Source organism: Labeo rohita, chromosome 18 (genome assembly GCF_022985175.1).
Source record: "Labeo rohita strain BAU-BD-2019 chromosome 18, IGBB_LRoh.1.0, whole genome shotgun sequence".
NCBI classification, from domain to species: domain Eukaryota; kingdom Metazoa; phylum Chordata; class Actinopteri; order Cypriniformes; family Cyprinidae; genus Labeo; species Labeo rohita.
In genome coordinates this window covers 21,071,545-21,128,525 of record NC_066886.1, presented here as the reverse complement: position 1 = coordinate 21,128,525, position 56,981 = coordinate 21,071,545, and the positions used below count along the sequence as shown (strand labels likewise).

General features: G+C 38.8%; 5 protein-coding genes and 1 pseudogene across 5 annotated transcripts; all 6 read left to right on the top strand.

The window, feature by feature from the left end:
- Positions 1-6,051: 6,051 nt before the first annotated feature.
- Positions 6,052-9,892, top strand: LOC127180809 (extracellular calcium-sensing receptor). The gene is made up of 6 exons (XM_051135115.1): positions 6,052-6,260; positions 6,420-6,708; positions 6,822-7,577; positions 8,035-8,262; positions 8,684-8,807; positions 8,982-9,892. The coding sequence occupies exons 1-6, from the start codon at positions 6,052-6,054 to the stop codon at positions 9,890-9,892; spliced, it is 2,517 nt and encodes an 838-aa protein (XP_050991072.1).
- Positions 9,893-13,961: 4,069 nt separating this feature from the next.
- On the top strand, positions 13,962-17,253 carry LOC127181143 (extracellular calcium-sensing receptor). The gene is made up of 6 exons (XM_051135691.1): positions 13,962-14,176; positions 14,397-14,685; positions 14,813-15,634; positions 15,732-15,959; positions 16,059-16,182; positions 16,337-17,253. The coding sequence occupies exons 1-6, from the start codon at positions 13,971-13,973 to the stop codon at positions 17,251-17,253; spliced, it is 2,586 nt and encodes an 861-aa protein (XP_050991648.1). The 5' UTR covers positions 13,962-13,970.
- Positions 17,254-21,461: 4,208 nt separating this feature from the next.
- Positions 21,462-24,906, top strand: LOC127180799 (extracellular calcium-sensing receptor-like). Its single transcript, XM_051135106.1, is given in 7 exon segments — positions 21,462-21,667; positions 21,843-22,128; positions 22,495-22,647; positions 22,649-23,308; positions 23,402-23,632; positions 23,729-23,852; positions 23,993-24,906. Coding segments are annotated over 7 exon segments (2,574 nt in total).
- A 3,010-nt stretch (positions 24,907-27,916) lies between these two features.
- Positions 27,917-31,185, top strand: LOC127181141 (extracellular calcium-sensing receptor-like; annotated as a pseudogene).
- An 11,298-nt stretch (positions 31,186-42,483) lies between these two features.
- LOC127180819 (extracellular calcium-sensing receptor-like) lies at positions 42,484-45,831 on the top strand. The gene is made up of 7 exons (XM_051135125.1): positions 42,484-42,704; positions 42,804-43,095; positions 43,351-44,139; positions 44,216-44,443; positions 44,542-44,665; positions 44,799-45,271; positions 45,757-45,831. The coding sequence occupies exons 1-7, from the start codon at positions 42,484-42,486 to the stop codon at positions 45,778-45,780; spliced, it is 2,151 nt and encodes a 716-aa protein (XP_050991082.1). The 3' UTR covers positions 45,781-45,831.
- Positions 45,832-52,365: 6,534 nt separating this feature from the next.
- LOC127180820 (extracellular calcium-sensing receptor-like) lies at positions 52,366-55,786 on the top strand. The gene is made up of 7 exons (XM_051135126.1): positions 52,366-52,586; positions 52,679-52,970; positions 53,235-54,023; positions 54,117-54,344; positions 54,443-54,566; positions 54,688-55,160; positions 55,671-55,786. The coding sequence occupies exons 1-7, from the start codon at positions 52,366-52,368 to the stop codon at positions 55,692-55,694; spliced, it is 2,151 nt and encodes a 716-aa protein (XP_050991083.1). The 3' UTR covers positions 55,695-55,786.
- The last annotated feature ends 1,195 nt before the right edge of the window (positions 55,787-56,981 follow it).

The window sequence follows — 56,981 nt, the reverse complement described above, 5'->3', positions numbered from 1 at the left end:
GTTTACATGTGTAACACCTTGTCACTATTTGGACTGTTCACACTGTTTAATTTGTTGTCATGGTCACTGATTTGAATTTGTCATTATGTTCAGCTGTGTCTTGCTAATTATCTTTGTTTGGACTTGTATTTAAGCTCCTGTTAATTTATTTTGTTTTTGTCTGGTATTGCTAATGTGAATGTCAGTGTTGATGTGTGTCACCAGCCTTTACCCTTGTGTGGATTTCCCTTGTGTGTGGATTAATTAAAGTTTTTCATCAACTCCACCTTCTCCATCATGTGTGTTCATCGACAGTTGTACTTGACAGAATACCTGACAACTACAAAAAAAGGAGGAATACAACAGTCCCATTCCCGACCTAGAGCCTAGCCAAGCATCACGCTGCTGCACTTGCTGCTCAGTGCCTGTTGTGACTGACAAGCCATCGCCAAGAGGAGTGACACAGCTGAGGATGTATGCGACGGTGGATGAGACAGTGGAGCACGAGGGCATGGAGAAAAGCCCCGCCCACTGTGCCACCGCTGAGGGTGAGCTGAGGCAGGATCTCGGGTGAAATAATAGACTTTTATTGTGAGGTTCATTGTCCATCATCATCTGAACTCTCTGCCTGTCCTGTTATGGCCAAGGAGGCTATTTATGAAGACCACCAGAGCGGAGTGTGCAGAGTTGAGAACTACCAGGGCAGAACAGATGGAACTGAAGACCGCCAATGTGGAGCTGAAGACCACCAGGGAGGTTCACATAACCAACCAGCAGAGCAGATGGGTCCGAAGCCAAAGACCACCATGGCAGAACAGGTCTAACTATAACAAAAATCACAAGGAGGTTAATAGTGGCCACTGTGGCCGTAACGGGATAGGCAGAGAGTACATAACCGGTCTCCTTGAACGCGACACAGATGCCCTCTGCTGCCAGGTTGAGACAGGACACAAGTTCATGGATGACCTCCGTGGTTGGTTCAGGACCTGATGAGAGTTCAGGGGCCTTTTGGCTGTGACAGGAAAGGCTGGAAGTTCAATGACAGTCTCCTTGACTGTGACAGGACAAACTAAGGCTTCAGAAATGGCCTTCCTAGCTATAACGGGACAGGCGAAGAGCTCAGAAACGGCCTCCTTGGCCAGGACAGGAAAGTCACAGAAGTCAGAATTGACCTCCTTGTTTGGAACAGGACAAACTAAGGGTTCAGAAATGGCCTCCTTAGTCATAACAGGACAAACTTCAGAAGTTCAGAATCAGAGTTTAGAATCAACCTCTTTAGTTGAAACAAGACAGGCTAAGGGTTCAGAAACTTCATTTATCAAACAGATACAGTCAAACCAAAATGTATTTAGAACACATTATCATAAACTGTGTCCTGCACCCACTAGTAAAAAAAATAATAATTAAAAACAAAAAAACAAAAAACAAAAAACAAATATCAGAAGATGGTGTATATCTGCTGTCTGAATAATTTTTGGGTTGACTATATATCCCTTAGTTATTTTTATACTTAATTATGCCTATTAAAATGTTTTTTTTTTTTCCTTGCTCTATGGTACATCATCTTCAATGTAATATCATTAAACTGCTCCATTGCAGTGGCTCAGTACTGCAATCACGCGAACCACTCATTATGAATCTCCTAACTCTGATATTTTCGGGAACATAAGTCACGTTTTTTCATCTGAAATATGCTGCTATTTGGGCTATAATCCAAAGCGACTCAAATAATGGAGAAACACTCGTGAAGCAAGCAAAACATGCGCAAGTACATACTGCCTATCGCATTTCACACAGGCTGCTATAGTTTCACTTTCGCCGTACATCCGTGTATGCTTAAGGTTGAAAAAAAATGATGTTTAGCGAATGCCCCTAAATTTTTTTTTTGATATTTACGAATTTGTTTTAATCTAAAAGATGCGTGTACTAAATATGCGAACGTCAATGAAGATCACGCAACAGCGCGCGCTCTCTCTCTTTCTCTGTCTCACGCTCTCTCTCACTCCCTCTCTCTCTATACCGTTAAATAACTTGTGCATTGATTTACTTCAATTGTTTTTGACATATCTCACCAAACTACAAACTTTCCAGTGATGTCAAGGCAGGATATTAACTCGACGAGCCCGCACCTCTTGGCCGCCGCGCGCTCAATCCAATCTGCGTGCTTTGCCTATCAGCTGACGCGCACCAGTTATACAAGCTTAATACTGAATGTTTAACATTATATTACTTGCATACACATACTTCGTAGACATCCTTAATCTCTAATGACTCCAGTCTGCTGTCTGTTGTTTTGTTGTCGGTGTTTCTTTGCCTGCATACGCACTTGTCACATAATGTGGTCTTGGCGTTTGGTATCGGGGCATTTTAACGAGTACGAGTATGAGTGCAGGAGCTCAGTATCGGGCCCCATACCGATACCAGTATCGGTATCGGTGCATCCCTATACATAAGATATGGAAGCATTTGCTGTGCCCAGTTTGTGCACTATATGCTTATGTGAATAGAAAGAGTCATTTCACCTGTCAGAGTAACTGTTTGTCTGCTCCGGGGGAAACTAAGAAGAGCTATCCAGTGTCTGTCTGGTTAATGCTTCCCAGGGAGTGGTTTGCTCTACAACTGTTCATGCTCACTAGGGGTTCAACCTAGTGTTGAATGAAGTTATGTCTGTTAAATGACATTTGTTTGGCAGTAGTCGGTCTTCACAGAACACTTTTGTTTCATTTTACAGCTTTGCAATGCTTTTCTTTGCACCGCATGCTCTGTCTGTGCAACGATACAGATGAGCTGTCATTGGATGGCTGAGAGGCCTTGTTACCATGTCCCTCCTCAGTGAGTGGTTTCGACTAGGTGTTATGGTATGTTCTAAAGCATGCCCTGGCATATCTTCTGTTGAATAGGAATGAGGAGTTACTCGAGGTGATGACTCGTGCACCAGATTAAAGCTGGATTGGCCACAGGAACAGGAGACCCCCAGATGCTCCAAAATAGATGACAGGTTTCTGTCAGGTGGTCAGGGGGAGGGACATCAGCCATGGTCTCTCCCCTTCTTTGGTTACCTCCATGATGAGAGAATTAATTTATGGAGTAAGCCATATTTGTCCTGTGCTTTTCTGTGTCCTTAATTTTGAATTATTCAATTATTGTGGATTCAAGGCACAGAGCTACATGATGATACCCCAGGTGGAGGAGATGCTAGTGGGCTATCTCTCCTCTGGGGGCGTATCATCAGTCGAAAGTCAACGCTCCCTACCAAGCTATGTAGAGCAACATCTGACTCTGGTTGGCCAACAACCAGAGTGTGGTTCTCAGATTTAATATCCCTCCTTGACGGCTCGCTGTGGGCGATTCCGGTCAGGCACAGGGGACAGTATATCATCCCCGGCCTGAGCTCTGGAACCTTTATCTCTGGCCCCTGAGGGGGATCACAAGGGATGCTGGGTTTCCAGCAGATACAATAGACTATACAATAGATTGCTAGGACTCCTTACACTATAAGAAGTTATGCCCTCAGCTGGTGCTTTTTCGAACACTGGTGTTTGACACACCATGCAGACCCAGTTCACTGAGTGTTTCAGTGCTGGAGTTCCTGCAAGAAAAACTGTCCTCATGTACATGTCCTGGTACTTTCAGAGTCTATGTGGCCGCCGGTTCAGTCTGCCAAGCTCTGATTGACAGGGTTTCTGTGGGAAAAAAACCTTTTAGTTGCCTGCTTCATTCGTGGAGCTCAGCGGTTGAGGCTGCTCACCAGTCGTGGGACTTAGCCTTAGTGCTTGAAGGGTCAGGTTGAGACCCAATTTTGAACCACTAGAGTCAGCGCCTGTCAGGTCTCTGACTCTGAAGATGATTTTTCTCATTGCTGTTAATTCTCTGAGGAGAAATGGAGATTTGCAGGCTCTGTCAGTCTTGTCATCCTGCTTAGACTTTGCCCCTGAGCTGGTCGCTACTTTCATGGAGCTAAGTGGTTGAGGCTGCCCACCAGAGTGACAGTCCCTTCGTGGGACTTGGCCTTAGTGCTCTAAGGGTCTGGTTGAGACCCAATTTTGAACCAATAAAGTCAGCGCCTGTCAGGTCTCTGACTCTGAAGATGGTTTTTCTCATGGCTATTACTTCTCTGAGGAGAATTGGGGATTTGCAGGCTCTGTCAGTCTTGTCATCCTGCTTAGGCTTTGCCCCAGGGCTGGTCAAAGCTATTTTGCATCCTCACCCTATTTTCCAGCCGTTCTTAAAACCTTCTGCCCTGTTGTTCTTGTTTACTCACACAGGGCTCATATGCACACTTGAGTTTTGTGTACTCTAATCCGCTTAAGGGGCGAATTTATGTTGTGTACATTCTGTATGTTGCATTTTTGATGCTGTGGCTCTAACTCTGTCTTGGACAGTGCTGAGGGTGTCAGCACAATCTTGGCCAGTTGTCAACTAATTGATGGCGGAGCAGAAGGAAGCTCAGCTCTGTACATTGCCTGCTTATACTCATATGCTGCAGTATCTATTTATGCTTATTTCCTATAACTCCTGTTATCGGGCTGGGAGATGGTGGTGTTTCTACACATTCCCATAGTGAATATGCAAAGTAAAGAGACTGACTTGAGAGGAAATGACCTGGGTTACTTGACGCAACCTTGGTTCCCTGAAAGGAGGGAACGAGACATTGCATGAGTTGCCATGTAAAAATCTCCTCAGGGTCCATACGTAGCTCTCACTCAGTTGAAAAAATCGGAGGTAATATGGCACTCGCGCTGCCTTTATAGTGGCTTAGCCCACCAGATTGTGACACAGTAGCGTGACCTAAAACCACCTGACAGGATATCAGTCTCACATGATCAGTTTTTAGGATATGTGATGTTATCTGTAATGTTTGTGGTCTTTTCTGGCAGGATAATCAATATATTGAAATCGTTTAATTGGGTGTATCTGCTGCACACTGCTGGCACACAGGTAATTAACACAAAATATATTTCTTTATGTATACGATTACGCAGGAAATATTAAATATGAACATATCTGGTATTAGTAACAGAAATGGTTTCAAATCTAAAATTAATATTACAATACAAGACTTTAAGTTATTATATTGCACTATATTTTGTTAAAATTCAAGGTCTACTATGCATCACCTAAGAAATAAAGCTTCATGTCTTTAAGTCCATCTGTAGTCATGCATGTATTTCCTGATTGAACAGTATCTTTTTCAGACTGTTCAAGACAGTGCAAATTCTATGCCGATTTAGTAAAAATACAGTTTTCACAGGAGTTAAGTGTTTTATGTATTAGTTGTTGAATTATTAATTTAACCAACATTTTAATCATAAAATGCTTCAAATCAATGCTGTTAACAAAATCATTGTTAAAGCATCTGCAGTAAGCACACTGTACTAAAATATTACAACACAGAACAGGTACTTAAACCGTGAACTGCAAAAGGCAAATTAAGGTACATGCGCATACTTTTTAAAGCAAAAGTTTTTATTCAGATTTCAGAATAAATATTTGTAATGCATATGCTGAGGTGTCGTGTCTCATCTGTCCACTAATATGATGTTTCCTGCTGTAATTAATAGAAATGTAACTTTGTAATAAGCAGTGGAAATTTAAGAATGTAAACAAATAACCATTTTCTTGGGATATTTGTGTTGTAAGAATGTGCACTGAGAGTTAATGTATAAAAACAGTGACTTGTTAGATAATGTTTTCTGATTTAAATCATATAATTTCCTATTAATTCAACAGAATGTATTAGAATAGATGGGATAGCAATATAGCAGCACCGTGGCTTCAGTTTTAATGACACCATGAGCAATCCAGTTGTCTATACTCTGATTCACATTCTGAGGAGAGGAATTTTGCAATTAATGAAATTATTAATTAAATTATAAATTATAAATTATTAATTAATGAAAACAATCAAAACAATGAAAGCAAGTTTGATTCTATTCTACACTTGACTCCTGCCCTGCCCTATGATGTCACTGGTTACAATCTCATTCATCCATAATAATTATGTCAATAAAAGCTCATATACTGTATTAGGTCATTTGCAATTGGCAGTCACAGTGGAGCTCAATCTCTGGGATGTTTCTCTTTCTTTACACACTCCTGTTTTTCCATAAAACTTATACAAAGTCAGAAGGCACTCCTTGCCAAAAAATGGGAGACCCTAAGTATGCACTGCTTTCCAAGGATGGAGACGTAACTATTGGAGGACTTTTTTCAATCCGCAGTATAGAAATTTTACCTTCATTTGAGTTTATACAAAAACCTCAACTTCTGTCATGCTCCAGGTTTGTTACATTGTACTATATTTGAGAAACATTATATCAGATAATGTATTCAATACATATAAAAGATTTTTTCATGAAAATATATTGCATATTATAAAATTATATGTACTGACTTTAAACCACAAACTACAATATCATCTGGAACATCTATTATGACAGTGTGAATCTGAGAGATTTCCGGATGGCTCAGATTATGATATTTGCTATTGAGGAGATAAATAGAAGTGAACAGTTGCTTCCAAATGTTTCTATTGGTTACAAAATCTATGATAGCTGTGGTTCAAGACTGTCTTCTATGAGTGCAAGTATGGCATTGATGAATGGCCAGGAGTTTGCAGCAGGGGACAGATGCAATGGACAGTCTCCTATACATGCTATCATAGGAGAAACAGAGTCTTCTGCTACAGTCATTTTGTCCAGAACTACAGGACCTTTTAAGATTCCAGTGGTAAAGTGCAACCATACTCATTCTTGACATAATTAATATACTGATGACTGTTTCACTGCTTTACTGTTTCTTGTCTGTGTTTTTTTTTTGTTTTGTTTTTTTTTTTTTTTTAGATAAGTCACTCAGCTACATGTGAGTGTCTTAGCAATAGGAAAGATTACCCATCATTCTTTAGAACGATTGCTAGTGATTACCACCAGAGCAGAGCACTTGCATACATAGTGAAATATTTTGGCTGGTCTTGGGTGGGAGCTGTGAACAGTGACAATGACTATGGAAATAATGGAATGGCCACATTTCTGAAAACAGCCCAGGAAGAGGGGATTTGTGTGGAGTACTCAGTGAAATTCTATCGAACAGAACCTGAAAAACTCCAGAAAGTTGTAGACACTATGAAAAGTAGCACCACAAAAGTGGTTGTTGCATTTCTTTCTCGTGTTGAGATGGTCAATCTTCTAGAGCAACTAACCATTCAGAACATTACAGGACTGCAAGTAATTGGTGTGGAAGCATGGACAACTGCAAAGAGTTTGATCACTCCAAACAGTTTTCGTGTGCTGGGAGGGTCACTGGGGTTTGCAGTCAGAAAAATCAATACTGAAGGATTTTCCAATTATGTTATAAAAGCATTTTGGGATTCAGCTTTTCCCTGCTCACAGACTGAGGGGCATTCTTCTCAAGTGGAATTAAATTGCGGCAAATATAAGGATCTACTTGTGCTGAAAAATTACAATGAAGATGTGCCGGAGCAAAGATATGCAAGCAATGTCTATAAAGCAGTTTATGCTGTGGCTCATTCATTAGACAGTCTGTTCAAGTGCAAAGAACCAGAAGGTTGTAAGAAAGACCTGACAATACAACCACAGCAGGTAAAAAAAAAAAAAAAAGTAGAAGAGTAGGAGGGCAATACCATTCGTATTTGTCAATGCATTAAAGGCATTATAGGCAAAAACTGTTTTTTTGTTGTTGTTTTCTTTTCACATCAGTCAATTTAGAATTTTTTTTTTTCATATTAGTGCAAAAAAAAAAAAAAAAAAAAAAAAAAAACATCCAAGTGCCAAAATACACTTTTAAGTGTTGCTTTTATTCCACATTGTCACATCTGTAGATTTCAAGTAATAAAAAATAATTTGACTTTAATATATCAACAAAATAAATGCAAATTTTGAACCTGGCTTCGACCAGTGTTCCCATTTTTGTACTAGAAATTTATGCAAATTAGTGCATTTTTCAGTCTTAATTTAATCAATCAACTGGGGAGGTATGGTGGTATTCACCTGTGGTGTTTTGCCTTAAAATACCTAAATGATCATGTCTTTTTGTTAGGTGGTTGAGGCACTTAAAAAAGTGAATTTCACTGTAAAGTTCGGAGATCGTGTGTGGTTTGACAGTACTGGTGCCACAGTAGCCCAATATGAAGTTGTGAACTGGCAGCAGGACTCAGATGGATCAATCCAATTTAAACCAGTGGGATACTATGATGCCTCACTGCCTCCTGACCAGCGCTTTGTGGTTAAGACTAAAGACATAATTTGGGCTGGAGGACAGCTGGAGGTAAATAGTAAAATGTTGGTTTAAAGAAGCAAATGTGGCATGAACCACTTGAAAATCAAGGACTGCATTATTTACTGGTGGAAAGGGACAATCCTACTTTCTAAGGCTATGTTCACACTTGGCGTCTTTTTTTCAAACTGCCAGCGTCTGTTTTACATTATAATCCTATGGAGTAAACCGTGTTTTCAAAAAAAAGCGAGCTTCCTCTTGAGATTCATACGATTGCAGCTGTTGTTATAGCAACAAAAGACGCCCTCGGCTGCAACGCTGCCAGATTTTGTTTTTACTAAAAAAAGCGCCGTTGTCAACTTTTTCTTGTCAAAAAAGACCCAAGTGTGAACATAGCCTAATATGCTAATGTAGTCAATAACTTCATGATATTAACACTGAAACTATATGTATAATGAATTTCTCAATGCAGAAACCAAGGTCTGTGTGCAGTGAGAGCTGTCCTCCAGGCACTAGAAAGGCTGCACAGAAAGGAAGACCTGTCTGCTGTTATGACTGTATTCCATGTGCAGAAGGAGAAATCAGTAATCAGACAGGTAACCTAGAGCCCATCTCACAGTTTCAAAGAAAATTGGTTAGTTGCTCTTTTTGTGTTCTTCTTCTACTCTTCAGGATGCAGTTTTTTATCAAAGGAGTTAATAAATACAATGACTACAAAATAAATAAATAAAATATCTATGTAACTATAGTAAACACAACTTTCTTTCCAGATTCAAATAACTGCAAGCAGTGTCCAGGGGAATACTGGTCTAATGCTGAGAAAAATAAATGTGTACTAAAGACTGTAGAGTTTCTGTCATTTACAGAAGTTATGGGTATAGTGCTAGTCTTTTTCTCACTGTTTGGAGTTGGATTAACTGTGCTGGTGGCCATGCTATTTTACAGCAACAAGGACACCCCCATAGTAAAGGCCAACAACTCAGAGCTGAGCTTCCTGCTGCTCTTCTCATTGACTCTGTGTTTCCTCTGTTCACTTACTTTTATTGGTCGGCCCACTGAGTGGTCCTGTATGTTGCGTCACACAGCATTTGGGATCACCTTTGTCCTCTGCATCTCCTGTGTTCTGGGGAAAACAATAGTGGTGTTAATGGCCTTCAAGGCTACACTTCCAGGAAGTAATGTCATGAAATGGTTTGGGCCTGCACAACAACGACTCAGTGTGATTGCCTTTACACTTATACAGATTCTTATCTGTGTGCTTTGGCTAATGATATCTCCTCCATTTCCTCATAAAAATCTGAAATACTATAAGGAAAAGATCATTCTTGAGTGCAGTTTGGGTTCTACTATAGGTTTTTCTGCTATTCTAGGTTATATTGGACTACTGGCAGTTTTGTGTTTCATTTTGGCTTTTCTAGCTCGCAAGCTGCCTGATAACTTCAATGAAGCCAAATTTATCACATTCAGTATGCTCATATTCTGTGCTGTATGGGTCACATTTATCCCGTCATATGTCAGTACTCCTGGAAAATTTACTGTAGCTGTGGAGATATTCGCCATTTTAGCATCAAGCTTTGGTTTACTATTCTGTATATTTGCACCAAAATGTTATATAATTCTGTTCAAGCCTGAGCAAAATACAAAGCAACATATGATGGGCAAGATTCCACATAAGTCTTAATAAAATGAAATAAAATAAAATGAAATACGATTTATCTATCAATGGAAAATTGATCTCTTTTTTTAAATCAGTGACAAACAGTATCTATATATATGTCTTTGAATTCACTATGTTGGCTGTACTGTTAGCATGGGATTGTCAAAATCAGGCAACTCAGACACTTCTTGTCAGAGTTTGTGGCCCAACTGTTCTTGACTGGAATTCTCTAATGTTTTACTGGTGGGTTTTCTAGCCAGCGTGACTAAGGCTCTGCAGATGATCCAGAATGTGGCAGCAAGTTTGGTCACTGAGTCCTAGTTGTGTTAAATAGATAGATAGATGGGGTTTTAATGCTGATTTTCAGGACTTCCACCAACAATTTCTTACCTCAGTTCAGTCCTAGAAGTGTACTGTATGCTTCCTCCTGCCAGCTGAGGACACTAAATCAACAATGTCTTTTTTACATTGAAGCAAAAAGTCATTCTAAAAACCTAATTCTTCTCTGCATCTCCCCCCCTTCTCTAGCTTATAATAATGTAGTTGTCAAATAAACCTGGTACTGTGTATTATGAATATTGTAGGCTCCTTGACAAATTACCTTTTTAGTAAGTTGGTTTGGGAAAACAAAACAAAACAAACAAACAAACAAAAAAACAAAACAAAAACAAACAAAAAAAAAACACTTGCTAAATGCATAAATGTAAATGTAATGTATCATTTAAAGAAATTATGGCCATGGACAGCTTTTACTGTATGAATGTTGAAAAGCAGTCTTAAGGGATAATACAAAGTGCTATCATTTTGTCATTAATTTTGCCAGACTCAAGGGCATTTTACACAATGTGTGGTAGACTGTAAACTGTACACATTTTTCATACAAAGGAGAAGCATGTGGAGTGCAAAAGTGCAATTAATTGCCCACTAGGAACACACAGTGGTTGCGTACAGTGATTTTTACATAGGACAGCAAGGTTCTATGTTCTCTTTCAGTGGGAGAGATGAGATGACACCAAAAGCAGAAAAGCTTGCTACACTTTTTTTGTGAGAATCCTGGGACTTCGTAATGCACAAAAAATTAAGCAACTTTTTCATTATTTTTTTAAAGCTTTTACTCACATTCAATTCAGAATACAATTTTTATTCAGTAATTACCACAGATGCAGGCTGTTTTCACTCATTAATATACAAGCAGACATCATTGTTCATTAATGTGGGAACTGCTTGTCCTTCCTCACTCCATCTCGCTTCATTCAAAAGTGTCTAAACAGACAAAACTGTACAATCTGTAAAGTCTTGTGTGTTTAATCTGCTGCATACAGATTAGGTCTTCAACCCTACTTCTGAGGACTCACTGTTTTGCAAATTTTATTTCCATCTGGCCCTATTCATTTTTGGGGGGGGTGATCCTGAAGACCTTGATTAGCTGGTTCACTCCAGCAACACGGGCACCAGGGTGTGGAACGGACCCCACAACTTGTGCAGCATTGGTGCTATTGGCTAGATACGTCATCTGAGGTCACAAGCTGATGTCAGGAGTGTGAGAGGTGTCAGCATGCCAAGGGCCTTCCTTTGAATTTCAGTAGTTTCAGCAGGTTTTGGTGTCTGAATGGTTTTGTCAGCTCTGTGTTCCGTGTCACAAGGATCATGGATGGAATTTTAAAGGGCAACCTCATTTACCTGCTTTGCTGCTTGTATGGTATTGAAAAGTCTCACACTACTCCATCCCATCCAGCTGATAACAGACAGTGTGAGTGGTTTAATAGGACTTTACACGACATGTTGCATTTGCTTTAAAGTTCCCCAAGTGCTGTTCTTATATAATAGCTGTCACAGAAGGGCAGAGGCAGAGATAGCATTCAAAGTTAGTTTTATTAGTGCAGGTGGGTACAACAAGGTGAGAAGGTACAAAGAGGTAAGTATAGCAGTCTTTTCAAGCAGGAGAAACACTCCCGTTCAGGTCAACACAGGTAAGTATCCAAATAGGTAAGTGAATCAGTTCAAAAGTATAGTTTAGTCACTTCCCTTAAAATGTCTTTCAGTCTCCTTTCCTCACAGAGACGTTCCAGTCCGAATCCTCCTGGAGAAACTCGCGAAGAGAGAACACAAGCGGAGAAGCGTGCATCCGCAAGTAGATGAAACCAGGTTTGTTTGATAGCAGCCGGTGAGTAACACAAGCGGGTAAGTATTTATACTGTGGTATGATTGGGTGCACAGGTGCAGATGATCAGTAGTCAGGTGACGGTTCACGTGTGTTCTGGCTTTGGGATCGTGACGGTGACGTGACAATAGCTCTCCCTACCAGAGTACTGGGGAGTCCCCACATTTTTTGATGTTTGGCCTGGAGCCACAGTTCCCAGTTGATTTATTTATTTTTTCTTGGGTGAGTCCAGGAGCCGGAATAATAAATTATTCATTGTCGGGTCGATGATGAAAAATGCCGTTGGTGGACTGTGACCAAATGCTTCATTCCCCTCGTTTTGAATAATTAGAAGGCAGGGCAGTTAGAAGCAATTACCTGACTTTTAAATAGACTTTCTAAGTTACTATCGGGGCACATCACTTCCGATTATCCCAGGGGTTGTTCCTTATGCTAGTATCCCACGGTTGTTTGTGACTTCACTCTTATTGTGTGCAATCTTGTAATGGCGATTCTCTCTGGTAATTTCTGCTCTTAAGTTTTATATACTGTGCATGCTATAATTTTCTTAAAGCGTGGATATTATTTTAGCATATTGCAGGCATATGCGACACAGTTAGTCTTCGGGATTCAAACTAAACTAAACAATAAGGAAGCATGATTGTTCAGCGCGCTAGGCCGTGGTTGTTGCTGGGTAACTTTGGCTCTTGCTGGAGGAGGGACAGAATGGGGCATTACTGGGCTAGTGGTTATTTATTTTAAGCATTTTGGGTCTTCCCTTCTCTGCCCAGCTTCGTGCATTGAGTGTTGTTGTGGGAAGTTACCGTTGTTCTGCAATCAAAACAGAAGAAACACACGCTCATCCATTTTTGTGTTCCATGTTGCTTGTGCCGGTGTTCTCCAGATCTTCATTTTGTGTTAGTTTGTGAGTTTTATTTTCTGCAATCTTCAGTGATTATTGTATGTGATTTTTGTAATATGATGGAGGTCAGAGTGTCAGAAGTAATAGTGCTTGATTGTGTTTTGTTTATTGTTTGTTTGTTTTTTGTTTGGCTGCCATACAATGATAGATCGGCACAACACCTGGTTAATTTAAGCAATTAGGAAATCCTATGCTAAACATGTCCCTGGGAAGTGGAAAGTCTGATCACCCTATTAGATAGGTCTGTTTGTACAGATTTGTACTTGTGATCATTTGCTTACAAGTGTGTGTCATTTTGTTACTATTATTGATGAGTGATGGTGTGAATTCTCCTTCTTTGTGTAAACTATTTTATGGTAAGATTTGAGGGCATGGCCTTCCACACTGTGTTACTGATTTGTTTTTATGCTTCAATAAAGATAATATTGTATGGTGCTAATGTCTCTGGTCCATATTAGTGCAACACACTTGTGTGCTTTAATCTAGTTTAAATTATTCTCTGTGTGATATATCAGAGTGGCATAGTCAGGTTTCAGTACAATTGAACACTTATTGTATTTATTGTAATAGTTGGACCCTAGTGGCCACTTTCACCCTAGTCTGGCCACACAAGCACTTTTATTTATTAAACATTTTGTTGGTTTAATAGCTTATGGCCTCATTTATAAGTTGTTTTGGATAAATGAATATGCTAAATTAATAAATGTAAATGTAAGTATAAAAGAAAATAAAGAAAAGAAAGAAAGAAAGTAAATTATTATTATTTTTATTTTTAATTTTTTTAATTTTCATAAAATCAGGTTTCATGATTTTGGGACCAACTTGTATCTTTCTACCATACAGTTCAGTTTGTAGAACGACAAAATCAATGGTAAACAAGAAAGGTAAGGTTATCATACTGTGACATCACTGAGGTTTAATAGATTTACACCACATGATTACATAACTTCGTTCATGATTTGTTCATAAGTCTGACAAACACAATATATATTCAAACTCATCATCATCAGAAGAGTGAGGGAGGGCCTAGACTCTCTGTGATGCTTGTCTTTGGGTTCCTGCTGCTTTGCAGCATTAAAACAAAGGGCGAAACAAAGCCTAACTGTAGAATGATAGGGGAACCAGAGTACCCCCTGCTCTCAAAGGATGGAGACATTATCATCGGAGGAGCCTTTTCAATTCACAGCAAAATAAATTTGGAAATGCCATCATTTACAGAAAAACCCCATCGTCTACTGTGCACCAGGTTTGTTACTTCTCTGCTTCTGTGTTATTGATTTAACGTGTAAATATATATAATCTATGTAATAGTTTTTAATTTGAGACATATGACATTAGTTACTATTTTCAATAAGCTGTTCAGTTGCAACAAGACAAACCGTACTACAAAATCTCTCTCTTCTTTGCTTTCTCAAATCTCTCTCTCTCTCTCTCTCTCTCTCTCTCTCTCTCTGTCTCTCTCTCAGCCTTAATTTGAGAGAATTCCGCTTTGCTCAGACCATGATCTTTGCCATTGAGGAAATTAACAGCAAGATGAGCTTACTCCCAAACATTTCGATTGGATACCAAATATTTGACAGCTGTGGTTCCACATTAGCCTCCATGAGGTCATCAATGGCTCTGATAAATGGTCAGGAGTTGATAGCAGAACACATCTGCTTTGGAAAAACAGCAGTTAAAGCCATTATTGGAGAATCTGAGTCTTCTTCAACCATTGTACTGTCCAGAGCAACAGGACCCTTCAGGATTCCTGTGGTGAAAAACATAGAAAAAACAAACAAAATAAGTATTTATAAATGTGAAACAAATGTTTCCTATTATGAGATATATGAAGATAAAAATAATATGTTTTCTTGTAATTTGTATCTGTTCTGTTTGACAGATAAGCCATTTTGCTACCTGTGCCTGCCTGAGCAACAGAAAGCAGTTTCCTTCCTTCTTCAGAACTATTCCCAGTGATTTCTACCAGAGCAGAGCTCTAGCCCAACTAGTCAAACATTTTGGCTGGACGTGGGTTGGAGCAGTGAGAAGTGATAATGACTATGGAAACAATGGCATGGCAACCTTTGTAGAGGTAGCCGGGAGAGAAGGAGTATGCATTGAATATTCAGAGGCCATATCAAGAACGAATTCCAAAGAGAAGATTGCTAAGGTTGTTGAAGTAATTAAAAAAGGCACCGCTAAAGTTCTTGTGGCTTTTTTGGCACAGGGTGAAATGGATGTGTTGCTGGAGGAGATTATTAGACAAAATGTAACTAGGCTACAGTGGGTAGGCAGTGAATCCTGGATTACAGCGAGATACTTAACAACAAAAATGGTTTCAAATGTCCTTGGTGGTGCAGTTGGCTTTACAATTAGCAAGTCAAAAATTCCAGGCTTGAAAGAATTTCTTCTTAAGGTCAATCCATCTCAAAACCCTTCAAATGCTCTTCTGAGGGAATTTTGGGAGATGGCATTTGGATGCCGTCTCTCTCCTACAACAAGCCCTAAAACTGAAAATGAGAAGTTTTGTGATGGGTCTGAAAATCTGAGTAATGTGAGTAATGTGTTCACAGATGTATCTGAGCTAAGGATTTCAAATAATGTATATAAGGCAGTTTATGCTATAGCTTATGCTCTGCATAACACATTGGCTTGCAAAACCTCAAATGGTGCACCTGGAAACTTAACATGTGGGAATAAGGATTTAATAGTTTCCAGCCAAGTAAGTGAATCTTGTAATTACTATTATTATTATTATTATTATTATTATTATTATTTAATATGTAACAGATTTTAACAGTGCTTTAAAATGGTCACAGGTAATGAATTCCCTTCAAAATGTGAATTTCACGCTGGCCTCAGGTGAGACAATATACTTTGACCAAAATGGAGACCCAATGGCAAGATATGAGCTAGTAAACTGGCAGAAAAATGGAGCAGGAGAAACAACTTTTGTTACTGTAGGACACTATGATGCCTCACTACCCAGTGAACAGCAGTTTGTTATGAATTCTATCAATATAATTTGGGCAGGAGACAGTCACACGGTATGTATAAAATAACATCAGTATGTTGAGTACTTGATAAGTGTTATAAAAAGAAACCTAAAATACTTTCAACAAAGTAATAATGTGCAAACATGGCAGAAACCAAGTTCAGTGTGCAGTGAAAGCTGCCAGCCAGGTTTCAGACAAGCTGTGATCAAAGGAAGACCAGTATGCTGCTTTGAATGTTTGCGGTGCCCTTCTGGAGAAATCAGCAACACTATTGGTGAGATGACCAACATTTTGATACATAAAGATACAAACACATTTAATGTTGAAGGACATATCAAAAACTTTTTTGTATGCTTACTGTCAGCTAATTCTATAATGTGTGTGTGTGTCTGTGTATCATAACATTATGCTCTGTTTGTCTTTTTTAGATTCTGCTGAATGCATCAAATGTCCTTTGGAGTACTGGTCAAATGAAAACCACAGTATGTGTGTTCTCAAGAGGGTAGAGTTCCTTTCATTTGAGGAAAACATGGGAATACTTTTGACTGCATTCTCATTAACTGGGGTGTCTTTAACAATTACAGTCGCACTGATGTTTTACCACTTCAGAGACACTCCTCTTGTAAAGGCTAGCAATACAGAGCTAAGCTTCCTACTGCTTTTCTCACTGTCTCTGTGTTTTCTTTGTTCACTTACCTTTATTGGTCAGCCTACTGAGTGGTCCTGTATGTTACGTCACACAGCATTTGGGATCACATTTGCCCTTTGTATGTCTTGTGTTCTGGCAAGAACAATAGCAGTAGTAATGGCATTCAAGGCCTCAGTGCCTGGAACAAGTGTTCCTCAGTGTTCATTGCCTTTACAAAGAATTAGTGTTTTCTGTTGCACTTTATTTCAGGTAACAATATGTACCTTGTGGCTGACATTAGACCCTCCAATGCCATATAAAAATATTGCCCATTCATTAGATACAATAATACTTGAATGTGATCTAGGATCAGCTATAGGATTCTGGGCTGTGCTGGGTTATATTGGTTTGCTGTCTGTCCTATGTTTCATTTTGGCTTTTCTGGCTCGAAAGCTGCCAGATAACTTTAATGAAGCCAAATTTATCACATTCAGTATGCTCATATTCTGTGCTGTTTGGATCACTTTTATCCCAGCTTATGTCAGCTCTCCTGGGAAATTTACTGTAGCTGTGGAGATATTTGCCATCTTAGCTTCTAGTTTTGGTTTGTTATTCTGTATATTTACACCAAAATGCTACATTATTATACTCAAGCCAGAACAAAACACAAGGAAACATATAATGGGCAAAACCCATAGTAAATCACAAAAAACTTAGTATCCACTTTCAAAGCAGTTTGCACTAAACCATGCAACAACCATAAATGATGTAATTTACTAAACTATGTAAATAAATTAATTCAAAAATGAAAGACCAATTCCACAGTATTATGTATAACACCGAAAACACAGATCTCCCACCTTTTATTATAATGTAAAATCTATTAATTCCAAAATGTATAAATGTACACTTGGGCAACTATGTATCTCTGATTTAAATATATATACACTACAAAACCACAGCTTGTGTGCTTATATATATGAATATGTGACCCTGGACTACAAAACCAGTCTTAAAGGGGTCATCAGATGCCCATTTTCCACAAATTGATATGATTCTTTAGGGTCTTAATGAAAAGTCTATGATATACTTTGGTTAAAAATTCTCAATGGTTGTGTAAAACAACACCCTTTTTACCTTGCCAAAATCAGCTCTGCAAAAATCATCTCATTCTGGTGAGACTGCTTTAAATGCAAATGAGCTCTGCTTGCCCGCCCCTCTCTTTTCTCTGTGAAGTGAGGAGCTGCTCAGAGAGATTGTTTACTTTAGCCGCATTTAGCGCATTTAGCCGCTAAAAATGCTAACTAGCACATTATTAGGAAAGGTGATTGCAAAGATTCATAAAAAAAAACCCTTATACTCACTTGTGCTGTAAGTGAAGCTGGATCATGAATGATTTGCGGATGTATGTAGATCAGGAGGTGCATTCCCTTCACAAACAAATGTAATCTACTGCATCTTCAGCGGCTCAGATGTCAGGAGTAAATGACGACCACTATGTTCATTATTACATCCAGCAACACAACACCTCAATCGCTAATCGGAGATATACTTGTCTAACATCCCTGCTCTGGCATTGAAACAAAGAGGGCGGACTGTTACAGCTGATCTGAGGTAAAATGCTCATGTCAATCAACTATCGTGGGAGCGGCCTCTGTCGGTGTGACGCCACAACGACAGGCATCTGAGAATGGCTCGATTTGAAAAAGTGGATATTATTTTTACAGATTAATTAAAAAACACTGCATGGATTTTTATCATTATAGGGTAGATTTGTACATACACTGCCAACACACATTAATGTTCAGACAACATGAAAAAGTGAACTTAGCATCCGATGACCCCTTTAAGTCGCTGGGGTATATTAGTAGCAATAGCCAAAAATACATTGTATGGATCAAAATTATAGATTTTTCTTTTATGCCAAAAATCATTAGGAAATTAATTAAAGATCATGTTAGATCACAACTTAATTTTTGATTAGTAATATGCATCATTAAGAACTTCATTTGGGCAACTTTAAAGTCAATTTTCTCAGTATTTGGATTTTTTGCACCCTCAGATTCCAGATTTCAAATAGTTGTATCTCGGTCAAATATTGTCATATCTTAACAACCCATACATCAATGGAAAGCTTATTTATTCAGCTTTCATGTATAAATGTATCATGTATGTACTCATGTATGATGTATAAATCTAATTAGTTATTGTAATAATTTAAATTTACAAAACACAAGCACTGAAATTTAAAATAGAACTGTTTTATACTGCTTACTGTAACGTATCCATTGATGGAGTCGGAGGCGTAGGATCCATGTGCAAACCACTTTATTAACAACGTAGTCAGACAGGCGAGGGTAATCCACCAGCAAACGGGAATAAACAGACAATCCAGAATCGTAAACGATAATCCAGGCAGAAGGTCGATAGGCAGGCAGCATAACAACAACAAGAGTACAAACAGTCCGGTCGGCAACGAGAAAAACAAGAATACAAGGGGAACGCTCAGGATTGATAGGCTAAACTAGTCAAAACTTCGCGAGGGAAAGCCCGCGAGAGAGTTCTATAAATGGCCGCCGGGAGGAAGTGCTCCCGCGACCCGGAACCGGAAGCGTGCGTCCCAGGTACGTGGCTGATGGGTAGTGTAGTGTTAGAATTCGGGAGATGGTTCCCACTGGTGGCAGATGGAGGGAGCCACAGAGACAGCATTGGTTACACTTACTTTACTAAATAATCTAAATAATTTTCTAAGTAACTGTCACAGTAGAGCTAAACAAAAATTCTAAACAAATATGTCCACTAAACTGATACACTATACATTGAATACACTATTTCCTTCTGCCTGTATTATTATTATTATTATTACATATTTGAAAGACTGTGTACAAGTTATGTTTACCTAATTTAGTGGAAATTGGCCTAAATGAGGTTTGGGATTGCTTGTACTAGTGGAGGCTTTTTTCAAAATACAGCTGGTGTAAATCAAACACTTATGGCCATTCCAGAAAACATCAGGTGTAATGTAGTGTGTAATTACAATGTATTAATTTCACAGTTCTTGTGACCTGGTGACACAGGCCTGGTTGAGCTGTGGCAAAGTGTCTTTCACAGCAAACTCAAAACATGCACAAGAGAAAGGGAAAATATAGCCTTGACAGATGCATTCATTTGAACTTCTACTCTGTAATTTTCTGTAATTCAAAACAGGGTTGGGCACCTCTTCTAATGAAGGGCCTAGTGTGAAAGTGAAGCTTAGACTGTTTTGAACGTGCAGAGAAAAGCGGAGTGATATATACGGTGAAAAGTCCCATTGCTGATACACTCTTAAAAAAGTTCAGACTTGAGGACCGGAACTTCTTTATCCATTCTTCTAGTTCATATGATTCATTGAATTATTTTTGACCTATGTGACTGGATATAATCAGCAACCGTGGACTCACATTGTTACCAGTTATTTAAAGGTAAAGTTGTGAAACTTATTTGGAAAATAGTGCTACTGTAAAATGTCTGTTTTTGTGTCTAATAATTTCTATTTTACTACTAAGTTCACCCAAATTCACGTTTTCAAATAGGTCTGAACAGACTTCCAATAAAGTAGCTAACACTATATATATATATATATATATATATATATATAATACATATGTATATATATATATATATATATATATATATATATATATATATATATATATATATATATATAGATATATATCAGATTTTTTTTTTCTCCACACATTTCTTTCTGTGTTCTTAAGACAAAATGAATGTAGGAGTAATTGCTTTAATTTGCAGTATAATTGACTATTCCAAAGGACAGTGAGGACATCTGCTGGTTAAAGCTGTTTAAATACAAGAACACAGGGAAAAAAAAGTATGTAGTATTTTATTTATTTGAAACACTTATTTTGTAAGTACTAGAAATTAATGCAGCTTTCTTTGCAGAATGTTAAGCACTTTATAGAAAATTCTACTCAACTTTAATTAACTTAAATTTAGAAAAAAATAATCAACATCAGTTACAACAACACAATACAATCTGGTTCACTTGACATTAACGCTACCTAGCATCGAACCACATTGACATTTTGAAATTTTGATTTAGTAAAGCCTATTTTGCAGAAATAACTTGAGTGATTTCTCTCTGAGAACAATAAATAAATAAATAAATGGACACAACATATACACATAAATACATAATGCATATTATTACCTTAGAGTAGTAGAATGTAGGTAGTAATATGTACCCATATGGAACTAATATGCACCCATTAAAAACAAGTAGGTAAAGTTGAAATAATGTTGTCCATTCTTCAGTTAAAATAATGTTTAAAACACAATGAATTCAGTTAATGCTGTTTTATGTTGGCTTAGGAACAATGTGGGTCAGCTGGGTCACAATTCACAACAAGTTATATTACTGGGTTTTATTACATAACATTAACTTATATTGGCTCATCATGAGTCCTAAATGATTTTGTTGTTGTTCTGCTGCATCTCTTTGTAAGCATCTCTCAAGTAGTGTTGTATGTTTTTGGTTGTCTCATCTGTAATAAAAGTTATTTAGTGCTTCACTACTTGGAATCATAATTATGGTGGTTTGAATTCAACATCGCACTCTGAATGCAGCTAATCTCTCTTTACAAACAAGGCAGCTATTTGTCAACTACTATATATGTTTTTTAAGCTGCATATTTATTTGTGTTTTTGTAATTACTGAAGTATAAGGAGGTTTGGGATTGGACCCAAGCAAAACAGTGCTTATTGAACTGTTTTTCTGTCAGTCATCTTAATTGCTTGTATTATTGGCCAGGGATGGTAAACATGCATTATATGAAGCCTAAAGTTGCGCACTCACACACTCAACCAATGATTTTCATCAACATAACCTCTACTTCAGCAAGGGATTTGCGTACTGCAGAGTCATGCGGTTGCTTGCAGCCATTATGATTATTGTCACCTGTACTATGAGTGCTGCACAACTTAAATGTAAAGCTTATGGGACAGATGAACTCCTTCATTTCTCAAAAGAAGGTGATGTCTCTATTGGGGGCATTTTTTCATTCCACCAAAATCCAGTTGGTGTAAATCCAATGCTTATGACCAATCCAGGAAATTTCCGGTGTGATGGGTAAGATAGTGACAATATGTTCATTTTAAATTACCTAAAAAGAAATACTTATTTACAAAGAAATGTAATTTAATATAATGACAGAATAACAACTAATGTGATGGATGAAAAAAAACAAAAACAAAAACAAAACAAAACAACAGCAACAACAAAAAAAGCTATCATGCCTTTTCAGACTTGATCCTGGAGAACTGCAGTATGCAATGACAATGATTTTTGCCATTGAGGAAATAAACAACAGCACAGATATTCTTCCTGGCTTTGTGCTTGGCTACCGTGTGTATGGCTCTTGTCCAAGTATCCCTCTCTCTGTTGGAGCATCACTAGCTCTGATGAATGGGCAAATGGAAGCAGAAGATCGTTGCGTAAGACCCTCTACTCTGCAAGCTGTGATTGGAGAAACTACATCAACATCCACCATAGACATTGCGAGGACCATGGGTCCATTTAAAATCCCTGTGGTAGGTCCAGTGTTTAATGTTTATTTTTCTTTTTATTAAATTAAGCATAGCAAAATCATTTGGAAATATAGTGATGATTGAGACATATCAATCTATTTTTTTTTTTTTGTTACTCTTTTCTAATAATGTAATTAATATTCCTGGTGTCCAAGATACATATACATTAATTGTTTATCCATGTTGAAACACCACAAACATTACCGTCTTAAAAAAAAAGGGGGTTTATTTAAGCATTTACAAGGATCAAAATCACAGTTTTTGGTCTATTGCTCTAGTGTCAGACAGTAATCAGTCCAGAGTTTTAATGGAAAAGCTTAATTTCAATGTCAGTTATTAACTTTTTTTTTTTTTTTTGTCTCATTTCAGCTTAGCCATTCAGCAACTTGTGCATGTCTCAGTAACAGACAGCAGTATCCATCCTTCTTCAGAACTATCCCCAGTGATTATTACCAGAGCAGAGCTCTGGCTAAACTGGTGAAGTATTTTGGCTGGACCTGGGTTGGGGCTGTGAGAAGCAGGGGGGGACTACGGCAACAACGGAATGGCCACTTTTCTAGAAGCAGCTGAGAAAGAGGGCATCTGTGTTGAATACTCTGTTGCCATTTACAGAACTGATTCAAGAGAGAAGTTTTTGGAAGTCATAAACATAATTAAAAAATCCACATCTAAAGTCATAGTGGCTTTTGCAGATGGCAATGATTTGGACATTCTCATAAAAGAGCTTTACTTCCAAAATGTGACTGGCTATCAGTGGGTTGGAAGTGAGGGTTGGATCACATACAGATATGTAGCGACCCCAATGAATTATGCTGTGGTAGGGGGAGCTATAGGTTTTGCTGTGCCGAACGCATATATTCCTGGATTGAAGGAATTTATTGCGAGTAGCCGTCCTTCCTCGAGACCAGGTAACACAGGACTGGTTGAGCTGTGGGAAAGTGTGTTTAACTGCATTTTAAATCCAAACACACACAATGCCTCCAAGATATGCAATGGAGAGGAATCCCTAGCAAACACAAACACACGTTTCACAGATGTTTCTGATGCTAGTCTTCTAAACAATGTCTACAAGGCAGTGTATGCTGTCGCTCATGCTATAGAAGGACTGCTGACTTGTGACAAAGGGAAGGGGCCATTCCCCAACAAGACATGTGCAGAGAAAGGGAAAATAGAGCCTTGGCAGGTGTGTTCTTTTAAACTTCTGCTCTGTAATTTTCTGTAATTTAAAACTGACTTTCAAAGGCCATGGGTATTATTATACCACCATTCTGTACAGGTGCTGCATTATCTGACCCAAGTGAACTTTACAACCAAAAATGGAGAAAACGTTTACTTTGATGAGCGTGGTGACCCAGTTGCACGTTACACTCTGGTTAATTGGCAGATGGACTATGAAGGAATAATATCATTTGAATCCATTGGCTTGTATGATGCATCCAGGCCAGAGGGACAACAGATTCAAATGAAAGATGACATTGATCCAATCTGGGCAGGAAACCAGAAAAATGTATGTATGCATGCATGCATGCATGTATGTATATAAATAAATAAATAAATATAGCAAGCTTTTTGCTTTTTTGCTGTATGTTTTTACTTTGCTTAGGTCCCTCGGTCTGTGTGTAGTGAGACCTGCCTTCCAGGCACTCGCAGAGCTTTTCTGAAAGGAAAACCCATTTGTTGCTTTGACTGCATTGACTGTGCGGATGGAGAGTTCAGCAACACCACAAGTGAGATGGACTCTTGTATTAACAGTGATACTCTTCATATTTCTGTGTGGTCAACCCAAAATCTGTATGGTTTTGGCTTGACTATATGGCATTGTCTTAAAACAATGTTGTATCCTCTTTTCATTTGTCTGTGCTTTCAGATGCAGTAACATGTGTTCCATGCCCTCTTGAGTACAAATCAAATGGAAACAGAACACGATGTGAACTCAAAAACACTGAATTCCTGACATTTAAAGAAGTAATGGGTAATGTACTAGTGACATTCTCTTTGTGTGGTGGATGTCTCACAATCACAGTTGGGTTGATTTTCTTCTACCACAGACACACACCAATAGTAAGAGCCAACAACTCAGAGCTGAGCTTTCTGCTGCTCTTTTCACTCACTTTGTGTTTTCTCTGTTCTCTTACTTTCATTGGTCGGCCCACTGAGTGGTCCTGTATGTTGCGTCACACAGCATTTGGGATCACTTTTGTCCTCTGTATCTCCTGTGTTCTGGGGAAAACAATCGTTGTGTTAATGGCCTTCAGGGCAACACTTCCAGGAAGTAATGTCATGAAATGGTTTGGGCCTCTTCAACAGAGACTCAGTGTTTTTGCCTTTACTCTTATACAAGTGCTTATTTGTGTGATTTGGTTAATAATATCACCCCCATTTCCCTACAAAAACATAAATAATTATGAAGACAAAATCATTCTTGAGTGTAATTCAGGTTCAGCTGTTGGTTTCTGGGCTGTGCTGGGTTATATTGGCCTACTGGCTGTCTTGTGCTTTATTCTGGCTTTCCTGGCTCGCAAGCTGCCTGATAACTTCAATGAAGCCAAATTCATCACATTCAGTATGCTCATATTCTGTGCTGTATGGATAACATTTGTCCCAGCCTATGTTAGTTCTCCTGGAAAATTCACTGTAGCAGTGGAGATATTTGCAATTTTAGCATCAAGTTATGGGATGTTGTTTTGTATTTTCATTCCTAAGTGCTACATAATTTTACTAAAACCAGACATGAACTCCAAAAAACTTTTGATGGGTAAAGCATCTTCAAGGGTTCTTTGATTAAAATGGCTATTTATTAATACATGTTGATATGTATAAGTAAAAAATGTAAAATAAATAAATACATACATAAATTAATTACTAAATAAATAAAATGTAATTCCACAATAACGTTAAACCATTTTTGCCTCGTGTCTTAGCTGACCTAATGTCATCTGCATTGGCTGATTTACCTTTTGAGCGACAACAACAGAAAAAAAAGAACATCTGGGCCCTGTTTCCACCAGGAATTGATTACAGTGATCCAAATAGCCAGACAGAAGAGATCAAATATCTCAAGTAGTTAGACAGTTTGCAAGCTGTCAAATGCACCGTATGCTAGTTACATCTCTCTCTCTCTCTGATTCATGTTTCACAGTAATGTGGTTTTTCCATATTTATATGGATTTTTATATTTCCCAACCTGATATGTATGACCCATGTGAATAATAAATGCCTTAAATACATACCACATTTTCAAATGCATTTATTTTATGCATAAGTTGTTTCTGACAGCATTTCAAGAGCTAGCAAAAAAATAAAAATCAAATGCAAATGCCATTATCAAATGCATGTTTCATAGTGAAGCACAGCACTGTGTTCTTTTACGTGCAAGTAGCTCATGACCCAGTGTTTCCAGCATCTCAGCAACACGTTCCTATTCTCCCAACTCATCACATATTGAAGGCTTGGTCAAGACCCTTTGGCATCACTTTTTTTATGCACAGGTCCTTTAGCATTTTCTTTCGACATGCAGGGTACCCTGTTGCTTTAAATTACAAATCTTAGGCATCAATATGCAGACGCGAAGGGCATACAATTTTTTTATTGTCATTATTAAATTATATATTGGAAAATAATTGTGCCACACTTATATGTTGGTTTGTGATTTTCAATTTAAACAGTCACAGCAATTTTATTTACATTATTTACACATTTATAGAGCACATAACTCAACCCTATTGTCAATGTAAAACACAGAATATAAAAGGCAAATATAACTACAGTCACAGTTTGTTAAAAAATATTAGTATTCCATGTCTTCCAAAGCAAAACGATTGATTTGTGAGATGACCCGCTGTGATCTTCACCTCCATCTGCTGTAAAGCTCAGATCCTGTGTGAAGTCTATTCACAGATTCAGATGTTGCCACCAGAAGAAGTGTTGCATCAACTTTGGTTGTGAAATGCCATTAGCTCTTGTTTGTTCTGTGACTGAATGCATCATGCTAAAGCTCGGGAGAATCTTTAGAATGAGTTATGACCATGTTAAAAGAGCAGGATTTTTGCTGCCTTCACGCCATGTCATAATTACTGTAATTCCAAGATATTCTACTTGGGGCTGCCCATGTTCTCGGACTCAGAAGTAGCGCCTAAATAGTGCCTAAACACAAGCAACACAAAATGCAGCGGCAAAAATGATGGCTAGGAGCATGGCTAAAAGAGAGAAAAAAAACAAACTAAAAGTAAAATTTGATGGTGTCCTTTGGTTTTAAACTCAGCTTTGGACACATCCCAAAATGGTGTCTTGACCAATTAGATGTTGTCTTAACTCGGGATATTGCTATGTTTCTCCCCCCAAAGCATAAATTAACACGTCATCTTATCAGTCACATGGTCCGAATTTTCCCGCTCTTGCAGAGTGTAATTTGGCCATGATTTCTATAATATGAACATAACACATTTTACAAAGGAATAATTGATGGAAACGTTCAAAGCATGAATTTTCAAACTCATACATACCAAACACGTATATAAACGCTTAAGCTATTTGATAGTTAGTAAAAGGACATACACAACAAGTGATTAGAACATAATAGACAAATGTGTAGGTAACATACATGGTAGGGAGTTATAATTGTATACATATAAATGATTGGTTGCTCAAAAGTCATTTTAGCATTTATTATTATAATTACAATAATAATAATAATAATTATTATTAGTGTTTGTGTAAGAGGTGTTCATAAAGCCACACTGATGTAAACTTTTGAAATCATGAAATTGAAAAAAATGAAAATTTTAAAATATTAGTTGACACGGAAAGTTTTCTGTTTAAGTTTTAGGCAAACTCATGACATTGTATTTTGCTAAGACTACCATAATAACTAACACTGACTATAATGATAATAATAATAATAAAAGTTATTAAATTAGTTAAATGTAAAATATTTATTATTTATTTATTTGTTTGTTTGTTTGTTAATTTAAATTACTCAGAATATATTTATATTTAATATTGTACTCTCATTGTTTTCTTATTCATAAATATACCCAGATGCATAAAGGCCTAATATGCATGACATAAATTTCATCACCTGCAGGGACAAGGAGGTCTGCGTTGCACTTGAACTTGAGTTTGGAAGAGGTCAGCTCCATGCTGTTCTCCACAGGTCAGGTGGAGTATCACAAAGCAGTTCAAAAACATGTCTGTTGAAGTTCATAATCTTAAAATGCCTAGAACCATGCATAACAGCAGGCAGAAAAGCTACATGTACCCCAGGTCTTAGTCCTATGCTGCTATTCGCATAACATTTCTATTAATAATTACGCATCACTTATGGGTGAAATTTCACCTATTGAGCTTTAATAATTTATTTCCAATATGCAGAGTTTGCTAAATGTGTTTCCTAAATGTGCAGGAATTGTGTGATGCTGTTGCATGTTTTCAACTTCACACTAATAAAAAATGTATTTATGTTGTGTATATGTAGCTTTTCAACCATATTTGTGTGCACATGATGCAAATCTGCAATCTGCTACTTCCTGCAGCCTCACATAATGTGCTCACACAGCTGAAAAATGTAAAAGGATATTCAAAATTGTTAAAAGTAAATCAATTTTCACACAGACACTTGCCTAGGTACTAACCCAAGACCAAACATTTCAAAAGTGCAGCAGTATACTCTGATCATGTCGAAATGTGGCACCTCCTTCAAAGGAGATCAACCTATGCAATTTCCCAGCAGATTATAAGATCTCTATAAAAACCTCGAAGTCCTTCTATTAGCTAAAATGTCAGAGCTGACACAGTTGACATATGATAGTATCTATTAAATGGGTGAATGGAGCCACTGGTTGCACTGCTACATATGGTAATAACCATTATGACTTTCTCTAAAGCTAATCAAACTGTCTGTACTCTACGAGGAGAGCCTGTACACCCTGAGCTATGGAAAGATGGGGACATCATAGTTGGAGGGGTTTTCTCTTTCCATAGCAGCTGGGAAGTCAGGCAGCTGACATATTCCATTATGCCACCTCCACTGAAGTGCATCAGGTAAGTAAAAGCTGAGAAATAGTATTATATATGATTTTGTAAATACAAGTGCTATGTTACATAATTAATTCATAGTTTCATATTATTATTATTATTTTTTTTTTAACAAGTCTTAATTTCAGAGACTTCCAGTATGCACAGTCCATGCTCTTCGCAATAGAGGAAATTAATAACAGTTCCACTTTGCTACCTGGGGTCTCATTAGGCTACAAGATCTATGACACATGTGGCTCAGTGGCAGTTGGGGTTCGAGCAGCTATGGCCCTTGCAAATGGGTATGAGAAAATGTCTATTGAAGGGCCCTGCACAAAGCACGCTGAAGTGCAAGCCATTATTGGGGACACAACTTCTTCAGCATGCATGGCGATGGCAAAAACTATTGGACCATTCAAACTTCCAATGGTATTATTTACTTTTTCTGAAAACTAGTTCATATGTGACTGTACAGTCAAGTTATCTAAATATGATATAAAAATGTTAAATTGTAATATATGTTTTAAACAGATACTAGATGCTGCTAAATATATTTCATTCAGAAATTATACTATGATTGCTCAAAATAAGATATAACACTATTTAATTGTCTCTTAGATCAGTCATTATGCCACATGTGAATGTCTTAGTGACAAAACCAAATATCCTTCATTTCTTCGAACTATTACAAGTGATTACTACCAGAGCAGAGCACTGGCAGAACTGGTTAGACACTTTGGCTGGACCTGGGTAGGAGCCATAAGAACAGATGATGATTATGGTAATAATGGGATGGCCACTTTCACAAAGGTGGCAGAACAGATGGGTATCTGTTTGGAATTTTCTCTCCCATTTTTCAGAACTTACCCTGAAGATAAAGTAATGAGGATAATTGAGCAGATTAAAAGCTCTACTTCACGAGTGATTGTAGGTTTTCTTGTGCACTGGGACTTGGAGGTTCTGTTGCATAAATTTGTTGAATACAATATTACTGGATACCAGTGGGTAGGTACTGAGGGCTGGATCTCTGATTCTGTTATTGCCAGTATGGATAAGCATCACATTCTACAAGGAGCTGTTGGTCTGGCTATACCCAAAACACAAGTGACAGGTCTAAAGGAATTTATTCTAGACATCAAGCCACTGAAGTCTTCAGGAAGTGCAATTTTTACTGAGCTATGGGAAGCCCTGTTTCAGTGTAAATATTCTTCCAAGAATGATTCAGTGTTTACAACGCCATGTACAGGCAAAGAGGAACTGTCCCAGATGCAAAACACTTTTACAGACATGTCACTCATGCCCATCTTCAGCAATGTGTACAAAGGAGTATATGCTGTTGCTCATACACTCCATGACCTTCTGGGCTGCAAGGGAAAATGTCTCCTCAAAGAAACAGCCTGATCCTTTAACAGTGGGTTAATACTATTTTACTACTGCTATATAATGTTCAGTATTATCAATATATTAAAACAGCTCATTACTTTGACAATGTATGGACTGTAAGAATCATTTTGTTGAGATTGACTGATGTTTTCATGTCAAACATTTTAGAATATTTTAATAATAATAGTAATAATAATAATTTATTCATTTATTCATTCCAGTTTTTGAAGAACCTGAAAAAAGTGCATTTCAAAACCAAAGATGGTGAGGAGGTTTACTTTGATGAGAATGGTGAGGCAGTGGCAAAATATGAAAGGTAATAAATTGGCAACCAAGTAAAAAAAAACATGATGAATTTGTCACTGTTGGGCTTTATGATGCTTCTCTTCCTGGGGAAAAGATCGTTTAGCTGTCAATATGGATTCAATTTTATGGGCAAATAATGTAACAAAGGTGAGATAAAAGAGACAAACTTACAACAAACTTTATTTTATGATGATGAATTTTAAAATGGCAATGGCGGGTAAAAATGAAATATTTTTACAGGTCCCAGTGTTTGTGTGCAGTGAGAGCTGCCCCCCTGGCACTAGGAAAGCTGTGAAAAAGGAAAACCTATATGTTGTTATGATTGCATACCATGTACAGAGGGAGAGATCAGTAATACTACAGGTAAAATAAAATAAAATAAAATAAAATAATTGAAGACAAAAAAGTCTCTTGTGTTTAATGTAATTATCTCTCTTTTTTTTTCTATCTTTTCATCCCGACATTTATTAATAATTACATCTATTACATACAGATTCTATAACATGTTTGCGGTGCCATCAAGATTTCTGGTCAAATCTGCAAAATGATGGATGTGTTAAGAAGGAGACTGAATTTTTGTCTTTTGAGGAGATTATGGGAATTTTGCTCACAACTATTTCAGTTGTTGGTGCATTTATAACAATGATAATTGCAGTCATATTTTTCAGATACAAAAATACCCCAATAGTGAAAGCCAACAACTCAGAATTGAGCTTCCTGCTCCTGTTTTCACTGATGCTGTGTTTTCTCTGTTCACTTACTTTCATTGGTCGGCCCACTGAGTGGTCCTGTATGTTACGTCACACAGCATTTGGGATCACTTTTGTCCTCTGTATCTCCTGTGTTTTGGGGAAAACAGTTGTGGTGTTAATGGCCTTCAGGGCAACACTTCCAGGAAGTAATGTTATGAAATGGTTTGGGCCTCCTCAACAAAGACTCAGTGTTTTTGCTTTTACTCTGATACAAGTGCTCATTTGTGTGCTTTGGTTAACAATATCTCCCCCTTTTCCATTTAAAAATATTAAGTACTTCAAAGAAAAGATAATTCTAGAGTGTAATGTGGGATCAGTCATAGGTTTCTGGGCTGTGTTAGGTTATATTGGATTGCTTGCTTTTCTCTGTTTCTTTTTGGCTTTTCTGGCTCGGAAACTTCCAGATAATTTTAATGAAGCCAAACTCATCACATTCAGTATGCTCATATTCTGTCCTGGAAAATTTACTGTGGCAGTGGAGATATTTGCCATTTTAGCCTCCACGTATGGAATGTTATTTTGCATATTTATTCCTAAATGCTATATAATTTTATTGAAACCAGACAAGAACTCTAAAAAACATTTGATGGGTAAATTACCTCCATGAGCCCTTTGAGTATAAAATATTAAAATATAATATATTTGAGAATCGTGCAGATCAAGATAAATCATAATATGTGTATGGTCCATTACATAATAAAACTAACAACATCTCTGTTTTGAATGGCTGTTTTGTTTAGTAGGCATAGACTTACTTGTCATTTTAATTTTCATATTTTAATTATAATTACAGATTTAATTGTTTTTATTTTTCTTCACGTTTAATCATGAACCTACAGGACGAGCATATAGGCTTATGCATTTATTTTAAATAGAACAGACGAACAGAGACTGTGCATCACTTTTCATGTTCAACACCACACCTTGCAGTAACAGCGGAGGCCACTAAAAACAACAAAATATGCTAGGGCTGGGTTAAAACAAACAAACAAACAAACAAACAAACAAAAAAAACTTAAGTTTAATAGATTCTGTGTTATTATGAACCAGTATCGATTTTTAAATCCTAATTAATCTTTTGGTCTATGCTGTTTTCAGTTGATGAATGAACAGTGCATATAGTGTGCCTACCATCCAATAAATCACATTGTTTGATATGAAACAAAGTATCAGATTTTACGTTTTCTCTATTTCATTAGGAAATTCAAGTGATAAATTGGCCAACCATTTTGGCACTCTTTAATGTGTTGTGATAGATCGCTGTAGCTTAAACTGGGTACTTGCCTGTGTGTAATCAAACACATAGCAAAAGACTCGTGACATGTTTATTTTTGTTCTGGAGATGATCCCTTGCTCTACTGTCACACTGGAGCGCACTTGCCACCAATTGGACAGGGGTGGGAATTACAGTTTCAAGTTACAATTGTGCTTTCACAACACATCATAAATCGGCCATATTGCGTGGCACTAAATGTAAACAATGCCACTGAACTGAACCAAACTTGCATATTTTGCTGATTATTGCTGCTGAAAATGGTCAAGTATTGTCATGTTTTGGGCTGTACTAATCGGTCAGATCAGAAAAAAACATTTGGAGTACTGCAGACTTTTAACAAGTCAAGGAGTATACTGCAAAACACTGTCTAAGAAACAAAAGACATTTGTGGTTGGCCAGACTGAACCAGGATTTCCAGGGCAAGAATCTTGACTATTGTCCTGTTTGTTCTTATCATTTCTGGTCAGGTAGGTGAAATATTAGTCTAATATCTTAGTTAAATGTGTGTATGTTAAAGAATTCCAATCATTTGTAAATGGGGCGCATGTGCACGCTTATTCACAATTAGCATAATCCCTGCCTATGAATTTCGACTGACAACTATATATGGGCATCATATTATGAAACGAAAATAAGGATTTCAACATGTCCTTTCAAAAGCAAATGAAAAAGAACAATTTCTTAGACACAGAAGTTGAAGTTTTAATATCGGAAATGCATTCAAAACGCAATTTTTTTAAGCATACATACTGGAGTTATCAGATCCTAAAAAAAGGAAGCTCGGCAGCACATAACAGATGCTGTTAATGCAGTTTCATCTGTTAATCGAACAGTCCCAGATGTTAAAAGGAAATGGTTCGACATGAAGCTTGACTGCAAAAAACACATTACTTAATTTCGACAAAATCCCCCCTTGCAGGAAAATACTTAGCCACAATCAGATGGTATGGCTACAGATTTATTAATAATTTAGGTAAATTTTAAAGTGTTAAAATTAAGAGATATAATAATTTTAGAGGAAGTGCACATTTGAGCTGAATTTTATTTTTTATTCTTTGTAAAGACAGACAAATTCCAACTGGGTCTGAAAGAGCAGACAAACTGGCAAAAGAAAAGAAAGAAAGAAAGAAAGAAAGAAAGAAAGAAAGAAAGAGGAAGAGGAAGAAGAAGAAGAAGAAGAAGAAGATTGGAGCCTTAACAGTACTTTTAAGAATCCATCCGCTGACCCAAAAGCATAGTTGAAGGTTTAAATTTAGTCTAGCTCCATGTTTAATCTGACTCCAATTTCAAGTGCTCATTAAATTGACACTTTTTTAATCAAAAGCTGATCACAAATATTGATTATGTATTAATATTGATATTTGATTATTCTAGACTTTCCATACTTTAAATTATTAGTTCATTGGGGAACTAATGTCTTATTTGAGCCTTTGAGTCTCACGATCAAAAATTCACCAGTCTGATTTTAGTCAGAGGGTGTAGGTTGACTCATAGTACTCTACATAATACAGTGATGTTTTAATACAGTAATGCAATAAGTTTTCAATGTAGCAACTCAACATTTCTTCGTTACTAGTTTTCAAATTAGTAATGGAGGCTTGGGCTCAGCTGTTAAACGGTCAAACTCAGATTTGAATCTGTGGCGAAAGGAAGTAGTTTGCACAGAAGAGGGTTTGTTAAAGACACTCCATTGTTGTTTCTTATGTATTTACATGCTCATGCTGTCGAACTGTTGTATAAACACAGCATCAAACTTGTAGCTGTGTGTATATTTTCTTAGCTATCGATTCTATTTACACTGTGTAGTGGACAGCACATTCCAGGGCCCAGTTTATGGCAAGGGGGCCCCTCCCTGACCACATAGTGGATATATTGGATCTTGGTGAACTAACATAAGCAAACTGTCCAACGCCATCAGATAAAGATGCCAGGACAACAGCCAGACATCTCTAAGAGATGTCTGAGAGATCAGGGAGATCCATCCAAATCCATTCATAACTGTTTTCAGACCTTAAAAGGGGAAAGACACAAACATAACGTCTCAGGTTACATATGTAACCATGGTTCCCCAAGGGAACGAGATGCTGCGTCGAAACGCTATGGGAACAAGATGCCCAGGCCACCAGACTTCAAATCCCTGCCTAGTGTGGAAGAGCACAGCTAGGGCAAGAGAAAAACAGCCAGGAGTGGCACAAGTCCAGAAAAGAACCCTAAAGTCAAAGGGGTGGACATTCCACAGCATTCTGAAGCCAACTTAAGAGAAGAGAGCCTTGACCCCAAGAAAAAAAGGGGGGGGTCAGAGGACTCGAGGCTATGAAATAGCATCCCGACCACACTTAGCAAAGCTACACCTGGCCAGAGGCCTAGGCCTCAGTGCACCGCAGAGGAAACATGTAACGAGGGGGTTCCTATCCACTGAGGAGCGGTACTGTACCAACTGGGCAGTTAACTGAGTCCTTCTGGCGGTCTCCACACCATACAGCGTACAGTTTCCTCATGGAGGGAGCTCTGGATTGGAGGATGGTCTCAACAACCTCAGTTGAGAGACCGGAAGCTATGAGGTGTGCCCCCTCAGGGGCCACACCCACAACTTCCAAAACTACGGCGAGGGAAAAAATGGTGCACTCTCTCCAGAACTCCTGGGAGCAGAGCAATTGGGGGAAAGGCGTACAGACGAAGCCTCAGCCACGTCTGTACCATGGCCATAAGTGAAAGAGTACTGTCAGTGCGCACCAGCACATGGCGGCCTCTTAGGTCTGGGAGGAAGTGTTTCGGAGCCTGAAACATGGCCAGCATCTCCAGGCAGTGATATGCCAAGTGAGACGACGGTCGCTCCACAGACCATGGGCAGGGTGGCCGTCCATGACCGCTCCCCAACCGGTAAGGGACGCATCTGTCGCTAGCGTTACACGGCAACAAGGAGCTCCCAGCACCGGGCCCTGAGACAGGAACCAAGGCTTCCTCCACATGTCCAAGGCACGTAGGTATCACCGCATGACCTTGATGTGTGAAACGGGTTTCCCCTCAGGGAGAACCACTTGGTCCTGAGCCACCACTATAGGGGTCTTATGTACAGCAGGCCAAAAGGTATCTAGTTGGACACAGCTGCCATCAGACCCAGCAGTGGTTGAAACTGCTTTACAGTGAGTGCCTTTTCTCACTCTCACGACTGCAGTGAGGATTGACTCAATCTGAGCAGGTGACAGACGTGCCTGCATCGTGGTCAAATCCCACACCACGCCCAGATAAGTGGTTCTCTGTAATGGAGAAAGCACACTTTTCTTGGCGTTCAGTCTCAACCCCAACACTTTCAAATGAGCGAGAACGACATCTCAATGTCGAACCCCCAAAGCTCTGAAACGATCTATTATCAATAATCATTGATATAGATCAGTATGCGGATGCCCTGGAGTCCAGAGGAGCCAAAACAGCATCCACACACTTAGTGAAAGTGCGGCGTGAGAGTGCAAGGCCAGACGGAAGAACCCGACACTGGTACGCTTCGCCCCCAAAGCGAACCTCAGGAACTTCCTGTGTTGAAGGATGGATATGTGGAGGTATGCGTTCTTCAGATCTGAACGCAACCTCCCCCTCCTTCTTCGGAACAATGAAGTACCGGCTGTAGAACCCGGACTCCCTGTCATGAGGAGGGACCACCTCGATGGCCTTCTTTAGGAGAGTGTCTACTTCCTGTTCCATTACCAGACCCTGCTCGGGGCCCACCAGAGTGGGAAGACCCTATTGAAAGGTGGCGGCGGAGCGCCAAATTGAATGCGATAGCCTCGCTCTACAGTGCGCAGGACCCAAGCAGATACATTTGGCAGTAGTTTCCACGCTGCCAAATAATCTACTAAGGGAACCAGTCTCTTGAGACTGGCCTCTGGTGTTGTTTGAGCTGCGGCGTCCTGCAACGGATGACCAGCAGTAGACGGCCGAACTAGCTGCTGTAGAGACCCCCGCAGGGGTGGCGAGCTCCCCAGCTCTGCTACGTTTCCAGGCGGAAGACTGAGGTGTGGGCTCGCTGGAGACCGCTGCGCCCTGGAGCACCGGCAGGGTTGGCAGGCTGATCTATTGAGGGCACCGAGGAGAGACGGGCACCGAAGAATGCGGTGGACCACGCCCTTCCCCAGTAGGGCCTGCCCTCAGAGGTCCTGGACCATAAGAGTCAGGATTCTCCTTATACGTACTGTCTCATAGGTCCGGGTGAAAGTGTTTCAGTACCTGAAACACGGCCAGCATCTCCAGGCAGCTGAAGTGCCAAACTGGATGGTGACCGCTCCACAGACCGCGGGCGGGGTGGCCACTCATGACCACTCCCCAACCGGTGAGGGACGCGTCCGTCAGTAGGATTACGCGGTGACAAGGAGCTCCCACCACCGGGCCCTGAGAACCAAGGTCTCCTCCACATGTCCGTGTGACCTCCATCGCCACGTGACCTTGATCATGCAAAGCAGTTTCCCCTTGGGGAGAACCCCCTTGGTCTTGAGACACCACTGCAGGGGTCTCATGTACAACAGGCCAAAAGGTATCACGTTGGACACAGCTGCCATCAGACCCAGCAGTTATGAAACTGCTTCACAGTGAGTGCCTACTTTCACTCCCTTGACTGCCGCGAGAATGACTCGATCCGAGCAGGAAAAGACATGTCTGCATCGTAGTCGATCCCACACCACGCCTAGATAAGTGGTTCTCTGTAATGAAGAAAGCACACTTTTCTCTGCGTTCAGTCGCAACCCCAGTTCTTTCATATGGGCGAGGACGACATCTCGATGCCGAACCACCCATGCTCAGAATGAGCTAATACAGACAAAATATCAATAAGGTTCAGTATGCAGATGCCCTGGGAGCCACAGCTAAGCCAGGTACAGGGTGAGAGTGCAGTAAATAAATTTAATTCCTCAGAATTAAATAACAGTGGGAGAAGAACTAAACATTCAAAATGCACGTCACTTTTTGTTTTCTCTTTCTCTTTTTTTTGAATGAACACATTTATGAATGAACACAGCCTGCCCCCTCAAGGGCGGACTGTACATGCTCAGCTCCCGAACAAACCACACATAAATCGCTTGAATCCCCGTTCCTGTTATTTATTTATTTATTTTTTAAAAGCGAGGGCAGGTAGAACCGAGCGATCTAATATGCAGCCAGCTCATATGCGGACAGCATCAATCTCCTCGGAGAAAGATAGCCGCAGCAGCGCGAGCTCTCACTCAGAGGGGGAGGAACCGCAGTGCAGGCTTCCGTCCCAGAGAGAGAGCGCTAGATCTAGGGAGAAAGGCAGAGATAGGGCGGACCCGTCTCTAACCTGTCCGTAGATCTATATGCGATCCCCACAATCACAGCCGCCGCCCTGCCTCGGCAGACGCAGGCAGTCAGCTCCCTCGAGAACTGACTCCCATACTTCGCTCCCGAACAGACAACAAATAGACTGTGTGTATCGCCACCCAAAATAGCGCAGGCAGAGAGGAACACACAGTCTAAAATGCCGCTGCTTATATTCGTAAGAATGCTTTGTAGGACATAGTGACACTCTCAAATAAAAGCTGTGGAAACTAGCACAAAAAACAGAGTGACACACACACAGAGTGTTTGCTGAAAGACAGAAGCTGCCGGCTGCATGCACCGCACGTGCTTTTAAGCTTCCTGGTCTCTACGGCACCCCGCCTGTGACATCTCGCTTCTCCATTGGACTGTATGCACACGTGTTTCAGAGCGTGGTCACGCTGGAGGCATTCCCATAGCATTCCGATGCAGCTCGAGTTCCTGAAGGGGAACAACAACGTTCTGAGTCTGCGGCCTGTCAAGGAAACACATGTTCTGAGTCTGCCGCCTGTTAAGGAGAGGACTGTAACAGAACAACAATGTTCTGAGTCTGCGGCCTGCTACAGGGAATTCAGCAACAGATCAACCTCAGTTCTGAGTCTGAGTTCCGAAAGGGAAAGGACTGCAACAGATCGCCTTCATTCTGAGTCTGCTACCCGTGAGGGAAGGGACTGTAACAGAAACACCCCGTTCTGAGCACGTCCAAGAGACACTAACTGATCAACCAGTTCTGAGTCTGCGACCCGTAAGGGTGAGACAACAACAGATACCAAGTCCGAGTCTCCAGCTTTTGAGGCAGCAACAGCTACGACCATGTTCTGAGCCTCCAGCCTGCGAGGAAAGAGATAATCTACGTTCAGAGTCTTCGTCCAGCAAGACAACAACAGATGCAGCGTCCTGAGTCTCCGTCCTAGAGAGACAAAGTGGATTGACCAAGTTCTGAGTCTCTAGCCCAGAGAGGCAGAAGACACACGGACATTTGCAACAAGGTTAAGCTCCGGCGAGCAAACCTTCACTTCAGGTACTTTTGCTTGCGTGTTCCAAGCTAAGAACCTTCAGCACCTACTCCAGGGTCACATCTGCATGTTCCAGATCTAAGGACCCTTTGGTGCTCCAGGAGATCAACATCCAACAGCGCTTTATCTTTAAGGCTGTCGAAACGGATTCCTGCTCCTTTCCCCACTGTACTGCCACCAGTTCAACCAGTGGAAGTCGTCACCGCCACCGGACTGCTCACTCAACCACAGAGGAATTAAATATCACTTCTAAACCTCTTCCAGAGACCTTGGCATTGTTGTATATTATCAGTATATGATTTTCTAATTTACATTAGGTATTATATAACTGATTGCAGTTGATAACAAATCTTACACGTATTTGTTTGATGCATAGTATGGTTATTCACCTTATTTGTTTCAGAGTAGCAACAGTTTATCTTTCTAGATAACGTAGCTCTGACATAGCAACACCCAACATAATCACTTGAAAATTTATTGTATTACAACTTGTGTCTTCCTTGTGTTGATAATACAGTAAGAGGTTCTACAAGTTAGAGATGCCACCAATCTTTCTTATGTGATGTACTCGTAACCACACATTAATTGACACGTGATCCAAGAATCATAACGTCAGCTGTGACATGAGTACCCCTCACTACCCTATTTCACCTCCCTAGGTTGGCGAAAGTTAAGTTCTCTACCTTAATTGGCGTCCCCTAGTTGGCAAAATTTACTACAACTGTTAAAATAGCAGGATTTTCTGCTTTTTATACTACTTCTTATGAATAGTTGCAATAATCTCCACCTCAGTATAGTAGTACATTATAAAACAGTATGCAATAATAACGTATTGAGTGTAAATTATAATTTTAATTTAAATTAATAAATGGATGCCACCTTATTGGGACAATAAAGCCCTCCCTACCCTACCTAACCCTACCTGCTACTTTATTTTCAACTTTTTGATTATTTACTATTTATCATTATTATTGTTATTATTATTATTGAAAATAAATACCTTTCCAATGTGATATGAAATTTAAAAAGGTAGAAAAAAAGTTTGGGAAAAGGCAGATGTGAACTGGGGTTGATCACTTCAAAAAGACTACGACATACACGTTACCATCTACGCCACTGGAGTTGATGTTTGTTAGCTGTCTTTTGTACCTTGTAGTTGTAGCCCAATCACACGTAGGTGGGTGGAATTAGTGTAAATAGCCTCTGTCAACAAGGTGGCTATTCGCACTGTGTAAATAGATACTCTTATCACATATCACTGCAGTTTCCAACAGAAATGTCCATTTAGTGGCATTAAAAGAGTGTTATTTTTTCCCCCTGAAAGAGATGCAAGTACATATGGTATAATTTATGTGATATTGATTTACGTATCAACGCAGTTCTGAGAAGAAATGTCTATTAAGTAGCGCTGTAACTCTGATGCTCTGTGATGTTTTAAAATAACAGACCATCTGCACTACATAAACCTGCCCAATAGTATGAACAAAAGCAAATGTGATGTAAAGGCAAATCGCAAGCATGCTATTTTAGTTTGTTTTTTGATCGCTTTTTTGCTTTTGGGTCTTTCATCATAATTCCTGTTTTTAATGGGATCCGTACCCAAGGATTCTGCATCCTAAGTCTAACTCCATGCCAGCTAAGCTAACGAACGAGCTTGTTATATTTGGTGTTGTGTCCTTTTTTGACTCCCTGTCAAATAATTACCCTTTCTCATTGAAATCGTTACATGATTGCCTAACCCTAACCCCTCCCCCACACTTAACGCTAAACCTACCAATACTATGGGGGATATTAATCTGGCAGGGCTCAACATATGGAGCTATAATTATAACTGTATATGAAAACAGTTGAAAACTGTATATGAAAGTGCTTGTTGTTTCACTGCCTCTAGTATTCATTTTTGTTGGAAACTGCAGTGATATGTGTCACAAATCCAGTTTACATCCATTCACCACCAGATATCGCACTGTCAGTACATGGACTCTCACACTACACAAACTGTTGCATGTCACCCTGGACTACATTTCCCATCATCCATTGCACTGATTACACACACACACAGCTGCAACCTATCACACACTATTTAACACCCACTCAGATTCTTCTCAGATGGCCGAGTATTGCATAGCATTTATCACTCTCACTCCGTTACATAGGAGTGAAGTGTACGGATCCATCTGCTAAGCTTTATTATAAAACATAGTCAACACACAGGCAGAGATCAAACACCAGCAGTCAGATATGACATGGGCTAGACATAAGAGTACTTCAGGAACAGGCGTGGGTCAAACGGCGGCGAACATAGTCCAAAGGGCTAGGCAAACAGGTAATCCACAAGACAGGCGATAAATCCAGATCAGGAGCAAACAGCGTCCAAATGACAAGACAAGAGTGAAATCCAAAACAGGCAGGTAATCAGAACACGGGAAGACAAACCAAGAACAAGAAACAACTAACTCAGGAAACTAGGAGAGGCTCCGTAAAAATAACCATTGCTGAGAAAGTGATAAACGCTATGCAATACTTGGTAATCTGAGAAGGAGCTGAGTGGGTGTTAAATAGTGTGTGTGTGTGTAATAGGTTGCAGCTGTGTGTGTGTAATCAGTGCAATGGATGATGGGAAATGTAGTCCATGGTGACATGCAACAGTTTGTATCCACAAGTTTCCCATGCCCCACGAGGCCTTGTGTCAAAAGTGGGAGCATCTTGTGGTTCAAGCGGGACATGACACTCATTCATTCAACAGTTGACAGGCGTGATGGGCAAATGAAGCCTTGTGAAGCACCAAGACTTTCCTCTGACTGTTTCGGGAAAATATTCATAGCTTCGAGAGTGTCGAAAATAGCGCGATCTGGTGGTTTGTAAAAAATAAAGCAGCCAAAAATCTAAAGCTCCGTCGGAAGAAGCATTCACCACAATTTCCATAGATCTATCCATGTTATATGCACAAATAAAAGCCTAACCGTGTGTGTGTTTGTTTGTTGAATTTCTGACTCTGATAAATTAATTTACCCATTGAATAGTGCCATTAAATGCCAGTACGAATATCAATATGATGTAATAGAAGAATAATGCACAGTAATTAATTGCATATGGCATATATTTAATTTTCCTGAAATAATTTGTATTCTTCATATTACCTGTATGACTGGGTATTTAAAATGTAATGTTTAAAATGTAAAAAAAAAAAAGTCCTTAAACAAAGGATGCCTTATGCACTCGCAAAGTAAGATCTGGGGGTCAAACATTAGGACACGCAAAGTGAATCGCGCACGACAGAAAGTGAGGCTTTTACGAAAGGGATTTCTACGTTAACAAGTCTCGAATCGAGGCTTCATCTGGCATGCCCTTTAACACAAGTGGTTCAAATGTCATGTCACTAGTTGACAGTCATTCAAGATTTAACGATCCAAACTTGCTAATGATGTGGGAACACAAATTCGAAAAGCATATGTTGTGCATAAGAACGTAATGGCATCTCTCATAAAGGTGTGCATCTTTACAAAATAAAAAAGGGTATAAAAAACACTTAGCCTCTTCGCTAATTAGCACACAAAATACCATTGTATACTACGTCCGCTGCCTCACCAGAAGTTGTACCCACTTTCTTTTTTACAGCAGTGCGCCCTGGAAAATTGTGGATAGTGTGAGAGTTTATATACTGACAGTGCGACATCTGGTGGCGAATGGACGGAAAGCCACGGACCAGATTCGTGACAATATGTACTTATCAGTACGTATTGGTATTTATTCCTACCATGAAGCAGAAGTCTCGCACATTCACAGAAAACAGCTTACTTCCGCATTGGAAAATAAGTTGGATAGAGACTGTACTGGCATCAGTAAATCCTAATTTCAAATCCTGGCATTTCAGAAAAGTAGAAAACAATAATTCATATTTTAAACTGGGGAGTTAGTTTTGAGTTCGGAGACCTGCAGTATCTTATTGCAGGGTAGCCAATGTGTAAATATCAAGAACATTTTTTTTTTTTTTTCATTTTATGACCCCTTTAAAAATGTATGAAACACATTATTTTGTTGTTCAGCTTTAACTTGCCTTTTAAGAACTTTTAAGATGGTAAAAGATGATCAAAAATTATATCTTGTACAAAGAGATATTTGAAACAATGTAAGCAAGACCGTAATTTCTCCAGAGTGCAGTTTCCTTTATAATGAAACATGTAAATGGTTCAGTATGCCAATCCCACAGGGCATTTTAAGATATAATAAAATGCAGAACACTTTTCCAGTTCTGTCTCAGAGGATCCTGCCCTACATACATACTACTGGCATGGAAAAGAGGACTATGTCACTGCTGCTACTGCTGGTGGTGGTGCATGGTGCATTTGTGCCAGCTTCAGCACAAGTCTGCAGTCTGCTTGGTCAGCCTGCCTTCCCTGTACTTTCTGCAGAAAGAGACATCAACATTGGAGCAATTTTCTCAATTCACAGAAGTGCTCTGCTAAAGATGCATCCTTTCACTTCCAAACCAGAACTAACAACATGTGTCAGGTTTGTATAATGAAACAACAACAACAACAACAACAACAAAATGAACACGACTGATTCTTCTCTGCAGTTTTACACATGTCTGATGATTTAATTTCACAGGTTGAACTTGCGTGAATTTAAATTTGCTCAGACATTTATTTTTGCCATTGAGGAGATAAATAACAGCACACAGCTGTTGCCTGGTGTTTCTTTGGGCTATAAAATATATGATGCCTGTAGCTCTATAGCTTTGGCTATCCAATCAGGTATGGCTTTGATGAATGGCTATGAAGAAATTTTGAGTGATATAGCCTGCTCTAGATCACCGGCTATTCAGGCCATTGTTGGAGAGTCAACATCCTCTCCTACCATAGGCTTGGCTACTGTGGTTGGGCCATTCAACATACCTGTCGTAAGAACTCTTAATTATACTAATTAAGCAAGACAACATTTAGCAGATTAATATGACGAACTTCTGGAAAATCCTTCAAATCCAATGTAACCAATTGAAAATAAAAGTAAATACAGATGTATTGTTGGTTAGATTCTAGCAGTGTGTTAATAACAGTTATGTTAACTGCATAGTGATGATTTATAGTGCATTAACAACAGGGAAAAAGCATCTGAAAATTATGTGGTTAATATACTCTGCTTCTTTATCTTGCAGGTCAGTCATTTTGCCACATGTGCATGTCTGAGTAACAGAAAAAGATATCCATCTTTCTTTAGAACAATACCCAGTGATTATTACCAAAGCAGAGCGCTGGCTCAGCTTGTCAAGTATTTTGGCTGGACCTGGGTTGGGACAGTCAGGAGTCGCAGTGATTATGGTAACAATGGGATAGCAGCATTTGAAGAGGCTGCAAAACGAGAAGGGATTTGTATTGAATACTCAGAGACCATATTAAGAACTGATCCACAAGACCAGTTTCTGAAGACAATGGAAGTGATAAAAAAAGGCACAGCCAGGGTGGTGGTAGCTTTTATCTCATTAGGAGATTTTGTCCCACTTGTGAAAGTAATTGCAGAAAACAACATCACAGGGCTGCAGTGGATTGGCAGTGAATCCTGGATAACATCTCGAAATCTTGCAGAAACAAAGGAATACAGTTTCCTTTCTGGAGCTGTGGGCTTTGCTGTGGTGAATGCCAAACTTGTGGGCCTGCGTGAGTTCCTAGTGAATGTGAACCCTAATCAAGAACTAAAAAATGAACTTTTGAAAGAATTCTGGGAAACAGCTTTTCAGTGCTCTTTCAGGATCAGTGGCAGTGGTGGCTGTACAAGTTCAGAGAAACTGTCAGAGCTGCAAAATGAATATACTGATGTGTCAGAGTTACGAATAGAACATAAAGTGTACACTGCAGTGTATGCTGTTGCAAACACACTGCATAATGTTTTAAAAGACCTTAAATCCTCCACCAACAGCAGCAAAGAAGAGCTGCTCACACCAAAAAAGGTAAGAGCAATAAATAAATAAATAAGAGTAGAAAAATCAAACTGAAGTGAATAATGTTTCTGGCCTTTCCTTTCAGGTATTGCAGTATATGAGAGATGTGAGCTTCACTATGAAAACAGGTGAGAATATCTTATTTGATGCAAGTGGTGATCCAGTGGCGAGATATGACCTAGTGAACTGGCAGCCTGCTGAGGATGGAAGTCTGCAGTTTAAGCATGTTGGTGTCTATGACAGCTCACTGCCTTCAGAGCAACGTCTTCAGGTCAATCAGGAACACATGCTATGGGCAGGGGAAAGTGGAGAGGTACATCTATACTATAAGTATTTCATGAAGACAATCAATTCATTTAACAATTCAAACCATTATGTGGGCAATTCACTGACAACGACATTTTGCTATAGTTGCCTGTGTCCCTGTGCAGTGAACGCTGCCCCCCTGGAACTAGGAAGGCTGTGCAAAAGGGGCGACCTGTCTGTTGTTATGACTGTATTCCATGTGCAGAAGGAGAAATCAGTAATGGCACAGGTAAAACAGTATGGTTTAAATGTTGGTTTACTTCCATAAAAGTATGATAAAGTGGAGTAATACTGTCCATTGGTCATGTAACTTCATGATGCATTTTCCATTTAAACAATATTTTCTTAAAATTCCTTCACAGATTCTAGTGACTGCTTTCCTTGTGATTTGGAGTACTGGTCGAATGAAAGCAGAGACAGATGTGTATTAAAAGTGGTTGAATTCCTTTCCTATACAGAAATCATGGGGATGGTGCTTTGTATTTTCTCCTTCATTGGGATGTTATTAACAGCAATGGTATCTTTTCTGTTTTATCTTCATAAAGAAACACCTATTGTCAGAGCCAACAACTCAGAGCTGAGCTTCCTGTTGCTCTTCTCACTCTCACTGTGTTTTCTCTGTTCACTTACTTTCATTGGCCGGCCCACTGAGTGGTCCTGTATGTTGCGTCACACAGCATTTGGGATCACGTTTGTCCTCTGTATCTCCTGTGTTCTGGGGAAAACAATAGTGGTGTTAATGGCTTTCAGGGCTACGCTTCCAGGAAGTAATGTCATGAAATGGTTTGGGCCTCTTCAACAGAGACTCAGTGTTGTTACCTTAACATTAATACAGGTGATTATATGTGTGCTTTGGTTAACAGTATCCCCTCCTTTCCCATATATGAATTTGAGCTATTATAGAGAAAAGATCATTCTAGAATGTAATTTAGGTTCAACTCTTGGATTCTGGACTGTTTTGGGTTATACTGGGCTGCTATCAATCTTGTGTTTTGTTTTAGCTTTTTTTGCTCGTAAACTGCCTGATAATTTCAATGAAGCCAAGTTCATCACATTCAGTATGCTCATATTCTGTGCTGTCTGGCTCACATTTATTCCATCTTATGTCAGTTCTCCTGGAAAATTCACTGTAGCCGTGCAAATATTTGCAATTTTAGCGTCAAGTTTTGGTTTACTATTTTGCATATTTGCCCCAAAATGTTACATAATTTTACTAAAACCAGAGAAAAACACAAAGAAGGAAATGATGGGGAAATCTTCATCTAAAGCTCTTTGAAACCAAAGTCATAGCTGGCTGTATCAAATGCATTTCTCCCACAGGCTATGGCAGGCTGTGCAGTGTAGACCGGGACAGCACTAGACACAGTGGACTCTCAGTGACCATCTCCATCACAGCCATATTCTGGACCTGCATTATGTACTTTCTAATAAAAAATGATATTGACTTTTTGCAGTTAACAACAAATTGAATTTACATTTTAATGGCCTAAAACGATATTGCCATGCATCTTGTGTATAATTTTAAAGTGTAGTACCTTTATTTATTTATATAGCACATTATATAATGCATATTGTTTTAAAGCAGTTTCACAGCAATAAATAAATTTAAGCATTTAGCTCATACATATGCCATTAATTTAATTTATATGAACAGGTTAAGCATTGAGCCCTATATATGCCATATTAAATAGAAACTAAATTATTTTGTCTGTATTTTAACTTCAGAAGCATTAAAAAAAAACAATAATTCAAATAATAATAATAATAATAATAATAATAATACACATTTCTGAGATTTTCTTCCCACAAGAAAGAAAGAAAGAAAGAAAGAAAGAAACATATTGGTAGATATCAGTTAATCTATTTCATTTTTTACTGTACCAGCATGTCTGTGGATGTACTGGCAGTTTCTATACTTTCTCAGCAGCAATCAACAGTAGCAGCAGCAGCATAGCAGATTCTGCCAAATACATTAACATTGCCACATCAATTACCATGCCAATCTCTCTGAGAGCTGCCATGACAGAACTACTAATGTCAACCCACAGATTTCACAAAACAGCAAACTAATAAACTGATGATTCTGACCCAAAGTTGTTGTATTGATCTTGCAGATGTGTTAATTTAATTACATATTTTATATTAATTGATTCCACAGCTAATGTGTGCAGAGTTCTTTGCTATTTGCTTTAAAAGAGTTCTCTCTCTCTTGTTCAGTGTAACGCCAAGCCAGCAGAGGGAGCCCTCACCCCAGGACTGCCTGCATGCTCCCTCTGCTGCTTCTATTGTTACTTCCTGTTTGTCACTATATAAAGACTGGCCATGTGCTTTAGACTTTGTGAAGTATTGCCAGTTAACCTGCCTTACCGAGCGTTGTACATTACGCTGTTGGATTACCTGTTGCTGTTTTGCTTTGTCTCTGGATTACTGAGTTTACGGATCACCCTTGTTTGGATTGTTTGCCTGTGTGGACTGCTTACAAGGTTTGACCTTTTTCTGCCTCTGACCATCGCTCTCTGGATTACCCCCATTGTTACGTTTGATATACTGGACTGTTCTCCCGTTATCTGACCCACTGCCTGCTTAAACTCACTGCTGCTTGGATTACGATTGTGTGTTGTATGCTATTGGACTGCCTTCAGGTTATTGACCCTCTGCCTGTTTATTTGTACGCTGCATCTGTTAATAAACTTCCGCATATGGTTTCAACTTCCGCCTCAGCGTCCTCGTTACATTCAGTAAATATTTATTTATTTCAGTCTTTTTTTGCTTCTCATTTTCATACAAATCGTTACCTGTTCTTGGTTCATTCCATGTTTTAAGCAACCTTATTCAGATTATCACAGCTGGTTTTAAATTAATCTTATTCATTTTAGACTTCATAGTCCAGGTGTTAGTAATCTGTATTTAATCTGTGTTTCAGAAAGCCATTTTTAAATCATGATTAACTATCCTAGATTAAGGCCTATTGTTGTCTTAACTTAAACCCTGTCTGGGGAAAAAAGTCAGTACAAATAAAACTGTGCGTGATTTTTTTTTTTTTTTTTTTTTTATTTATCTATTTATTTATTTGCATTTAGACATTTAGCATTTATCAAAAGCGACTTACAAAAGAGGACAATGGAAGCAATCAAAATCAACAAAAGAGCAATAACATGCAAGTGCTATGATAAGTCTCAGTTAGCCTAACAGAGTACAAATATCAAGTTTTTTTTATTATATAATGAATAAAAAGAAAACAGACAAAATAGAAAAAAAGAAAAAGCAAGCTAGTGTTACAGACCTTACAAAAAGAACCCAGAATAGAGTAATTAATTAATTTATTTTTAAAGAATAGAATTATAATAGAGAAGTACAAGAGTTAGAGGGTCAAATAAAGATGGAAGAGATATGTTTTTAGTCGATTCTTGAAGATGGCTAAGGACTCAGCTGTTCGGATTGAGTTGGGCAGGTCATTCCACCAGGAGAGTACTGTCAGGATCCTGCCCTGACAGTCATGTCTGTTTTGTCTTTGTTTAATGTGTCTTTGTTTGTCTTGTGTCTGAGCACATGACTTTGTCTTTGTGTTTGTTGGCCATGTGCTCCTCTTGCCCTGCTTCCTTGTTTCAAGTTACCTCGCCCCTTGTTTAGTCCTATTCTAGTCCTCGTTTACGTGATTGTGTCCACCTGATCCTCGTGTTCCTGCTCCTTTATAGTGTGCTTCTTTCCCTCTTGCCTCTGCTGGTTTGTTGTATTTATTCCTTGTGTGTAAAGGGAATTTCTTGTTAGTTAACTAGTTGTATTAGTAGGGTTAAATTACTCACCCTGTCAGTCTAGCTTTGCATTTAGTTCTTTTGTAATTTATTAGGTTTTCTTTGCTTTTGCTATTTTACTCTAGTTCAGTTCCTGTCTTTTATTTTTTGGTCTGGTTTCCTCATGCCTCTAGTTTGGTTGCTTTCTTTATTTTGATTTAGTCTTTGCCCATTAAGTTGTAGAGTTTCAGCGTTTGCCATTTTGGTTCATTCTTTTGTTTAGTTGCTTTTTGCAGTTTGAATCTATTTTTCTATTCCTCCACCCCCCACCCCCCACCCCCTTCTCCTAGTCATAGTGCGTAGTCAGTCTTATTTTGCTGCTTGTTGTACTCTCCTGTGATCTTGTTTTGTATGTTGTGTTATGTCCTATGTTTATTTCTGTTTGGTGTCTTGATTCTCCCCTGGCTGCTGTTCTTAAGGCCTGGCTCTGACTGGACTGGTTCCCCTACAGCTCAAAGTATCAAGCCCAGGTTTCTCAAGCTGCTGCCTGATCTGCAGTGTTCTCATTGACTGGTGTTGCTCCCTTTGTTCTCCAGCCAAGCATGGTCCAGGTCTGATCTCTGCATTCCCCCCGTTTTCCAGCAGACGGCCTTTCCTACTGTTTGGACCCTACTGAGACCCTGCCACCCTTCCTCTCTCATTGAGTCAAATTCAAGAACCTCTTCTGACTCCAACGTTAAAGCGTAGACTGAGGAGAAGAGCAGCCAAGACTGCGGGATCTGCTTCCAAGTCCGCTCCAGTGTCGGCTCCAGCCCACGAGTCCGCTCCAGTGTTGGCTGCAGTCAGTCTGCAGCGACCAACCTATTTCTCTGCCTTTGCTAAGTCAAGTCCCAGATCTTTATCTGACTCCAAAGAAGCACAAGTCGAGAAGGAAGAGAGCAGCCCAGAACACCGTATCGGTCTCGGAGCCAGTCGAGCCTGTTCTTGCCAGTTCAGAGCCAGTCAAGTTCACACCAGTCATTTCAGAGCTGGACAAGCCCACTCAAGTCACCGCAGAGTCTGTTGAGACCACTCAAGTCATCCTTGAGTCGGTCAAGTCTGCCCAAGTCTCTGTTTCTGTCTACAGAATCCCACACCGCTGCTCAAGAGCAGTAAGATTGAGTGAAATACATGTCCACTGAAGGATTTTCACCTTGGGAGAGTGATTATCTTCATTGTCATGCTGAAAAAATGTCCAACAATGCAGGGAATGAGGAGAGGGTAGCATCTTCTATTTCAAGTTTTTGTATTGCATCGCACAGTGGTGTGTGAATTCATGACAGCATTGATAAAGCACAACTACTTCACACCTTCAGCACTCATACATTCCTATTTAAGAGCTTTACTACCACTGAACAACACTGTAGAAAATAGGCACCTCTCACTGTACTCCTCCTCTAGCAACACCAGAACATTTTGGATGCTTTTGGATCTGAAATGATTGACTTGGTCTCTTGAGACCAGAGTATTGATTCCCAGAAGTCTATATTTTGTAAATATGGTCCTTGGAAGAGGTTAAATGAGTTTATTGTGTTTGGCTACAGTAGGTAATTCTAGTGGTGACAACAACCATGCATGTCACTTCTGCACTCTGCATCTTACTCTGTGAGATAAAGTGTCACTCTTTCATAGCTTTTGCTGGCTCTGAGACACTTGCATGGTATTTCTCCTGCTCTTTTTCTAGCAAAAATTCACTCATTACTAGATGAAAATTTAAAGTGAAGACCTGATTATTTCAGGATCCTTGTCACAAGTCCATTGTTTTTGAATGTCAGTGGTACTTCTGCTATGTTTTCACACTTGAAACAATAATTTGGTATTCCTCTTGTACCATTGTCCTCTTTTATGCTATGAAATAAGTCTCCTAGCAGTTTTCTCCCAAGTGGCTCCATTGTTTCCAGCGTTAAGTCTGAGTATGATTCAGTGTGCTATATAACACTTTTAATGGTCAGGAAATTATTTGTCTTTAAAGGTTTTGGTTCGATTTACTTACCTGTTGAAAATCTTATTTTCCTGAATAATTTTGACATTCTTCTTTGGTAATTGATCAAGCAGGCTTGTTGGAACATTATATCTCAAATGAACCCTAACATCATCTAAGTAAAGAGTAATTGCTGAATTTAAGTTTTAGCATTTGTGCTGCGCACTGTACATTCACTTCTCATAGATGGACGCCGCTTTGATTTAGGTTTAAAACACATAACTCAGTACATATCAAACTATCTGTAAGAAAAGACAAAACAATAGTGACTATGTGATGAAAACAGTTACTCACACTTTTGTTGTGACATCACTGTTGGATCCAATATAGTCGGCACAGCACCGTCTTTTAGTAACAACACCACGTTGAATTGTATCGCTTTGGTTACTGACGTAACCTCAGTTCCCTGAGATATAGGAACAAGCATTGCGCCGCTAACGCTATGGGTAACTGTAAATTAATTTGCTATTAAAATGAAGTAAGCAAAGGACAGAGTTCTTACTAACGCGGTCTGGGACTTCATGCACTCTTTCCTAACGGTAGGTTCAGAAGGAAGGCATTGCAAAGCCTGTTTTTTTTTTTTTTTTTTAATTTATTTTTTTTTTTTCCCCAAATTGGCACTGCAGAGCGTCCTGTTGTTTTCAGAGCTATCTTTATCATTTGATTTCTGCATAGACCTGCGCGTTTGGCAGATTGTGTGTATATATATATATATATATATATATATATATATATATATATATATAAGGTACATCTTTTACTGAAATTCTATTATGTTGCACACATTTGAGTGACTTGTGCCCACTTGTATTTGTATTTGTATTAACACCTTTGTCATTCATAAACGGATTTCTTTTGTCAAATATGCTTGGCCATGCAAGATGTCTTTCTCACATATGTGCTGATCCAGGTACAACTTTGTCTGTCATTCAAAAAAACTGCGTGAGATTAGGGTAACTATATAGAGGTTGAGGAGGGACAGTGTGATGGTGAATGAATTAATGTTGATGGCTTCCCTGTCAATGATTTTGTCGCCCTAGAATTATAAGGTTCTATCTGCATTCTGAGTACTTTTGAGATATTGAGCTTCAATATCTTCAATGAAAGTTTTTGCATTCCATAGACTTCTGCAGATAGAATCATTTTTGTTTTCTAAAAAAAGGCCCAAAATGTACACAGCTTATAAAACAAACATTACATAATGTAAATAAGTTGTCACCGAATAAGAATTTGTGAATAACTCAATTTTGACAAAAATGTTATAATTCTAAGGTGACGATTTGGCTCTGGAGTCTAGCCGGTTGCTGGTTATCTTTCAGCTCACTGTTGCTACTCAGATGTACAGAGATTGCTACAGGCATCATATATTTTTTTCTGTTCAGAGATTGTACGCCTCCTCCAGTACCAGATGTTCAGAAGTTTATCAACCTTATTTTTCCCGTGAGAGCAGGGGTGGCCAGTTTAAAATTTAATGTGTCTGGCTTCCGGTGTCATCCACTTCCAGTTATTTTTAGGTGTACAAAACAGCTGTTTTGCTGCTTAACATTGAAAGCTGATGTTTCTTACACAATGATTTGAATTCATTGTCTTGATTATAAACACATTTGTTATTCTTCTCATGAAATCTCTACCGTGCCTATTTGAAGTCTTGCACATTCAAAGAAAACAGCGTACTTCAGCATTAAACATAAAGTGGACAGATACAGGACTGGCGTCTTCTTCACCAGAAAATCCTAATTACAAATACTGGCATTTCAGAAGAGTAGAAAATAATAATTCATATTTTAAACTGGGGTGTTAGTTTTGAGTTTGGAAACTTGCATTATGTTTTTACTGTAGGGTAACCTATGTGTAAATATCAAGAACGTTTTTTTTTTTATTATTATTTTCACAACCTCTTTAAAAATGTATGAAACAGATTCTTTTGTTGTTTAACTTTAATTTTCCTTTTCAGAACATGATGGTACAAAATTATATCTTGTACAAAGAGATATTTAAAATAATGTAAGCAAGACTGTAATTTTCCCCAGAATGCTGTTTTCTTCATAAATGTAAATTGTTCAAAAAAAAAAAAAAAAAAAAATAACAATCCCACAGGGCATTATAAGATACAATAAAATGCAGCACATTGTTCCAGTTCTGCCTCAGAGGTTCCTGCCCTACATACATACTATTGGCATGGCAAAGAGAACTATGTCACTGCTGCTACTGCTGGTGGTGGTGCATGGTGTATTTGTGCCAGCTTCAGCACAAGTCTGCAGTCTGCTTGGTCAGCCTGCCTTCCCTGTACTTTCTGCAGAAAGAGACATCAACATTGGGGCAATTTTCTCAATTCACAGAAGTGCTCTGCTAAAGATGCATCCTTTCACTTCCAAACCAGAGCCAACAACATGTGTCAGGTCTGTATGATGAAACAATAGCAACAACAACAACAACAAAATTAACTGATTCTTCTCTGCAGTTTTACACGTCTAATGATTTTATTTCACAGGTTGAACTTACGTGAATTTAAATTTGCTCAGACATTTATTTTTGCCATTGAGGAGATAAATAACAGCACACAGCTGTTGCCTGGTGTTTCTTTGGGCTATAAAATATATGATGCCTGTAGCTCTATAGCTCTGGCTATCCAATCAGGTATGGCTTTGATGAATGGCTATGCAGAAATTTTGAGTGATATAGCCTGCTCTAGATCACCAGCTGTTCAGGCCATTGTTGGAGAGTCATCATCCTCTCCTACCATAGGCTTGGCTACTGTGGTTGGGCCATTCAACATACCTGTTGTAAGAACTCTTACCTATACTAATTAAGCAAGACAACAAATAGCAGATAAATATGAACTTCTGGAACATGCACCAAAAACAATGCATCAAATTAAATGTAACCAAGTGAAAATAAGTGTACATTTTAAACAAAATGTTAACAAAAATGTGATTCTAGTTGTGTTTATAACAATTATGTTAGCTGCATAGTGATGATTTATAGTGCATTAACAACAGGGAAAAAGCATCTGAAAATTATGTGGTTCTGGACTCTGCTTCTTGCAGGTCAGTCATTTTGCTACATGTGCATGCCTGAGTAACAGAAAAAGATATCCATCCTTCTTCAGAACAATACCCAGTGATTATTACCAAAGCAGAGCACTGGCTCAGCTTGTCAAGTATTTTGGTTGGACCTGGGTTGGGACGATCAGGAGTCGCAATGACTATGGTAATAATGGGATAGCAGCATTTGAAGAGGCTGCAAAACAAGAAGGGATTTGTATTGAGTACTCAGAGACCATATTAAGAAATGATCCACAAGACCAGTTTCTGAAGACAATGGAAGTGATAAAAAAAGGGACAGCCAGGGTGGTGGTAGCTTTTATCTCATTAGGAGATTTTGTCCCTCTTGTGAAAGTAATTGCAGAACACAACATCACAGGGCTGCAGTGGATTGGCAGTGAATCCTGGATAACATCTCGAAATCTTGCAGAAACAAAGGAATACAGTTTCCTTTCTGGAGCTGTGGGCTTCGCTGTGGTGAATGCCAAACTTGTGGGCCTGCACGAGTTCCTAGTAAATGTGAACCCTAATCAAGAACTAAAAAATGAACTTTTGAAAGAATTTTGGGAAACAGCTTTTCAGTGCTCTTTTAGGACCAGTGCCAGTGGTGGCTGTACAGGTTCAGAGAAACTGGCGGGGTTGCAAAATGAATACACTGATTTGTCAGAGCTACGAATAGAACATAAAGTGTACACTGCAGTGTATGCTGTTGCAAACACACTGCATAATGTTTTAAAATACTTTAAATCCTTGACCAACAGCAGCAAAGGAGAGCTGCCCATACCAAAAAAGGTAAGAGCAATAAATAAATAAATAAATTAAGTAAGTAAGTAAGAGTAGGAAAATCAAACTGAAATGGTAATGCTTCTGGCCTTTTCTTTTCAGGTATTGCAGTATATGAGAGATGTGAACTTCACTTTGAAAACAGGTGAGAATATCCTTTTTGATGCAAGTGGTGATCCAGTGGCGAGATATGACCTAGTGAACTGGCAGCCTGCTGAGGATGGAATTCTGCAGTTTAGGCATGTGGGTGTCTATGACAGTTCACTACCTTCAGAACAACATCTTCAGGTCAATCAGGAACACATGCTATGGGCAGGAAAGAGTGGACAGGTACATCAATACTTTAAGCATTTCATGAACACAAGCAATTAATTTAACTATTCAAACCATTATTTGAGCAGTTTACTGACAACAGCATTTTGCTATAGTTGCCTGTGTCCTTGTGCAGTAAAAGCTGCCCCCCTGGAACTAGGAAGGCTGTGCAAAAGGGGCGACCTGTCTGCTGTTATGACTGTATTCCATGTGCAGAAGGAGAAATCAGTAATGACACAGGTAAAATAGTACATGCTGGTTTACTTTCATGAAAGTATGATAAAGCGGAGTGTAATGCTGTCCTTTGGTCAGTATGATGCATTTTCTATTTAAACAATCTTTTCTTGAAATTCCTTCACACATTCTAGTGACTGCTTTTCTTGTGATTTGGAGTACTGGTCGAATGAAAGCAGAGACAGATGTGTATTAAAAGTGGTTGAATTCCTTTCCTATACAGAAATCATGGGGATGGTGCTTTGTATTTTCTCCTTCATTGGGGTGTTATTAACAGCAATGGTATCTTTTCTGTTTTATCTTCATAAGGAAACGCCTATTGTCAGAGCCAATAACTCAGAGCTGAGCTTCCTGTTGCTCTTTTCACTCTCACTGTGTTTTCTCTGTTCACTTACTTTCATAGGTCAGCCCACTGAGTGGTCCTGTATGTTGCGTCACACAGCATTTGGGATCACTTTTGTCCTCTGTATCTCTTGTGTTCTGGGGAAAACATTAGTAGTCTTAATGGCCTTCAGGGCTACACTTCCAGGAAGTAATGTCATGAAATGGTTTGGGCCTGCAAAACAACGACTCAGCGTTGTTTCCTTAACATTAATACAGGTGATTGTCTGTGGGCTTTGGTTAACAATATCCCCTCCATTCCCACATATGAATTTAAGCTATTATAGAGAAAAGATAATTCTAGAATGTAACGTGGGTTCAGCTTTCGGTTTCTGGGCTGTTCTGGGTTATACTGGCCTGCTATCAATCTTGTGTTTTGTTTTAGCTTTTCTTGCTCGGAAGCTCCCTGATAATTTCAATGAAGCTAAGTTTATCACATTCAGTATGCTCATATTCTGTGCTGTTTGGCTCACATTTATACCAGCTTATATCAGTTCTCCTGGAAAATTTACTGTAGCTGTGGAGATATTTGCCATTTTAGTTTCAAGTTTTGGTTTATTGTTTTGCATATTTGCCCCAAAATGTTACATAATTTTGATAAAACCAGAAAAAAACACAAAGAAGCAAATTATGGGAAAATCTTCACCTAAAGCTCTCTGAAACCAGAGTTAATTGTGTAACTGATAAACCCCTACATAGCTAGCTGTATCAAATGCATTTCTCTCACAGGCTGTGGCAGACTGTGCGGTGTAGGCCGGGTCAGCACTAGACACAGTGGACTCTCTGTGACCATCTCCATCGCAGCCATTTTCTGGACCTGCATTATGTACTTTCTAATAAAAAATGATATTGACTTTTTGCAATTAACAACAAATGGACATTATATTTTAATGGCCTGAATTTAGAGTAAATAATATTGGCATCCATCTTGCATATAATTTTAAAGTTTGTTATCTTTATTGATTTATACAGCACTCTATACAATGCATATTGTGCATATTGTTTTAAAGCAGATTCATAATAATGAGTAGGTTAAGCATTTGGCTCATACATATGACATAAATTTGTATGAACAGGTTAAGCATTGAGCTCTCTATATATAGAATGTAAAGTTTAACTTCAGAAATATTTAAAAAAACTATAAATAAATAAATAAATAAATAAATAACTTCTGAATAAAATATAATACAAACATTTTTGAGATTTTTTTTTTTTCCCACATCAGTCAATGGCTTTCCTAAAATATAGTAATCACATCCAATGCTTGATGTGTAAAAAACAAAAAGTGCTGGTACTCACACCCCTCCCCTAATGATTTGCAAATATATCATTATGTTATGACTTTACTTGTTGAGGCACAGAACTATTTACTAATTGTTAACAAAATATGTCATTGTGGTTATGGATTTAGAATTACTTAGTTTGTCATGTGCCTCAACAAGTAAAGTCATAACATAATGATATATTTGCAAATCTTTAGCTAATGATTAATTAAAGCAGACAACTGAAATTTAAAATGCATGGCTTCTAATCAATAATTTGCACATGAATTTGCACTATTAGTTAATATAATATGTTATTAGGGAATTAATACATTATGACACATTTAACTACTAATAATTTATTTATTACTTAATCTATGAATCATATAGAATGTTCTTTAGTTGCTGATGTAGTAATCATTAATAAATGGTTCAGGTCTTCATGAACTATACATTAACTTGTGATTATCTGTGCATTAGTTAAGCGTGAATTAATGCATATTTGTGCACCCATATTGAAAAGTGTTACCGTTAAGTATGATAACATGCTCTTAGATTTATTATTTTTAAATATCTTATTTAAAATATCTCATGCACTCTTTTTGCAAAACTCTAAACACATTCTCACTCATTAAGACACAATTTGCTCTGTGATGAACTTGTGATGCAAAACCCTAAACACAAGAAAGCACACTTTAAGCACAACTGCAACACATATAGATATATAGAGATATATAGATATATAGATAGATATATGTACACACGCACACGCACACAC

Excerpts from the sequence above, each read along its gene's own strand:
- LOC127180809 (XM_051135115.1), top strand. The coding sequence starts at position 6,052 with ATGTTTCTCTTTCTTTACACACTCCTGTTTTTCCATAAAACTTATACA. Across the intron at positions 7,578-8,034 it reads TGACAATACAACCACAGCAG|GTGGTTGAGGCACTTAAAAA; the intron begins GTAAAAAAAAAA and ends TCTTTTTGTTAG. Across the intron at positions 8,263-8,683 it reads GGGCTGGAGGACAGCTGGAG|AAACCAAGGTCTGTGTGCAG; the intron begins GTAAATAGTAAA and ends TTCTCAATGCAG.
- LOC127181143 (XM_051135691.1), top strand. The coding sequence starts at position 13,971 with ATGCTTGTCTTTGGGTTCCTGCTGCTTTGCAGCATTAAAACAAAGGGC. Across the intron at positions 15,960-16,058 it reads GGGCAGGAGACAGTCACACG|AAACCAAGTTCAGTGTGCAG; the intron begins GTATGTATAAAA and ends CAAACATGGCAG. Across the intron at positions 16,183-16,336 it reads AGAAATCAGCAACACTATTG|ATTCTGCTGAATGCATCAAA; the intron begins GTGAGATGACCA and ends TGTCTTTTTTAG.
- LOC127180819 (XM_051135125.1), top strand. The coding sequence starts at position 42,484 with ATGGAAAAGAGGACTATGTCACTGCTGCTACTGCTGGTGGTGGTGCAT. Across the intron at positions 44,140-44,215 it reads AGCTGCTCACACCAAAAAAG|GTATTGCAGTATATGAGAGA; the intron begins GTAAGAGCAATA and ends CTTTCCTTTCAG. Across the intron at positions 44,444-44,541 it reads GGGCAGGGGAAAGTGGAGAG|TTGCCTGTGTCCCTGTGCAG; the intron begins GTACATCTATAC and ends ATTTTGCTATAG.
- LOC127180820 (XM_051135126.1), top strand. The coding sequence starts at position 52,366 with ATGGCAAAGAGAACTATGTCACTGCTGCTACTGCTGGTGGTGGTGCAT. Across the intron at positions 52,587-52,678 it reads GAGCCAACAACATGTGTCAG|GTTGAACTTACGTGAATTTA; the intron begins GTCTGTATGATG and ends TTTATTTCACAG. Across the intron at positions 54,345-54,442 it reads GGGCAGGAAAGAGTGGACAG|TTGCCTGTGTCCTTGTGCAG; the intron begins GTACATCAATAC and ends ATTTTGCTATAG.